This window comes from Vipera ursinii, assembly GCF_947247035.1.
Source record: "Vipera ursinii genome assembly, chromosome: 2".
Classification (NCBI taxonomy): Eukaryota; Metazoa; Chordata; class Lepidosauria; order Squamata; family Viperidae; genus Vipera; species Vipera ursinii.
In genome coordinates this window covers 170,055,669-170,127,757 of record NC_139513.1, presented here as the reverse complement: position 1 = coordinate 170,127,757, position 72,089 = coordinate 170,055,669, and the positions used below count along the sequence as shown (strand labels likewise).

Genomic DNA, 72,089 nt, shown 5'->3' with positions numbered 1-72,089 from the left:
GATTGCATTCCAGAAGGTCCGCCTACCAGAAGCCATGAAGCAACTGTCATGGCTTCCACATTTTTATGAGTTAAGCAAACATCCTGGAGAAATGTTGTTTCTGTTTTGAGAAGTGCATAGAGGTATATTGGATGCTTTTTCCTCTGGTTAAGTCTCCTTCTATTCCAGTGAATAAACACCCAGAGCCTTCATTCCCCCCATGGACTACCCAAGGCACTGGGTTCTGCAGCAAAAGGGGAGGATCCCAAGAAGACACAAGTGTTTCCCATGAGACCAGGAAGAAAAAAAAAAGCTAAGTTAATAATTGCGTATGCATACTCCCAGAGGAAGGAAACTCTTTATCTAGGGCAGCAAAGGAAAGAAGAACCTGTGTTAGCCCTATGTATATAAATTGATTTTTAGACCTTGCAGCTGGGCTGTGAGCTAAAGGTCAATCTCCAAAGCGGTGAGAGCATACCAGTATCTTGACCAGGTAGGTTTCACTGTACAGGATGCATCTGTACCAATACTGCTGCCTAGATTTTCTGTCAAGACTTTGGAATGTGTATGTCTAAGTGTAAAGTAAGCCCTTCAGGCAAATTAGATATAGTTTTTTGTGCTTGATGCATTTTGCTTCTTCTATTGAGAAAGGTGAAGAATTGTGCAGGCAGAAGCTCTATTCATCACTATTTGAAATCCTGTACATTACTGCCCTTTTATCGTTCTCCGTATCTGCATGATGTTTAGATTCTAGGCTAGGGCCCATTTCAGAGTTTCAAGGGCTGTACTTCTGTACTTCTTTAAAATAGAACTGGCAGCGGCAAGATGCTGTATATTTCTACACTATGATAGTGCAGAATCTTGGAAAATGTTTACCTCAATAAATAGAATGAATCCAGACTTCGTTATGTGTGGGTTTTCATCGAGCAGAAAAATTGACACAGTAGACATCCAGATAGGATGCTTGTGTGCATAGGAGTCCCAGTCAACCTGAATCATCCAGAAACTTGTGCAGCAAAACGGCTTTTCTGCAAATGTAATTAATGCAGATGCACATTCCCACGTGCAGCAGGATCATTTGTACCAACATGGATGTATCTGTTCCCATTAGTTGACTGAATACCAAAGAATTATATTTCCTTTTCGCCTGTGCAGGACATCTTATCCAGGCCATGCTGCAAGAAGTTCACTAGAAGCAAATACTGATTTTCAAACCTTAAAAAGAATGTTTGCTGATTCAGAATATACAATACAGTTTCTAGAAGCAAAAGTAAGCCAAACAAAGCTTAAAAATCAGAATCTTTTAATGTATAATAATTATAAGATTTACTTTTAAAAAATAATTTGCTTTCCATAACTGCACTGCACTAAAGCTGTTTCCTCACTGTCCTCCCATCTCCAGTTAAAAAGCCAAAAAGGCATCTGCAGTTAGAAACCCTGACCCTGTTTGACCCTGTCAAGTCACTTGTGTGTCTACAACCAGCAGAAGAACCAGCTTCAATGTTTCATTCCAGAAGATCTTCTAAGGATGGGCAACCAAGCCCATGTTGTTCGTTACTTGACTCTGTGGGTGAATTTCAGACTAGTCATTCACTAAAACAGCCAACCTCTGTAAATGCACCACAGAATCAGACCCTACTGGGCTTGAGGGATGTGGTTTCCATCTAGATTTGTAATCTAGCATTTCTTTGCACAGGAAATGTGGGTGGCGGTATTGCACGATAGCTAGCTTCTGAAACCTTGCATGGTGTGCCTTCTGAATGCAATTCAATTGTGTTCTTGCAAAGCAGCATGGATCTGCATGTACCCATGAGTGATTCCTGAACTTTGGAAGCACAAGCCCAGCCAAATGTTCATCTATATGCATCTTGCAGATACATGCACATTTCACATTGGATCATGTTTGCACGCTACATGCAACGCACATGATATCTCCCACATCCCAAGAGAGAGAGAGAGAGAGAAGAGAGAGCACAAGGCAAAATTGTACGCCTGCATGTCTAAAGCTTGGGCCAACATCCAACCTCCCCAGTATGCTGTGATGAGTCTTCTACCAGAAGGGAAGGAACTGAGTGGTGAACAATGGAGCTGACGAGAAGCAAAGGATTGTCAATCAAGTAATTTAGATCAAACTTTCCCCCCCTTTGCTTTTACTGACACTGCACTTCCTGTTCAGGAGATGTTAGAGATGCTTTGTCTAACTTCCTCTTGCCACAATCTTTTGCCAAGAGAAACTCCACACCTGCTAGGCTTTTTCAGCATGGAAACTCACAACATAGAAGCCAAACAAACCATACTGACTAATGGGGGCGCGGTGCACCTGCGACGGGCTGGGGCATGCTGAAACTGCCTGCTGGCTGGCAATCGAACCAGAGGGGCACGGGCTGATAGGAATCCCCTCCAACACACCAACGTTTGCTTTATGCACAGAGGTGGCTTCATGCTCATTCATTGGCTACGGCTGCCCCTAGCAGAGCAGAGAAGGTAACTGCCTTCCAGGTGGCTGAGGAGAAAAAGTTACCCCAGCCTACGTAGTTCACAGCTTGAGTGACCAGGGGAGCAGAATGGACAAAGAGGATTGCAGGCCACCGCAGGAAAAAGAGTCATTGTGCTATATCGGATGGGGAGGGGGTGGGCGGATGGTGACAGGCAGCCGCAATCCCTCTACTGCAGGGTCATGAAAGGTAAGAGAGGGAGGGAAGGACACCTGAACAGCCTTCCTTTACTGGTGCCCGCTCGATGTTTAAGGGTTTGTACTTCCAGAACTCCCCACCGTTAGGAATTCTCATGTTCTGACACACATTTGGAAAATACCGGGCTAGGTAAGGCTGCTCCACAGACTTCCTGAGAAACCAGAAAATGATTAATCAGGGAAAACTAATATGCAGCAGCAAAATTCGTACAAAATACCCACCTACTTCAAAGAAAAGCAAGAAAGTCTAGTTGCCTCGTGAAAAAAGCATCTTTGGGACACCCACCTGCTCAAGTTTCCCTCCAGAAGGCTGTTACAGGTGAATCTAGGGCAGGGGTTGGCAACCTCGGCTCTTTTATGACTCATGGACTTCAACTCCCAGAATTCCTGAGCCAGCTGGCTCAGGAATTCTGGGAGTTGAAGTCCATGAGTCATAAAAGAGCCGAGGTTCCCTACCCAGATCTAGGGCATGTTTGTAGGATAGAGTAGCTCTTAAGCCCAGCTCCATGCAAATTCACTGAAATGGACATTGGAATCCCTGTAGGCTGCAGAATATTCTGCAGATGTTCCAAAATCCACCTTGGGCAGAACGAAATGAGCAATAAACTGCTCCGTAGGTAACTCACCTGCTAATAGCGGTCTTCTCATTGGAGAAACGCCTGAGGAACCTCAGGAGCCCAGCGTTTCTACAAATGTCATTTCAAAAGCATTGCATCAGAAAGTTGCAGACCGCAAAGGGTTGGAAATTGTAGCCATGGAAACACCCATCAGAGTTCTTGGGAAAAGGGAATGGCGGCCAGAAGACAGAAAATTCCGCTGCCCGATTCCAGGAGAACTGCACAAAGTGGCTTCTGAAAGCTATCATTGCATAGTGTGGTTGTGAGGAAACGGGATGGGGAAGAGCAAAATGAAAAAGGCCTTTGCATAGTGTGCGAGTGGAGGAGGAGACTCTCTGAACAAAAACAGACACTGGAAAGGAGAATACGGCCTAATCCAAAACGGAGATGGCCAGTGCCACTAATCGCTGCCAGGCCCTGTGTAGTTCTTAACATGATTGTACTGAGCCCAACGTCGCTTGGCTTAACTCCGCCTCTTGACCTCCATGCCCTTCCCTCTCCCTGGGTTGCCCTTTTGTACTTCTTCCTCTCCTTGGCCCATACAGACCCCCCAGAGGGCCCGGGACAGTCGCTCCTTACTGGGTACTAGCCAAGGCCCAGGGACCAAGTCTGGCCGCAATTTCCTGCTAGGCCGGGGAGAAAGTAGCTTGTGGCTCTCACTCTCCCCATTCGTTCCCTGCTTATGAGGCCTCCAGCCCTGGTCTCTGTCCTCCTCTTCCTCTCCCTGAGCTTTGCTGGAGGTCTGGTGCAACTGGCCAGACTGGTGGGGTTTGGGGAGCTGCTGCCTGATGTCGCAGAGCGCTGCCTCTCTGCCAACTCCATCGCTGAGGTTCTGTCCCACATACTGGGGGACCACGGACCGGTTTGGTTTCCTGTGCCGGTGCCTGGCTTTGTCCTCAGCCTCCAGCACCTGCTGCACCTTGACGGAGCTCTGGCTGAAGGCACGATCTAGGAAAAAAACAGGGAGACCAGTGAGTAGAACAAGAGAGATTTGGTTTGAAGAGAGAGCGGATAGGACAGGCCCCAAAGAACCAAATGCTACTGCAAGCTCTCTACTCTCTAGGTATTGGCTGATATTAGATTATAGAAATAGTGACGTTCTAAAGATAAAGGTAAAGGTTCCCCCGCACATGCGTGCTAGTCGTTTCCGACTCTAGGGGCCGGTGCTCGTCTCCGTTTCAAAGCCGAAGAGCCAGCGCTTGTTTGAGGGCGTCTCCGTGGTCATGTGGCTGGCATGACTAGACGCCAAAGGCGCACGGAACGCTGTTACCTTCCCACCGTAGTGGTCCCTATTTTTCTACTTGCATTTTTACGTGCTTTCGAACTGCTAGGTTGGCAGAAGCTGGGACGAGTAACAGGCGCTCACTCTGTTACGCGGCACTCGGGATTCGACCCGCCAAACTGACGACCTTCAGATCGACAAGCTCAGCGTCCTAATCCACTGAGCCACCCTTTTAGTGACATTCTAGTCAAGACCAAATAAAAGTTGAACCAAGGTAGGCAGCTATTGGTAGAGAACTATTGGTAGGGTGAAGCCAGGGCAAAATCTGGACTTTACTAGGATTACTTTTCTGGCCAGAATATAGTTTATTGGCCAAACAAATAGACTCAAATGTTCAGTGGTTGGCAACCATATCTACTATTTACAAGTCTAGACTATTCAAGATGTTGCTAAGGAATACCCTTCCTCTGAACTCTCAGGAGGAACAACTGCTTCCTGGGTTATTCCAAGAGGCCATTTGCTCTCTGATTTCCAGAATACTTGTCTCTAGACAGTCCATAGGTTAATTCTGTCAGGATAGGAATCTGATCTTTGGAAATGATTTCCCTGGTCAATTTAAAGAGATTCGTTCAACTATGATGGTGGACAATATGTCAAAGGGCCCAGGAAGGATATGTCAAAGAATCGCAGCTGCCTTCTGGTCCTTGGCACATCAGAAGGGCACTATTAATAACGTTCTACCAAATGTCTTCCTTGGGGAGCTAACACAGATCTCTTGTCAGATCATGTCTGCTTTAGATTGGTTGCAGAGAGATTTCTAGAAATTGAGGTTCTTAATGAGCATGCCGCATTTTGGTGTGTGTGAGGAAATGTGATTACATTTCATAACGTACTAATACATGGAAAATGAATTCCAAATAAACCAGTGGAAAAATTGAAAATGAGGGAGTAATTACAAGCAATGATAGCTATGGGGCACAGTATAAAATATCAAACTTCTGCATTACAAAAAAAAAGCTTAACTGTTTCTATTGATCAATCTTTAATGCAGGGCCCTGTTGTCCAAGCTTCTTCAAATCCTATCCTTTATTTTTCAAGGTGTTAGCTACTATTCGCCCTAAACCTGGTAAATCTGATCTCCCCAATTCTAATGACTAGAAAGTTGCTTTAAAAGCAAGCAAATACTAGAACTGATGGTAAATTTATTCTAAAAATTGATTCCAGCACAGAAGCAATCATGTGTTTTTTTTTTAACATCGTAAATTCTATCTAATCAGCGTTGCAGCTTTTGTTGCTAACGTACAAAGCTGGTATTTTTAAAGCTGTGTCTGGAAAGAGGGGAAATAAGTTTAATCAGACTGCAATGCACGCTCTTCCAAATGAATTCCAAATGAACTCGGCTGCCTAAAAATATCACACCTGTCTTCTCAAGTGGCTCATTGCTCCCTTTCTATTGCTATGTAAAATTGTAGAATACACAAGCATTGGAGCAAGTTTCTTAGGGACAAAGCTAAGGAAAGAAATCAGGGAAACTAAGGGCAGATATTAAACGGGGGAAGGGAATCAGGGGAATGCGGGTTGGCTTCAATAGGATCATCTTCCCCTACAGAAAGAGATGGGTGCTCCCTTTATCACATACTAGTTTAGATGTGATTCCCTAGGAAACCAAGGAAGAGATGGGGGTGGTGGTGGCTGAGTGGTAGGGTTGGTCCCACTGGGGGCTGGGCACCCACCATTTATGTTCGACCCGTCCCACGAGGCAGAAGCAGGGCTCCCCCCGGGGGGAGTTGGTCACGCAGAGAGCCAGGCTGGCCAGCAGCTGCCCTGTGGGGCGGAGACAGATAGAGACTTTGGGGGGTGGGGGTGGGGTGAGGAAGTGGCAGGAAAATCACAAGGCCAGCACAGATCAGGGAGGTAGGGTGGTGGTATGAAGCCAATCACAGACCAGAAAGGTTAAGATGAAGTTGGCACAGATTAGGTGGGGAGAGGGAATCAGACAGTAACGTGTGCGGGTGGGGTTAGTGCATGGAGGGTTGGACGTACGAAGGGCAACGGGGCAGGAAAGAAAAAAAAAAGAAGAGAAGAGGGGTGAATATCGAAGACCCAAAATCTGCTCCTGCAAAGGCCCTTCAAAGGAAAGAGGCAGCTAGAGAGGCTTTGGGGAGGGAGACACTAATTGCACGATCTGTTGCTCTAGAATTGTAATTCCTCTCTTAGGTCAGAGAGGCTAATGCCCTCTTCTCCCTCTGCTTATTTCTGGAGTAAGAATCACCAGAATATCCTGCCATTCAATGAAGAAGAAGAAGGTTGAAAAAGGGACACTGTAGGTCAACCTCTCTGGACTGGAACCTATGCCTTGTTCATCTGTTGCACTAGCACAGGGGTGTCAAACTCAATTTCATTGAGGGCCACATCAGCACTGCGGTTGCCCTCAGGGGGCTGGGTGGGCGTGGCCTACTGGGTGGGCGTGGCCTACTGGGTGGGCGTGGCTAGAGTGCATATGGCCTACTGGGTGGGTGTGGCCAGCTCTACATCTTTCGCATCAAGGGTGCCTATGGGGGCCTGGGCAGGAGTGGGAGAGAACTGAGGGTCTCTGGCAGAAGGAGGGTCTCTGGGCCAGGGCCAAGGCAGTGGGGGCCGTTCCCTCACTGTTTCCAGGATGGCTTTGCGGGCCGCATGAAACCACTTCGCGGGCCGGATCTGGCCCCCGGGCCTTGTGTTTGACATGTCTGCACTAGCAGAAAGCTGGGGAACGATGGCCGCTTTACGACTTGGGGACTTCAACTCAGGAATTCTGGGAGTTGAAGTCCACAAGTCATAAAAGGGCCATCGTCCCCCACCCCTGCGTTAGCAGGATATTCAGCGCAAAGCAGATGATTTCTTATTTAAAGAAGGAAGGGAAAAGAGCAGGCGAGGCCAGGAGAGGCATGGACGTACCATAGTCAGGAATGAATCCATTGCCCCTCTTCAGCACCAGTCGTATTCGATTCCCACCACTGCGGATGTGTTCCACCGCCTGAGCATGCGTCATTCCTGCCGTGGACTCCCCGTTGATTTCCACCAGCTGGTCGCTCACCTGTCACAGTGTTTTAGCATGAAAAAGCCACCATCCCCACAAACGAGTTGTGGGTGTGTGCCGAGTTTTCCCAAAGCAATTCCATGTATTTTCAAACCTTTTAGTCACAAATGTTGAGAGCTACAGTAGAACAGTAGTTGACATTGCAACAGTGACGAAAAAACAAACAAACTTTCAATCAATGCTCACATTTATGACCTTCACAGGTCTGTAAAGCAGTTTTAGATCATAAGCACAGTTGCAGTTTTACTGCTTGACAACAGAGCTGCTGGTCCCAACTGTGGTCACTAAACAAGGACAACCTGTATATTTTTGTCAGATTCAGCACTGGATACGAAATTCTTGTGTGTATTAAATATTCACAGTTGTATTTACAGAGAGCTCCAACTGTTTTGCTTATTGCAAAATTATTCTAGAATACATTGGGAAGGCAAGTGTATTACCCTTGTATTTCAGATGGACGCTTGTGGAATAATTGCCTCCTTAAAATTGCTAAGCAATGATAAGGTAAGGTTAGAACTGGCTATGGCTGAGATAAGATTAGAAACTAACTCACAAATCACATTCTTAAGGTGAAACTTCATATTACACCATTAAATATACACATGGATTATCGAGTGGTAAGGAGAGAATCTGATCAAGTGCTATCAATCATTTAGTAGCTAGGTGGGAGGCTATTAAGCTGTTAACTTTTGAAACTGCTGCTGTTGCTAGTAAGGGCACACGAGCCAGCTTTTGTATTTGGTTGGTGAATATTGTGTTAGAAGTAATAATGAAAAGTGAGCAAAATGTGAATTGAACGAAGGCTATATAATTGTTATATATTTATTCAGTTCTAGGTGCCCAGCAGTGTATATTCCATCTATTAAAAGGAAAGTATGTTTTTAAAAATCCAAATTAGCTTCAAGGACTTGCATGCTTTGGTGTGTTATAAAAAGGTAAAGGTAAAGGTTCCCCCGCACATGCGTGCTAGTCGTTTCCGACTCTAGGGGCCGGTGCTCATCTCTGTTTCATAGCCGAAGAGCCAGCGCTTGTCCGAGGACGTCTCCGTGGTCATGTGGCCGGCATGACTAGACACCAAAGGCGCACAGAACGCTGTTACCTTCCCACCGTAGTGGTCCCTATTTTTCTACTTGCATTTTTACGTGCTTTCGAACTGCTAGGTTGGCAGAAGCTGGGACGAGTAACAGGCGCTCGCTCTGTTACACAGCACTCGGGATTCAACCCGCCAAACTGCCGACCTTCTGATCGACAAGTTCAGCGTCCTAACCCACTGAGCCACTGCGTCCCTTGCTTGGTGTGTTATACAGGGTGTCAAAAAAGAGGTTCTGCTCACAGTTCACATCAGAGACGAGAATTGGTATTTTTGACATCCCTTTTTGTTTGAAGAAAATTGGGAAATATGCTGGTGTACAAGCACAGAGTTACATGGATGCCTTAAAGTTTAAGGCTTAAACTGTTCCAGTGTTTTACATCCTAAGGAAGAACAAATGGGGGCTAAAGGAACTGAAGCTCAGATAAATGGTCTGAATTGGTGGACTCCTTGGTGTTAATCTGAGCTTTTGGTTGGGTGGGTTGAATGAATATGGCTAAAATAGCTGGCTATGTGACGAGTGTCTTTTGGAAGAATGGATAAAAGGAGAATGGAAGGAGAGAAAAAAAAGAGAATTTTATTGCACGATGCCATGCAATTTATAGTAGCCTTCCCCAGTTTTGGCACTCTCCAGATGTGTGAACTTCAACTCCCTGAATTATCTGTAATGGCTCATCTGGATGGAAAATTCTGGGAAAAATAATTTTCTTTTGACAAATGGTGGGCACCAGGGAAGACTCATGTGTAATAACTTACATTATTAGAACTAGATACTATACATATGTTCCCTTGCCAAGTAATATAGAACTAGAAGGCTGTCTGCTTGATCCAGCTTATGTTCTAGAATGCTAGATTGTGCAACAGCTAAAGTTTCGGGGATGTGCGAGTGAGAAACTCACTTCTGTCTGCAAGTCACAACAAGTTTCCTAAAACCAATTCACATCTGCCTGGCCTCAGCAACTTTGCACTGGCGCTCATTTCCTGAGAACATCACATACCTGAATCTTGCCACATTGCTGGGCTGGCCCACCTTCCATGAGAGCTAAGACATAGATGTCCATATTATATTCACTCCCGCCCCTTAGACTGAATCCGAAGCCACTGGGCCCTCGTAGCAGTTCCACGGAATATTGGCCAGACTCCTGTGGAGCAGGGAGAGATCACAATCCAGAGAAGACGGCTGAGACAATGTCTTTTCTTAAAACAACAGCAACCACAGAAAAACTATGTAAATAAGAAAATTATTTTAGGGGCCAAACTATCTCTTGCAATGGAAACTACTGAAGTATCCTGCAATCTGTACATCCACAAGAAACATTCAGTACATAGGTACAGACACATTGTCTGTACTCAAGAAAAAGTCATGGAGGTGCCAGTAGTTACATCTTTCAAAATAAAATAAAATGTTTCTAAAGTTACTGCTGCACTGAAAATAGGCTAGAACAATGTTTCTCAACCTCAGCAACTTTAAGGTATGTGGACTTGAATACCCAAAATTCCCCAACCAGCATTCTGGGGAATTCTGGGAGTTGAAGTCTATTCATCTTAAAGATGTTGAGAAACACTAGGCAAGAACACACCTCACAGATATTGTACATCATCTGATTATTCCCAGCAGGATTGTAAGAACTGAATCTAAATACAATTTGGTATGCTTTAAAATGAAAAAAGGATGTCATCTGTGGCAACAGAATGATGTTTTTATTTTACCAATTTGTTGTTTTAAAAATATCCTACCTCAACCTTAAAGATTCTAGATTAGATGAGGTGTACTGCCAATAATCATTTAATGCTGGAGCCACAAGTGAACAATACTAAGGCATCTGAGCTGGATTACAATTGAACACAAATTACCATGAGTTCCTTCACTATGAATAAAATCTGATCTGAACTACAGGATAACAACTTTAATACCCTTTATTAAATTACACCCATTTGCTTTTCTGCCTCATGCAACACAAAAGGAAGACAATATTCAACCAATGTAACGAGGAAGTGGTTGAGGTCTAAAGACACATTCTGGTCCACCGCAAATAAAGGGACGAGCATTCCTTACAATTAACTAGGGACCACAAACACCAACCAGGGGAATAAATTGTGTTTGACTGATTACAGAGTTTGCAGAGCCGTTTCCCAACCTCTTGCTGCCTGAGCACCAGCAGCTAGCAAGCTTCCATGTCTGTCTGTCCATAAGTTGTCTTAGCCTTCCCCAATGTATGCTTTCAGATGGATTGGGAATACCAAAACGTTCAGGAATAGTTGATTCAAAACATCTGAAAGGAATCAAGCTGGGGAAAGCTAAGCCAGAAATTTGGATTTTTCATTTAAAAATGTAATGGATTCCTAGAAACAAACTGAGTTTAAAAAATCCAAGTGTCTACACAGTCTTGGACTCAATGGAACATGCTAAATATTTAACACAGGTTGTTAGATTTTTAGCCCAAAATGTTTTAACAGAAAACATTTATTGTGCTTCCATTAGATTCTTAAGTTTTAATGAATCTTTAGAAGCAATCTATGCTAGTTGAGTAGCATTTAACAACTCTCTTCATGGTCATCCGCAGAGGAAGACAGTGGTTGTGCAGCTCAAGGCCTGCCCCTCTTCATGCAAAAAACAGGTGTGGTTTGGATAAAAAGAGATGAGGTCATCATCTTGACTTTGGACACCTCCACTTACACCTTTTTTTGGCGCCCTCTTTTGATGCCCTGCATCTCTTTGTGTTCACTTGCTATTCTACTTTAAAAACAACATAGAATTATTACTTCCTACTACAAGAGGAACACACGCTCCAACACCTTGATCAATCCACTTTGCTATTTTCCCTCACATCTACTCTACTGTTCCCTCTCTGAAGAAACTACAGGTACCATCCAACTCCTCATCTCCCTCCTGGTTGACTTGTCACCTCTTCTGAATCTCCTGACTGGCTGGCAAATGGGCATCTTGTTCAACTTTCCCTCAGATGGTGGAAGTTATTGGCAGTGGAGGAAGAGGTGTGCCTGTGGCACGAAGATAGCTAATCCTGAGGTGGAAAGGCCAGTGTGGGCAGGACCAGCATGATGCAGGAAATGAGGCAAGTCCCAGTCAAGGCAGCCTGCAGAAGAACCCTTCCAGGTACCTCTAACTCAGTCTCACCTCTATTTTCCTCAGAAGAGTCTGGTGACACCTTTTCTGACTGACCAATTTTATTAAAGGGCATGAGCTTTCATGAACTGCAGCTCCCTTGCTCAGATGCAGTCCTCCTAAGTCGCGGGGCAAATAAAAGTGTCAGCCTCAGAAGCACTTATAGTGGAGAAAACATGTTTTGCAAATGCTAATGGAGAGAGCTTACGAAACCTCACACCCTTTAATGTATTGTCTTAATCCACAGAAGATGCTAGCAGACTCCTCCTACAATCCCTATTTTCCTCCTGCCCTTTGCCAATTTAACATGCCAACCTTCCTTGGTCACACCCTCGTCACCATGCCGGGTTCTGGCTCTCCAATACCTGAGGCTGAGTGAGTGGAGAGCTGGGGCTCCATGGACATTCCCCCACTTCAATATCAGCAGAGTTTAAATCACTGGAAACTCCTAGAAGCAAATGGACAGAATCAGTTTGGGGAAAGGACTATTTACTACCCCATGTTTCCTTTTGTCTTTACTGCAGCCCATCACCTCCACCTGCGCCATTCCACCTCTTCTTCCTTCTTCCTTGGGCCTCGGCTTCCACTTCCCCATCTGGTGTCCCCTTTTCCCCACCACCCAATTCTCCCCCTATTTCTCCCTGTGATCACTCACCTGCCTCTTTGCGATTCCGGATTTTCATGCGCACTCGGTTCCCCGCCTGCCGGAAGACACTCCCAACCTCACTGTGGGTCAGCCGGGCTAAGAGACCAGCATCTTCCTGATGAGAGGGGCTCTCTTTGTGATGGGGCCCCAGGGAACTGGCTGAGAGGCGAGAGTAGATGGATCAGTAAACGAGGATGGCAACACCCACATGTTTTGTTTCCAAATGTCAATAAATGTTGCATGTTAATTGGAGGATGATCAAGAGGAAACTAGATGTTAACTTTTATCTATAATGCTTTTAGTCGTGTGTTTTTTCTTTTGTATTTTTAGACAACAAATACTGAAGATTTTGAGGGACGCAGTGGCTCAGTGGGTTAGGATGCTGAGCTTGTCGATCAGAAGGTCGGCATTTTGGCGGGTCGAATCCCGAGGGCCGCGTAACAGAGTGAGCACCTGTTACTCGTCCCAGCGTCTGCCAACCTAGCAGTTCGAAAGCACATAAAAATGCAAGTAGAAAAATAGGGACCACTACGGTGGGAAGGTAACAGCGTTCCATGCGCCTTTGGCGTCTAGTCATGCCGGCCACATGACCACGGAGACGTCCTCGGACAAGCGCTGGCTCTTCGGCTTTGAAACGGAGATAAGCACCGGCCCCTAGAGTCTGAAACGACTAGCATGCATGTGCGGGGGAACCTTTACCTTTACCTTTTTACTGAAGATTTGGACCCTTAGTCCAGACATTTAAAGTCTTACAATGTTAAAACTATTTAATGTACTTATAGACAACTTTATATTTTCTAGGATTAATTTCTAATCAAAGATACACTGAGCACTGACTGTACAGTCATGCTAATTCCTCTGACCACTTAGAGATATTTCTGTTTCATTTTTTTTTTCTTTTCTTTCATTTCCTTTTTTCTTTTAAAGCAATTAATACATTAAAAAAACCAGAAATTAAGGAAGATGAAGGAAAACCTTGCTAAACTTTTTAAAACAGTCGACCATTTCAGATCTGGAATACTACTGTAGTCAAGTCAATCATACTTTTATTCATTTGTATAGATGTACTGCTGCTGCTGCTGTGTGTGTGTGTGTTCCTATATCACATGACAATGCAGAGTTCTATCCCATGGCTGAAAAGAATAAACATATTTGCAAAGTGAGGATCTGGTGAGAACTTTCTTCATGAAACTGTATGACCTGAGTTTGCTAGATTGAAAACATGGAAGGAAATTCCCTTCAGAAATTTCTGAGATGCAGGAATGTTATCAGATTCTGAAACAAGCAGCTCAGATCTAGCCAGGGGAATGTAAATACAGGTAACCCGTGGCTTTACAAACATTCGTTTCCTGACTGAAAAAAGTGACTCACAACTGTTTTTTTTTTCATACTTACAACTGTTGCAGTATCCCCATGGTCACATGATCAAAGCTCAGATGCTTGGCAACTGGCATGTATTTACGATGGTTACAGTGTCCTGGCGTCATGTGATCCCCTTGATTGACAAGCAAAGTCAATGGGGAAAACCACATTCACTTAATAACTGTGATACTAATTTAACAACTTCAGTGATTCAATTAACAGTGGCAAGAAAGGTTGTGAAATGGGGCCAAACTCACTTAACAACTGTTTTGCCTGTTATCTAAGTGATTTGGTCTGGTTTATGAAAACAAGTTATTTATTTATTTTTGCTTCTCCCTGAGCAGTACTATGCTGGGTTCTGATACACCTCTAGGCAATGTGAGTATCACATCTCCTACACCCAGTGCTTTTTTTGTAAAAAAAAAAAGGTGCCGGAACTCACACACGTCATACGACGCACCTTGCCTACCTCATAAGGTTCCATCCAAAAAAAGGTTCCGGAACTCCGTTCTGGGCGTTCTATGACAAAAAAAGCCCTGCCTACACCTCTTCTACTACTTGTAAACTGCAGTCTGGAGTAAAAAGGTCTGAAAACACTAACAAAATTAATTAAGTCTCCCAGTGGAACTGCATGTTCACAAGCATACACAAACACACACGCCCCTCAACTATCACCCTAAAATCAGCACGTAGACACTTCCACATCCTGGAATAGCTCCTCTTATAAAAGTCTGCCGCTGTACCCCATTTCTCTGCAGCTGCTTTTAGGAATAAACATTTCCTCATAGATGTCTGGATCTCATTTTTATTTATTCTTGCACAACCCCGCCTTGAGTTGGACCCCCAAATTATTCTTCTGACAGTGGTAGTGGCGGTGGTGTTTCTTGTAACCCATTTGTCTAGAACGTTCCTAAGCCTTACTGCAAAAAAAAAAGAGTCATGGTTGAATTGAACCTACAATTTATAAAATAAGGTTGGCTTCATGATCAAAAGATCAGAGCCTTGGTGGAGCAGTGGGCTAATGCCTCCTTAAGTAACACCAGCTGCCTGCAATTAGTGCAGGTTCGAGTCCCACCAGGCTCAAGGTTGACTCAGCCTTCCATCCTTCCGAGGTAGGTAAAATGAGGACCCAGACTGTTGGGGGCAATTAAGCTGACTTTGTAATAATGCCGCTTGGGGTGTGTGTGAAAGCCCTAACAAGCAGGCATATACATAGAATGAAGGCTACTGCTAAGCTTGTAAGCCGCCCTGAGTCTTCGGAGAAGGGCGGGATATAAATGGAATTTTAAAAAAAAAGATAAGAAGAAAAACTGCAGCTCACCAGTTTCCCAAAAGATTTAAGGATTGTTCCAGATGAGGCTTTTTTTTTTTGCTCATTTTTTTTTTTAAAAACAAAAGATTTATATTGTCATGTCCTCCTTTTTGCAAAGGCTCCACCTTTTCTCATTCGCATCATTTTTCTTTCCAAAGAAAAAGTGTTCAGAGGAAAAATGGTAATTGTTGCAGAACTCCTTACTGTCTTTTGGTCAGTAACCTTAAGAGGTCTCCACCTGAAAATCTATCCAGTCTTGCCTGGGAAAAAAAAATGCCTAGACCTCTTGCAGAAACACTGTCGTTCCTCAGGTGGGACCCTCAAACAACTTTATACTTTGCTCCCTACGACATGCATCAGGGTGAAAAGACATCAAGCTGCAGAAACTGATTTGTTGATTCACCTGAATCTACCAGCCAAAATCAGAGGTTAAAAACAAAACAAACCCCCGAAATGAAACACTTAAAAGAGAATGTGAGGTGCACACGAGGGAGAAGCAATCAAGTGCACTTGCATTCTTGCTTATTTTGAAATTCAGAACTAAGCTCAATTTTATAAAAGTAAAAATCAGCTCCAGGTTTTCTTCTTTTCTGGCACTTACTTGGGGGTTTGCGGTAGGTAAAAGGATACCTGCTATTGCCGATATTTGGCTAATTGTCCAACAATATGCCCCAAATTCCAATGAATGTTCTTTTCTGCTACTCATTTACAGCTCAATACCCTCCGATCTTACAAAAGCTCTTCACCTTCCTAACATCTTCAGTGCATCCGAACTTTCAAACAGGCTGGATGATTTCTACGCTAATAAAATGATTGCCTTTCTGATCATTGATAGTAAACAACCCCACAAGGATTTTTGAGCAATATGCAGCTACCGGGAAACTTGTAAGAGTCCACCCTAACCTCTTCCTCCTCCTTCAGTTTTAGTCTTAAGTAAGCTGGGCTCCCTTCTGAGGAAAGATAAAATAGCCCTCCCCAATTTACTTTTCTATTATCCCTTTCTTTCTCTCTCTTCCCCCCAAATCAACTACAAACAAAATGGTAGTCGGTGGATATTTACGTTTAAAGTCCTGGATGTGGCGTAGGACGGTCTGAACTTGCTCAAACATTTTCAGGTACAGAGAGAATGACGAAACAATCAGCTACTCCTGTTTTGCTCTCTGTTCTTCTCTGACCCCCCTCAGGAATTTTTCCCTTTGCCTGATAAACCAAAGGACTTTCAGGGGAGGGAACGGAGTGGCTGACGCTTAACCTGTTCAGAACCAGGAGGTACAAGTTGCTCTGTGCATGTGGGCGTGTATGTTTAAAAGACAGTGCTTGGTTATTTTACTCTCACATGGAAACACAATTAAGGCTTGTAATTCTTTAAACACAATGTGAGACAGGTGCTTTCTCAAATATCAGAAATCAGATGCACTTGCTTTCCCATTCTATTATTCAAACAAAAAACCAAGAAGATGGTTTATAAAATTACACTGACTTCACCCTTGTTTCACCACTATGCTGGATTGCTTCTTAATATTCTTCTAATTCTCTTTCCCGCCTTCAATACATGCACGCACAAGATTTAGAGAAATGTACATTTTACTATGCCACGAAGAAAGGAAATAGATTTCCCCAACTTAAACTCAAAAATCCATGTGATACTTCAAAATTAATATATTTATTACTGCATGTTCTCATGAACTTGAATCCTATACTCATACATGTGCAATTTTTAAAATGGTGTTTCTGTAGCAACTTAGCTATTCTTCTTGGAACTGAACAATGACTAGTATAGATACATTGAAAGATGTCAGCTGGAGATGCTTGATGTGACAAAGATTGGCAACCTTAGGGTTTTTTTAAAGGTATTATTCTGAAAATGAAAAATATGACATGACATTTTTGATTGCTTTGTGCAAACTTGTGGAGGTTCTGCAGAATTATGAACTATGCAATGAGCCTTGGTGGAGCAGTGGGCTAATGCCTCCTTAAGTAACACCAGCTGCCTGCAATTAGTGCAGGTTCGCATCCCACCAGGCTCAAGGTTGACTCAGCCTTCCATCCTTCCGAGGTAGGTAAAATGAGGACCCAGATTGTTGGGGGCAATTAAGCTGACTTTGTAATAATGCCGCTTGGGGTGTGTGTGAAAGCCCTAATAAGCAGGCATATACATAGAATGAAGGCTACTGCTAAGCTTGTAAGCCGCCCTGAGTCTTCGGAGAAGGGCGGGATATAAATGGAATTTAAAAAAATAAATAAAAAAACTATAACAATCATACCAGATTATGAATCAAAAGCCCTCTTTCACTTAAATACATAATTTAACAAGGTGAAATCTATCACCAGAATATTTTCTCTCACCCAAAGAGTCTTTGTGTTTTGAAGATTACAACCTTTCAGGGGTCTTCAAACTTGGCCTTTTTATGACTTGTGGACTTCAACTCCCAGAATTCCTCACTCAGCAGGTCTGGCTCAGGAATTCTGGGAGTTGAAGTCCACAAGTCATAAAAGGGCCAAGTTTGAAGAGCCCTGCTCTAATTTATTCTCAACAACTTTATTGCTTAACTAATTTCAGCTTTTCTGATATCAAGATACTTGTGTTTTTCCTTACTTCTGTTTTCCTCTGAGTTAGCAGCCCTTCCCACTATATTCCAAAGTAAAAGATTCTTGCTTATTTGGGGGAAAATGTGTGTGTTAAATCATTTTTTGCCTCATCATGCCAGATATAATCTGATACCGGCAACCTATTAGTAAGAAATACATTCAATGTACAAACAAAGTCTTCACAATTTTAAAATTGATCTGATGACCACATTTGACCTAATTCCTTTTCTTCCTCTATTTTTTTTTACTTTTTGTATTATCTGTACTTCTTTGGGATTCCAGATAACCCAGAAACTTGCACTCTTTTGTAACATTACCTAATGTATGTGGAGATTCTCAGTCATCCGGGTCGTCATGGCTGTCCCAAAGGCGCTTTTTTCAAGAGGCAACTGGACTTTCTAGTTTTATCTTGAAGGTGTTTTGCTTCTCATCCAAGAAGCTTCTTCAGCTCTGACTGGATGGTGGACTGGATCCCCACCATCCAGTTAGAGCTGAAGAAGCTTCTTGGATGAGAAGCAAAATGTCTTCAGATAAAAACAAGAAAGTCCAGTTGCCTCTTGAAAAAAGCGCCTTTGTAAGAATTGTGCAATTGTCTATTTTGTACTGTCTTACGTGCCAGCTTGTTTGTTTTCATTTCTAAGGCAGTTGCATCAGCGGCAGCAATGAGTTACATACAAAGGTATGTTTTGCAAATATTTGGAACGGATTCAAAGAGCAGGAGTACAACATTTGGAATTTTGGCAGGACATGGGTGCGGTCTATTCACAATATTTTTCCATCCTCCTTACCAGCTCTTTCAGCTACAACTCCATCTGTTGTTAGCGCAATGCTACATCCATGCTGTTCTTTCGGTCCATCCACATTTACGGTTTCCCCAGCCCCTCCTGCTGGGCGAGGCCTCCTCAGTCTCTGGGAACAACGAGCAGGACAGACAAGTACATTTCGAGGTTCAGGACCCACAAAACTGGTCACAGTCAAAGTGTCACCTGGGGGACCGCCCCAAGCGTTAGAAAGATCCTGAGGACCACTTTTATTATGAGTGGAGTTGGGCAAGAAATGTTCTCGCCTAACCGAGCAGTTTTCCTGAGGATGCCTATGGGAGTGGTGACCTGTAAGAACAAGAAGGGCAAACGGAAAATTCCATTAGGGGGGGATCGCCAGCTGCAGAACCAAGTGACATAACTAATACTCTCAGCAGCGATTGAAGTGTTTGGCCACACTTCAACCTTGGTATACCTTATATCTGGTTTTTATGTCTCCCAGTTCAGATTCTGATTCTTCAATCCAGTATGGCCTACTGCTTAAATCACTGGACTGAGACTGTGACAAGTCAGGTTCAAATCTCCACTCAGTCATAAAGCCCACCGAGTGACTACGGACAAGCCTAACTTACTCCATGTGATTGAGGTGAAGATAAAACTGGAAGAGGGGGTATTATGTGTGTCCTCTGAAGTGCTGGAGGAACAGCGGAACACAAACATAGCGAATGACTGAAAGTTTCACTTTTTGAGTCAATACTTGACTGGAGTGAGAGGGTACGATTATTAAATCAATTTGATAGATCTTTGCAAATTAAAACCACCCCTCAATATAGTATTTGCTAAACTTAGCTTTCAGTTTGAAAGAAACAGATTCTCAACCCCCACCCACCCCAATTAAGTGGTGATATAAATTTGCACCGGCCAAATTGTGACAAAAATCTGCTTTATGACACTGATATTCTGCCTTTCTTCAACAGAGCATAAGGTGAAATGTGTGTCTTCCATCTGGATGCTGTCTGGGATCCACTTCCATTTAGTGACGCTGCTGTCTTCTGCATATAAATACATACTTATTTGTTTTCTTGGTTTTATTTTGAATTGTATTTTTAACTTTTTTGGTTACATTGTGAGCTGCTCAGAGTCATTTTGACTCTGGCAGTGCCTAAATTGAATAAATTAAGCGATGTGAATATTTAGTGGGCCCTAGATTGGGCCCCGTTATACAGCAATCTTTTCTAGTCTCTAGTCTCAGAGTTAACAGTAAATTTTTACAGTATCGAGAAGCCAACACAAAATTGGATGCGGTAATCTGGATTAATTTTACACCTAGCAGTTAACATTGACCGCAGGCAGATTCAGTTCATGAAACTAAATCTGTTCTTTCCTGAAGCTTGCACATTTTCCTAGTTGTCCAGTAGTGCAGCATTACATTTTCCAGGTCTGGCCAAACTATGATTATTAACTTTTATTTGTGGAAGCAAGCTAAAGGGGGCTGTTTTCTCTACAGAAAAATCAGTTTTCAAACAGAATAAATAAATAACTATTACTGTTAACTTGTAACTCACTGTAACAGAGTTTTGGTAACCGCTACTCCCTGTAGCTGTCTTGGCAAGGATTTTCAGAAGTGGTTGCCCTTACCTACTTCCTAGGATTGAGAAGCTGTTACTGGCCCAAAATCACCCAGCTGGCTTCACGCCCAAAGCAGAATTCATGGTTTTCAGGTTTTTAGACTGGTGACTAAACACTACATCAATCTGGTTCTCTAACCACATTTAAGGATCAGACAACCCCTTGAATTAAGGTTTAGATAGAAGCACGTACATCTGGTTTGCAGCTAGATGTAATACCTCCACACAGGGCTACAGCTGAAATAGCAGAATGATTCTGCTGCCCCCCCCCAAAAATGACATGGATATATCCTTAAATTCTGCAGAAGTTAAGCTCATCTTGAAGAAGACCTTACTTTTTAATTCCAAATAGAAACTTCCGATTTCTATTCAGCTGGAATGTTGCAGCATCTCCAGAGGGTCTTGTGATTTACATTCAGATGCTTGGCAACTGATTCATATTTATGACGGTCAGAGTGCCCCAGGGTCATGTGAAGTGAGCAAAACCTGCTGCAACCACCCAGCAGAAGGGAAAACAAACAAACAAACACCCCCCACCCCACCGCCAATCCTCAACAGAAATGCTCACAACAATGAAAACCTCGGACAGGAGGAAGAGCGCCGCCAGGCAGGCAGGCGTCTTGCTCGGCTGTGGCTTGGGGGGCACTTTTTTCAGTGCCATTGTAACTTCGAACAGTCACTAAGCTAACTATTGTAAGTCGAGGACTACCTGCACTTCATCCCTTTTTTCCTTTTTTTTTTGGTGATCAAGTTTTTGACACCTTGCTAGGCAACTGGTGGTACTCGGTTGTTGCCATATCCTAAAAGTGGTACGATGGGTGAAAAAGTCGAAAAGCCCTGCCCTACTTGAAGAATCATTTGACTGTGACTTATGCTTTTGCTTCCACCTTCTGTATTAAGTCTGCTTCTTGCAAAGCCGGTTGCAAAGCATGCAAATGGTGATCAGTGATTGAGGGATGTTGCGAAAGTCACAAATATAGGGATTGGTTGCAATTCCCCCCCCCCAACATTGTTGTAACTTTGAATGGCTGGTGCACAAGGCAGTTGGTAAGAGAGAACTGCTTGTACAACTACCCAAATTTCCAGGTTGGGGAAGCTGGCTAAACAATGAAGACAACCCCTTTTGAACAGGTGAAACAAAAACCATGCACACATATTCCAACAGTCAGACTGTTAAAATCCAAATGCTGACAGATTGGGAAATAGGAGGTCATGGAGACGAATCAAAATCAGTATTGCACAATCTGAAATATCATTTTTTAAAAAAATGATACAATTTTTGCCCAAAGGTTTTTCGTTGCCTTCTACAATCTTCCCTCAAAAGAGTACCATAACTGGGCTACTGCCCCATTTCCTCAGATCTCAGAGTATCTTTTTCTCACTCCATGAAGACAGTACTATTTATTACAACTCACTTGTGGAATGAAGTGGCATGAGTGTCACAGGCAAGCCATTTACCTATTTTCAACATTTATACCCCAGTTAGAAGGCACAATCAGCATGTAAGCATTTACAATAAAATAGGGCAGCTTCTGATCAGAACCGGATCTGTTGAATATTGTGTGTGGATGACAGCTGTGTTGAGCAATATAAATGCTTCATTGCAACGTGGTACTCTTGTTTCAAGATTTTGCCTGCTGTAAGGCACTGCTTACATAATGGGGTGAGCATAAGGAAAGCAGCATTAATGTCTTGAAATGGGTGCCTAAGCCTTACATGCATGATGGCTACTCTAAGTTCATTTGAGTGCTAGTTTGGTGTAGTGGTTTAGGCATTAGACTAGAAACTGGGAAACCACACATTCTAGTTCTTCCTTAAGTATGAAGCCAGTTGAGTGACTTGAGTCAGTCATTTTCTCTCTCTCAGCCCTAAGAAGAAAGCAAGGGCAAACAACTTCTGAAAAACCTTGCTATGAAAAATGGCATGGAATAGTCCACGTAGTTGGGTCAACACTGACTCAGACACCCAACCCCCACACCAAATCATTTAGAGTTGCACCCCCTACAAACAACAATGGGACTGCATTTGAACCCGGGAAGATTAGCCCCATCGTTGGGTAAGTGAAGCAAGCATTTCAAGCAGCAGATACTGAAGGCGTTTCTAAGCTCTTTCTTCATTTCCCGTTGATGCGAGGACCATGGGTATACCTTTTAACCTCCTAGACGTAGACAGTTCTCAGGTGTGGTGGTGGACCATTGCCAGTGTTGAAGTTAGAGTCGGAGGGTTTCTGCACATGGGTTGGACGAAGGCAGCCTCTCAAGCTCGGCCTTAGCATCAAACTGTCTTGGGATGGCCTTGGATACATGAATGTTTTTGGTGCCTTCCGATGTGAGAATGCAATGTGAATTACAAGAGATACGCATTCTTCAATAACCAGAACTATACACCCTGGAAACTTCCATTAGGCCTGAGCTCTCCAATATATATAAATGGATGTTTTAAGGAATGTGTCTGCCCTACATGCATCGTTCATTGTAAGAAACACTGTTGCATCTGTACTAAGTGTGTAGTGTTATTGCTCTTATAAAAACTGTGGCTAAAGCAAGATTTTGACGCAGGCATGGTTAAGATCAGATTCCAATTGTGACTAAAGTGAGATATGAGGACATTGTTATTAGTAATAATGGCACCATGCTACAGTCATTTTGCAAACTGTTTGTATTAGTAACTTACATATACTGTAAATGTGAATTCCTTGTCTGAGAATTATATAGTGCTTCTTCTCTGGCAGAGAATTTGAACTCTGGTCCTTTCTCTCTCTCTCTCTCTCTCTCTCTCTCTCTCTCTCTCTCTCTCACACACACACACACACACACACACACACACACACGTGAACCCCCCCCCCAAAAAAAGCAGCGATCAGAGTTCTCCCTCCTGATTGCTTCCAGCTGTCAGGATCAAGCTAGGCATAAAGGCAAGCGGAGCAAAATGCCAGTCCAGCCCGGCAGAGCTAAGCAAGTGACTTGGGGAGAATGCCACACAGCCCATTCTTGGAGCTGATGTCGCTCACCTTTCCTTTCCACCAGAAGGATCACATCTCCCGTTCGCATACGCTCCTGCAACACACTCTCCACTTCTCCAGGGCTCAGATCTCGGACGTCAGCCCCATTCACCTTGGCGATGACATCTCCTTCTTCCAGCAAAGGGCATCGCTGCCGGTCCCAGATCTTCACAACCCGAGCCCCTCGCCTGCCTCCACTGAGGGATCCTACTCCAAACCAAGGCCCAGAAGGGCTGCAGGGCAAGGGCACGGGGGTAAGGCGGCCGCAGGGTGGTGCCCGATGGAGATGCCGCTCGGCATGTTCCTCTTCATCGCCCAGACAGGCTTTGGTGCAACAGCGGACGCTGAGTCCACGGGTCCTGCGTGATGGGGCCGGTCCAGCTTCTTGGCCGCAAGCTGGGCCTCTGGGAATAATGGGACTGGGGGGTATAGCACCGTAAGTTGGTGGAGGGCGTCGGGGCAAGAGAGGCTGCCCATCAGAAAGGCAGGAACAAGGTGACTGACGATGGGTATATTGGAGGATACAGTTCCCGTCAACTACTACTACGACATTCACTGCAAGGTGGAAGGAAAACAAAGAGAGCTCTCTTGGTCTATGCACGACAGGCAACAACACAGCATTCTTTGGCCAAAGGGGCGACAAACTGGGCTCCTCCAGCTGTTTGGAACCACAGTTCACCCAAGATCTTGCCACTGGCCATGCTGGCAAGGGCTGATGGAGTGGACATCTAAACCTCCACATGATACTCGGTTGCTTAATTCTGCTTTAAGTCAAGGTGAGGGTTGAATCAAAGCTAAATATCTCACCCCAATTTTTGTATCAGATATTCTCCAGTCAAAATCATTTGTCAAAGGCAGAGCTGGTACAGGACAGTACCTGAACTATGTTAGGTAATAGATAGATTTAATAGCTGACATGTAACCATTTCTAATTTTCCATATTTAATTGCTAATAAGCAATGAGACTCAGTATTTGATGAAGCAAGTACTTAATTGGTGGTATAACATAGCATTTAGTATTTGAAAGTATTTTACAGTGATATGAAATTTCATATAGGTTTAAGGTTGATGCATGTTATGAGTAGCTTTAGTAATCCAGTGCAGAACTGGTTGAAGTGGGGTATACATGTGAAAATAAATAAATAAGCAAATGCTTGCTAAAACACAAGATACTAAAACAGTTCAACTCTGAGGCAAAATGTCATATTCACATTCACATTTAAATGGGCAAAATAGGAAATTTCAATGAATTTCAAGTATCCACATCAGCTTGAGCCAAGATTAGTCACTGCTATGGAATGCAAGGCTATAAAATGATTACAAACTAGCCATTCATCTGCTTGAGTTTAAAAAGGGTAAAGGGTCCACTTCAGCTCAGAAATAATCCTCAGTGAATTCAGTTGGGCTTCCCCTCCTGAAGTTTATTTATTTAGCATATGGCATCTATAGAGGTCATGCAATGACTGATAGACAAATGTAGTTTAAATAAAGCATCAGAATATATGTCTGTGCAACTGTAAGATATGTGGATAATACAGTGTAGAAGATAATATATTAAGCTAAGATAAAACCATAATAAAATCACCATAATACGGAGTTGTAGAATTGCAATGGGATAGATGTTATAATTTGATATCTGAGGCAGCTAACCGTCTAACTGCTTCTGGTGTGGCTGGGGTGAGATCATCCCAGGTGCAGTGAAATTTCCTGAGGGGACATTCCCTCACAAGTAAATAACAGGCATAAGATTGCAACCTATATTTGATATCAGATCTGGATCTGGAAAATGTCTTTTGCTACAACTGTCTTAAGTCAATTCCTCCTTGTCTCAGGAGTACCAGAGAAGACTGTAATTAAGGCTGAGAAGATGGATGGGATTGGCTGTCACAGAGGCGGATCATGAAAATTAAGTCTCTCAAGAGTTATATTTCTTTAGGGATTACATGTTGGCAATAGGCAGAAATAAATCCATGCTTATATGGTGGGCACATATAAGCATGAATAGGACATCCTTTCTCTCTTTCTGTCTCCTGATCTGACATGTTTTGTTGCCTAAGAAAGAAAGAAGTTAGGTCCCTCAACTATCTACACCAAGGCACAGAATTCTAAGCCCACCGTGTTATTTTAGTACTGTACATTAGGCAGAAAATCTTACAGGAAAACCCTATCTCTAGGAGGTAAAAATATACTGACAACAAAAGCAATCAGGTAGTCCTTGACTTATGTCCCTAATTGAGCCCAAAATTATGGTCATAAGTAATGCAGGTTGTTCACACCTGATTTTGACCTTTTTGAGTAGCAGTTGTTACGCAAATCCACAATTGTCTGCAAGGGGCGTTTTTTGCTGGAAATTGGAAGTAAATGGCAGTTTTCAGCAAAAAAAAAAATTGTAAATCACAGTCATGTGACATAGGGAGACTGCAAATGGCCAATAATAAGGTTGACTCAGCCTTCCATCCTTCCAAGGTTGGTAAAATGAGGATCCAGATTGTTGGGGGCAATAGGCTGACTCTGTAAACCGCTTAGAGAGGGCCGTAAAGTACTATGAAATGGTATATAAGTCTAAGTGTTATTGCTACGGCTAATGCAGGCCAACTATCGAGCGCCGAAAACACGACTGTATGACCACGCGGGAAGGCGGCCATCAGACCTTTGAATCTGGATCATAAGTAGGCCTGGGGAAGTCTGCCATAACTTCAAATGGTCATTAAGCAAGTAGTCATAAGTCAAGGACTACCTGCACTTGCTTTTTCACGACACTCAAAATCTATTAGCTGAAACCAGGGAGGTCCACGGGGGGGGGGGGGAAATGACATCAAAACGGCAAGTGACTGACCTATCAACACCCACCCCCTTTTTTATGGGAGCAGTGGGCTGATGCCTCCTTAAGTAACACCAGCTGCCTGCAATTAGTGCAGGTTCGCATCCCACCAGGCTCAAGGTTGACTCAGCCTTCCATCCTTCCGAGGTAGGTAAAATGAGGACCCAGATTGTTGGGGGCAATTAAGCTGACTTTGTAATAATGCCGCTTGGGGTGTGTGTGTGAAAGCCCTAATAAGCAGGCATATACATAGAATGAAGGCTACTGCTAAGCTTGTAAGCCGCCCTGAGTCTTCGGAGAAGGGCGGGATATAAATGGAATTAATTAATTAATTAATTAATTAAATATGCTAGAAGAGGCTTTGATCACTGGTCATACTAGTCATTTTGGCAATGTTAAACAACCCCCCCCCCCCAGCAGCAAAGCAATTACCTTTGTCTTCCTATCAACAGGAGCAGCCCTGCTTTCTAACACTCCTTTCACTCTTTTTCATGCTCTTCCTTCTTCTGCCCCAAGTGAGCTGCTGAGACAGAGATCTCTTGCCAAAGTTATAAACAGATCACTTTTAGTTGGGGTGCCACATTTGAGATGTCAAAAAAAAAGATTAGAAAGCACTAATTCTTTGTTGTCATGAATTTTTTTAATTTTTTTTTAATTTCTAACACTTATATTTTGCCTTCCTCTATGACAGGGGTAGGCAACCTTGGCTCTTTTATGACTCGTGGACTTCAATTCCCAGGATTCCTGACCCAGCATGGCTCAGCTTGGAAACCCTCCCTTTCTCCTCAGCACAGCTGGCTCAGGAATTCTGGGAGTTGAAGTCCACGAGTCATAAAAGAGCCAAGGTTGCCTACCCTGCTCTATGAGGTGAGACGGGGAGTCTTTTCTCAGTTTAACCCATGAGGTAATTTGGGCTAGTTCTTCTTAAGCCTTGCCCTAAAGCCTAAAAGTTGAACTCATTGACAAAATCTCCACCTAAGTAACTGAAGAAGGACGGGCAGGGCCAAACAGTTCTCTTTTCTCAAGATTACCACCCTCCATCCACTTCTGCTAAAGTTGCAGGGCAGGTAAAGAGGGAATTTAAATATCTCTTTTGCAATATGGACAATGCAAGCTATGTTGGGGACAATAAGCTGACTTTGTAATAATAATGCCGCTTGAGGGGCCCCCGAAAGCCCTAATAATCAGGCATATACATAGAATGAAGGCTATTGCTAAGCACATTGATTTGTGCTTCTTAGATTGTAAGCCGCCCTGAGTCTTCGGAGAAGGGCGGGATATAAATGGGATTTTAAAAAATGCAAGCTATTTTGGCAGAGGAGACCTATTTTTTTTAAAAAAAATCTTTATTATTTTAATAACAAGATTAACAATTATTAATCTTAAAAGACCCAAATTAAAAATACAAACTACAAATACAAACAAAGTCTATCATCATTTTGAAATTTCATAAGGTTTTTCACTTTAGTCAGGCTGGATGCGCTACCCTCAGCAGTCCTTTTTGAAGGTTTTAAGGGTACTCCTCTGTGTCTTTGCTTATGTCCATATGGTACTGATTTTATAGAAACTGTAAGCCAATGGCTACACTGCTGCTTCCTATAATGTATAAGGCCTCTAGACCAGTGGCCCCCAACCTTTTGGACACCAGGGACTGGTTCCATGAAGAGAGGTTTTTCCATGGACCGGAGGGCCCCTGGTTTTGTGTAGATAGGCTTCGCTTGTTTTTGCAGCCGTTTCTGTCATGCCGTGGCCTGGTGCCGGTCCATGGAAAGGGGGTTGGGGACCCTTGGTCTAGACCGACTTCATTTATCTGATCTTGAAGAAATTTCCAGGCAGGGATTTGTACTGACTGCTAGTTCTTTTTGATAAGGACTCAAAAATATCGCCCCAACATTTTTTGTGCTTCCATCTACACAAATAAATCACACCATTAACTAATCTTGAATAATTGATTATTCTTCTCTTTTACTAATAATATTTTTATTTTATGTTATTATACATGTTCTTATTTATCTCCTTTTTTTCTCTTATAGATAGAGATGTATATAACCGTTCTACTATTGGAGAGTTTACTGTTTCTGGCTTTGTGGCTTTAATGAATTATGTGATTTGAACTAAGAGGGGAAAAAATCTACCTTTTATTTTATACTTATAAATAGTAACTGGTTTATCAATGAATTTACTACTATAATAAGAACAATACAAGCAGTCTTCGACTTACGACTGGTTGTTTAGTGATTGTTGGAAATTACAATGGACCTCCTTGGGAGTACTTATGACCCAATTCCAAAGTTCTGACAGCTGCCCCCCCCAGTGGTTACGTGACTGCATTTTGTTCATTCAGCAAACAGCAAACAGCCTGCATTTATTTATTGGTAGTATCCTGGAGTCACACATCCATGTTTTATGATGGTTTTGCTGAAAACTGGCATTTACTTCTGGTTTTCTGCAAAACTGATCATGGAGTTCACGCAACAACCGCAACAAAAAAAAAGGTTTAAAATCAAGTCAATCACTACTATAGTCATGACTTACAACCGTGATGGGCAGGCTCCATTAATGGTCATAAATCAAGGACTACTTGTGTATAATACCTGTATAAGGTATTGTTAAAAAAAAACACGAGATCTCTGCTATAGTAACAAATATTGCTGCATGGCAGAAGATTCTCTTTGCTTATTACCTGTCCTGCACAAACCCAAAACACAAGTAACTGGACGTATGAGAAAGCCAAGCATAAACACAAACAATTCGTAATTAGCTAGGTAATGCTCCATAAGGTCTTGCTGTTATTCGCAAAAAATAAGGAGAAGGTCAAATTAAATAGCCTTTTGCCCCCAATTTTAATTCAGTGGAAATGAATCAGAGACAAAGCTGCCGATCCTTTAGCCTCTAATCAATTGAAAATGGGAGCCCCGTGTTAAAAACGAATTGCCAAGCAACAGTTTCGCCCCTTTGGTGTCTGCTAACTTTTTACACCCTCAAAACTTACCTCCTGCAGCTGGGGTAGTCTCTGTGGCAGGGATGCGAGTTTCACAAGTCACCTGGGGGCTTTGCCGTGTGCTGCAGCTTTGTGAAAAAGGGACGTGAAGAGAGCATGAATATATGTGGACAAAAGAGCTTCTCTTCCATCTCCCCTCTCATTCAAAATCTTCTGTCTGTTCCTCACCCCATTGAGTTGGACTCACCTAATGCCACAGGGTTCAATCCGTTCGGATCTCCAGTCATGGACATGGGGGCCAGCACCCCCCATGACTGCGCCACAGTCAGCACAGCCAGGGATCTCACTTCGGGGACCCAGGTTGAGCCCCCCACATCCAGATGGGGGGCTTCGCAGGGCCCCCAGAGGTTGCTTTACTTTGTCCTGTGAGGAGACACTGACGTGATTCAAAAGGTACTTAACGTGAATGCTATTTTCAGATGCATTAACAGAGGCACAGAGTCCAGATGAAGGAGAATTAATTGTTTTGCTCAATTCTGCCTTGGTCGGATGCTATTGGCGTACTGGGTCCTGCTCTGGGCACCACAGTTCCAAGAAAACAATGGCCAGTCGGAGCAAGGCCAGAGGATGGTGAAAAATCAGGAAGCCAAGCCTTACGGGGAATGAATTAAGTATCAGAATATGTTAGCCTGTAGAACAGATGTCTGAGATACATGCTCGAATATATTTACAGTTTTTATACAGAGGAAGGAGTAGAGTTATTGTCTATTGCTACAGAGGGCAAGACCAGAACCAGTGGATTAAAATTTGGGGACAGCAAATTCAACCTAGAGAACAGAAGGAACTTTATGACTTGTCTGTCTATGGAAATGACTGTCACATGAACTGCTGACTTCTTGTCTGTCAAAGGTCTCCAAACAAAGGAAAAATCTTCATCTGTCAGAGAGGGCCTGGTGGATCCTGCACTGAGAAGGGAGTCAGAGCAATAAGGCCCCTTCCAACTCTATGAATGGAGACGGTGGTAGCCAAAAATAGCTCATAAGCCCTGATTTTAAGACTCATACTTGTTAAACCTGTGTAACAGGACCCAGCAACTGCATTGTGGTCTGCTGTTTGCTTGACTACCTCCTCATCACCACCTAGCCTGTGAAAACCACAAGCAAACAAAAAGGTTCAGGACTCTACACATTATCCTGCCCCTCACCCATAAACCTGCCCAATGGGCATATTCCCAATTGTCAACATTATTTGCATTTCCATGTAGTGAAAATACACCATACATATATGACATCCACATTTATCAGTGGACATCAGTGGAGGTCCTGCACTGTTCGTTGGTACACAAGTAAAACCCCTGACAAGTAAAAAAGAAAACATGGAGGGTAAAGGATATCACAAGCTTGAGTGAGCAATCAAATCACTGGGAGATCCAACTGGCTCTTGCTCTGGAATTGTATACGGTTTGTGAGCTGCACTGCATTATAACCACATCTTGGGATAATGCACAACCAGACTTTTACTCATAATTTGAAGCCATGAGCCAACAAAGTTGTAAGTGGACTGGAAGCTACACTGATTTTTTTTAGGGGGGGGGCTGGAATCCCAGGACCATAGTGGGTGATGCAAATTAGACAGGGATGATTTCCCCCCCCCCTCCGCCTTGTTTGGAGAAGAGCTTTGGCACAAAGGGGCATCATTGTTCTTTAAGATATGTTAATCCCATTGTAGGATTTACACTACAGCTTTTCTATGATATCTGCCTCAAAATGGTGAGAAATTGGGCCAGTAGGTTTCAGCAGTAAGTGGTCTAAAAAAACTCCAAATATTGCAAAGAAAGAACACCATAAACTGATGTTCTGCGGTGAATAAGTGATTTCAACACATCACAGTAAATCACGATCAAAAGATATTATATTTGAGCATTATGCAGCCACTGTGTAGGATGGTATCTTTTTGGTATGCTCCATATATTTAATGAAGTCCTGCCCCAGAGTTTACTTTTCAATATGCACAAGACATAAGATGCTACAGGGAAAAGAAAGGCAGCCATTGTTGAATTCATCACATGTATATTTGGGATAAGAGTGTTATAGCATCAGAGATGTGTGTGTGTGTGTGTGTGTGTGTGTGTGTGTGTGTTTAAGAGCTTTATTTTTTTTATTGAGTTATTTTTGTATGTTGCTATTGTGACTCATCCAGGATTATATTCTATAAAATGAGTGGCCACATAAATCTAATGAATGAATAAAAAAAAATAAACAAATGTCCTGAATTTATAGCTTCTCTCTTTGCAGTGGCTCAATAGTACAAAAAGATAACCAAGTAACTGCATACAAGCTATGCAGCTGTCGCAAATTATGTACAATATAGTGTAACACAATCATTCCCTCTTCTTATTCCCCCTAGTAAGGGGGAATCTGGCTGGCTGACCTTGGGTCATTCATTCAGCCCAGCCCACCCCACAGGGTTGTTGTTGTGGGGAAAAGAAGAGGAAGGAGAATCAGGTATGTTTGCCAGTTTGAGTTACTTACAGAGTAATAAAGGCGAGATAAAATCAAATAAATAAATAAATCCCTCTAAGCACCATTATGGTTCAAGATCATTGGCAGAGCATGAAATTTCAGGGAAGTCCAAAGGGTTGGGAAGAACAACTCTCTGTCTAAAATAATGGAAACTTCTGTCAGTTACAAGACCCAGAACCCATGATCCATATACTATGGTTTAGCAAACAGCTTCAGCTTTTGCTATTGCCAAAGATCTCTTTTTGTCTACTAAAACATAACTATTGTATTATTTATTTAGCAAAAAGCTTCCAGATCATCCTAAATAATATTGATAGTATCACTATTACGCTAAAAAGTATTTTTCTCATATACAAGACATCCCTCACCTGTTTTCTACACATACAGTAAGGCTTGTCCCACATTCTGTGGTCTTCCTGTTGGATTATGATACAGCATCCATGTCATGGCTATGCAGATAAGGGAAATTAGTTTTAAGAGTCATTATAGCACGCTGGATAGAAATCTGGAAGCAGGACAGAAAAAAATCTGGGTTCAAATTCCCATTAGCCCCCGGTTAGCCATAAGCCAGTGATCAACCAATTTTCAGTCAACTATATCTTAGTTATTATGAGGAAAAAAGAGAGCATGGAGAGAACTATGTTTGTCTTAGAACAGGCAGGTGGGAAACAGAATTGCCCCATGCCTACCAGAGACAGAAAGCAAAGGCCAGCTATATGGGGCATTGTCTTCAGTACTCCTTCCTTTCTTCCCGTTGCCAGTTACTTATACTCTCCCCAGTACTATAAGCCCAAATATTCGGCATTGGTGGCAACAGCCACAGCATTTAAAGATGCCAAACTCTGACTGAGCAATAGGGAATTGGACTTGATAGCAATTAACCCACCATTTTAAAACCACCCAATTTTCCCATCACATTATGGTGGAAAGGGGAGCCTGTGATAGAATCTATAGATCTGAAATCCAGATACCAAGTGAGAGGTCAACTTGAATTTGGAGAGTAGATAGCAGCAGAATCCTGAACAGATTGACATACTTGCCTTGCCATCATTTTCAACTACCCTTGGAAATATTAAGACTCCCTGAGCAGGGACAGCCACAGGGGGATGTAAATTAAAGATGTGCAATTTGACTTAGATTAGATTAAAACATCTGAATGAACTAAAAATGAATCTATTCCATTCAGATCAAATTTGATATGGATCACATCTCTAAAAAGGACCAACTTAATTTGGACCAATTTGGAACATTAAAAATATCTGCCTATTCTGGCTAAGGAGCTGACTCAGTCCATATAGAATATTCCCCCATGCTTAATCTAAATCAGGGGTCCCCAACCCCTGGTCCGTGGACCAGTACCGGGCTGCGGCATGCCAGCAACTTGTCCGCACAAACAAGTGAAGCCCCATCCACGAGATGAAGGCAGCACACAAAACCACACACCCTCCAGTCTGGGGAGAAACCTCTCTTCACGGAACTGGTCCCTGGTGGCCAAAAGGTTGGGGACCTCTAATCTAAGTATAACAAAAATAAAAAGTATTTAGTTAAAATGCTACAAACATATGAAACACTTCAGTTCAAGAAATAGAGCCTGCCACACTAATTGGAGAACAATTGTGATAATTCTGTGATAATACTATTATAAAACATTTAGGAAAATGTTTGGAAATTCTTATGCCAATCAGTTGCTAGCATCATTAAATGGAAAAAAAAAGATTTGCATGAAAGAGAATTGCAGCCTGAAAATTTTCAAACGGCTTTGGGAAAGGTAATTTATGGCAACGGTAGGCCACCCAATTCTGGGAGGCCACACGTGGACATAAATCTAATTTTTGCAACTCCTAGAGAAGCCCCCAAATTCAGTGTTGAGTCTTTTTAAGCAAAAGAACACTAATAACCACATTTACTCTGGATGGTCCCCTTCCCTAATAAAAAAAAAAAAAAAAAATCAGGCCTGGCATTTTTGCTCTGTCTCCTCAGGTAACATTTCTATTTTATTGCCATGCGTTCTTAGAAGCTGAAAAAACTGTTTAAAAATGAAGTGCGTTCACAAAATGAAAATCAGTTCCCTAACCCTAACTCACAGTATGTGGGAAATGATTTCAGTGATCTCCCATATATGCCTGCAGTTAGGAAATTAGGACATTAGTGAAGAAAAACTAATTCTTGTTCCTTTAGGAGATCATTTCTGGTATTAAGTGGATATAGTGGGCAGTAATATTGCATGTGCCTGACTTCCTTGCATTCATAATACATTTTAAAGGAGCCCTTCTGCATAGTTATCAACATATAGGCCTCCCTACATATATTCAGAAGCCTTAAGGTATTTATCAAATTTATATAGCCATCCACCTCACAAGTGGTAGGGTGTTTTTTGTTTTTAATTCTTTAGATCTTGCTCTGAACACATGGAGATCAGGAAGGCGTAATCCCATTCCTTCATCTCTGCATGTTCAAATAAATCTGAAAAGGATTATACAATGTGCAGAATGAAGTGGAAAAGCTTTTTCTGGACTGGACTGCTCCAGTCTGCAGATGAAGCAACTACATCCACATTCTATCATTAAAAATTGGAGCTCCTGCATATTGAAAGCTGACATGTCAGGGGAAAAGCTTTTTAGCTAGTCATCTTTCTCATTAATAGATTTTCTATGTGAAGGGAGCTGAAATCTTATGGAATGTAAGAAAAGCTAGCTCAAGCATGTGCTAGTCTTATACAGCATAGTGGTTATAATTTTATGCATAGGTTACTAAATTATCCTAAGACATATTCACTAATAAGTTTAGTGAAGCCAATCTTTCTAAGACTTGGTACACAGCACGGTGGTCAAGAGACAAAATAAATATTTCAGTTAAATTTTATTCAAATCTCACCACAGCCATGAGTGTTTTGCTACTGCACCAAAGCAATATAGAGGAAATACTTTCAGCACTACAAAAATAATGAGTGTTACGATTACTTTCATGTTCCAAATATTTCTGTTTTGACCATATGATATTCCACTAGCCAAGCTTGGACCACTTAAATGTTTTGATCACCTACAATCCCCTAACTTCGGAAGGAATAATACATTGAAAGAATTCTTGAGAATGAATTACATATATCTAAAAAAACTGGTGAAAGGCAGAATATGGGTAAATAATAGAAGCATAATTTAGCCACAGGATTCAGGCAGGCAGGTAAGCTAAAGATAAGTATCAAACCATTTGTTTTCTATGTTTTATACCTGGAAACAAAGTGGTAATAACTTTTGGAACTAAGCCCCAATTCCAAAGATCCTCTAGAGTTTCTAATAATCAATACTGTACTGCAGTATCTTGGTTGTTATCAGTTCTACAGTGACTCCCACATTTTTCCTGATCAGCCATGAGATCACTAGATGCATACAAGAAGATTTTATTTCAGCTCGCCTATTACCGTTATACAGACTAAAATGTACTGCCTGAGCGGAGAACATCCCTGCAGTCCTTTGGACTCCCTTGGATGTCATTCCCTTGAGTCATACGTGCATCATTGTGTGACTAAGATCAGCACCCCATTTTTCGGAAACCAGGCAATAGACCAAATGTCCTGGGACCCCTGGAAAGGAAGCGGGCTTTTATTGGGGACATTAGGGGGGGATGCTCTGGACAACAGGAGACCACGGATGGGGTGAAGGTGGAGGAGATGAGGTCGCCTGACTCCACGTGCAGGCCTCTGTCGTGGCAATCATGACAGAGCTAAAGCCATGTTCCCAGAGGATGGCTTGTCCCTGTTGATCCCTCCCCTCTCTGCACCCAGATAACAAGTTCCCAAACGTTGCAGGTAAAGTAGCTGGCCCGTGTGTGTGCTTGCCTGTGATAAAAAAAACCCGACAGAAAAGGACATTATCTCCTAAGCTTCTGCGTTTACTCCCACCACCCGATTCTCCCCGGCCTTGTCCCATCTCTTTGAGCTTTCCGGCCAGGACTGAGAATTTTTAATTTTTAACTTATTGTAATTGGGTTTTTTTAATCAGAGTTATAGGGGTTTCAGATTTTTAATCAAGGATAATTTAATCTATTTTAATTGTTATTAACTTTTTGTATTATAATGTTGTTTTAATTGCCTTGTGAACCGCCCTGGGTCCTAAGGGAGAAGGGCGGTATATAAGTTCAATAAATAATAATAATAATAATAATAATCTCATCCATCGCTATTCTTCCCCTGGCAAATCCTATGGCTTTCCCAGTATGCCATAATCCATCCAGCCTTCTCTCTCTCTCTCTCTCCTTTTTCGGTCATCCTCGCGAAGGGCAGCCAGCCAGCCAGCTAGCTTTCTCCCAGAAAGCCCCACTCTCTCCCCCATTCCAGCCTGGATCTTTCGCTTCTCGCTCTCCTCCAGCCTCTCTGCAGCCAGGACAGCCTGGGCCATCCAGCCATCCAGGACACCGGGCATCCTCCAGCTGTGGTCCTGCCGGGAGAAAGAAATCGCTAAAGGGGACCGACGTCCTTACCTCTTGAACGGTCCCCGCCGCCAGCGCTGAAGCCGGGTTTGGAGCTCCTGCCTTGCACGAAGCCCCTGTGACGGGGACGGCACCGGCAGCCGCGGCGGCGGCGGCGGGATCCAGAGCGGCTAGGAGCAACCTGGCTGCTGAAGCTGCCCTAAATAGCAGCCGTGAGCAGGGGGAGGGACCATCGGCTGTAGCCATGACGACGGCGATTGCCACGCTCCTTCTCCTCCCCGACTGAAAAAGGAGGCCCGTGGAAGAGGGAAGAGAAGAGAAGGACGGACGGGCTGGCCAATGGAAACATCGCAGCGGCCAATAACCCGCAGAACCAGGCTCTCCTTGCCTAGGAGCCTTTCCCCGCCGCCTGTCATGCGCTTTCTGGACCCTAGGGGCCGCTGACGCGCGTCGGGACTGCTGCCTCCCGTGGCGGCCCTTTTATTATTAGTTAATTACATTCTTACGGTTGACTAATTTATGTGATTAGCGCGCGTTACGTTTCTATTTTTGGAAGAGCTGCTGCGTTTTGCTCTTCGCCTCTCGGACTGAACTGAGGCGTCTCAACCATAAATCGCAAGCGCAATTATGAATTATCCCCGTGACGTCGAATCACTCGGCCCTGCCTTTCAATGTTTACACAGGCGGACGCTTGTCTTAGTCGGGCTTTAAAGGAAAAGTGAAGTGATCGCACGTGGGCACAGGCACACATAGGGCTGCAGCGTCAGAGACCGACATTTCCAGCTTAGGTCCTTTCCCCAACCACCTTGTTCGCTCTCCCAGACCTTCAGAATGGCTATGATGGTCCTCACCAGGACCCATCCCAGTTGAGCATCCGACCCTGAACTAAGGGAAGAGTCCTCTTTGGCTATTAAAGGAAGAGCATAAAAAAAATTACAATCCCTTTTTGGTCCCCCAAAAGGAAGGCTGAGCACGTGTTTGCTCTTTTGGTGGAAATATCACCTTTGTGCCTACAAAAACTATAAAAGCTAGCTTCCATGGCATCATCTGCTGTGCACAAGAGAGCAACCTTCATCTGATTGAAGCAATGGCATGAAAGCCGGTATGGTTTAGTAGTTAAGGTGTTGGATTCTAGGAATTAGCACTAGGGTGCAGATCAGTGCTTTTTTTGTAAAAGAAAAAGGTGCCAGAACTCACACATGTCATACAACCTGCCTTGCCTACCCTACAAGGTTCCATCCAAAAAAGGTGCCGGAACTCCGTTCTGAGCGTTCTATGACAAAAAAAGCCCTGGTGCAGATGATGAAACATGCAAACTGTTGTGTAGTAAGTTCTTTGGAGGCAGTAAGTGAGACAAGAGGTTGCAAACAGGAACATTGCTTTATTGAGGCAAACAGGAACAAAACTGAAAAGGAGGCTTTTGCGCAGCTACTTATACAGTTGGCCACTAGGTGGAGGCCAATAGGTTTAAAGGAACCCATTCCTGCCCCAAATCATCCAATGATCTTTTTGGAGACAGAAAGTCTGGCTAGTCAGTGACCTTTATACAGACACACCAATTGAGCCACCTTAAGCAGCATTCAAACAGACATGTCAAACAGTTCAAGTAAAATCCCAATACATTACACCCCTCCCTCCTAGAATGTGCATACATTATTTAAGAATATAATCTTGTAAATATTGTGGTGGTCTACGCCAGGGCTTTTCAATCAGTGGTACGGGTACCACTGGTGGTACATTGGCACCTGGCAGGTGATATGCGACCATCCTAGAAAAGTGGTAGCGGGGGAGGGGAATGAGCTGAACCGGTGGCAGTACCGCATAAGCCTGAGCAAGAGACGGCTGGAGCTGCAGGGTTGTCAGGGCTCAGGGGAAGCGCCAGGATTAGCTCCAGGCTCCAGCTGGAGCTTGGTGCTGATCCCGGTGCTTTTGCTGAGCCCAGAAGAAGGGTGATCAGCTGGAATGTTGCAGCATCTCCAGGGTCTTGTGATTTACATTCAGATGGTTGGCAACTGATTCATATTTATGATGGTCACAGTGTCCCAGGGTCATGTGAAGTGACCAAAACCTGCTGCAACCACCCAGCAGAGGGGAAAAATATAAACCAAACAACCCCCCCACCCCCGCTGCCAATCCTCAACAGAAATGCTCACAACAATGAAAACCTTGGACAGGAAGAAGAGTGCCGCCGGGCGGGCAGGCAGGCAGATGTCTTGCTCAGCTGTGGCTTGGGGGGGCACTTTTTTCAGTGCCATTGTAATTTTGAACAGTCACTAAGTGAACTGTTGTAAGTCAAGGACTACCTGTACTTCATCACTTTTTTCTGTTTTTTTGGGGGTCATCAGGTTTTTGACACCTTGCTAGGCAACTGGTGGTACTCGGATGTTGCCATATCCTAAAAGTGGTACAATGGGTGAAAAGGTTGAAAAGCCCTGGTCTACGCGACCATTCTGAATGTCTGGGGGATCCAGGCAACTTCTGGTTTACCAGCTTGCCCACCAGGCTGGGTAGACCTGGGTTCTTAGGTTCACATGAGTCGGATTGACTTGAATCCCTTTGGCTGGCCATTCCTGGTAAGCCCAAACCCACGTCCAATGAGGTAGCTGTGTCAGCCAAGCTGCTGCTGTGTTCAGATTGACTTTCCCTGTCTGGAGACCCACGTTGCACTCCCAGACTTTGTCCATCTACAACCACCTCCCTGTTGTACTGACTGCTTGAGTCCTCATAGTGTGTGAACTGCCCTGTTTGGCTGCCAGTTTCCAGCCCTAATTGCGGACTTGCCATGAGGTCCTCGTTTAGTGGCCATTCTGCAAAATGCTTTTGCAGCTGATCAATACGGTGGTGAACCACTCGCCTCACATCCATAGCCACCTTGTAAGAAAGAGGTCCCAAAATTTTGACAATTTTACCCGGCACCCACAAGTTCCCATGTCCATAGTTCCGGGCCCATACCCCATCATCCACTTGCAACCCCCTTGGAGCCTGAGCCTTTGGGCGTGTGGTGTCTGCTGCAACTTGGTCAGGATGTAACCGGTCCAGTTTCGTGATTAGCCATCTCCCCCAGCGAAGCTCTGCTGGGCTTTTGCCCGTTGTTGTGCAAAGCGTAGTGTGCTGGCAAAGCAAAAAATCACCCAGCCTATGGTGCCAGTCCCCGGTCACAATATGCTTGAGTGACTCCTTTGTCGTGCGCACCATGTGTTCAGCCTGCCCGTTAGTCGAGGGGTGAAAGGGAGCCGATGTTGCATGCCTTATGAGGTTAGTCCTCAAGAAGGCCTGAAATTCTGCCGCTGTGAACTGGGCCCCGTTGTCCGAGACTACGATGTCCGACAGCCCGTGTGTGGCAAAAAGCTTCCTAAGCACCTGGATGGTCTTAGCAGTAGTCATAGTAGATATAGGAATTACTTCCAACCATTTAGAGTGGCTGTCAACCACTATCAAAAACAGCTGTCCCTGAAAGGGCCCAGCGAAGTCAATGTGAATCTGTGACCATGGTGTATGAGTCTCCTCCCATCGGTGGACAGGGGCCTGTGGCATTTCTGGTCTGGACTGTTGACACGTGTAACACCTGTGTACTTGGGTTTTGATAGACTTATCTAACCCTGGCCACCATAGGTAGCTCCGTGCCAATGCCTTCATCCGGACTATGCTCGAACAGCCCTCATGCAGAGACTGAAGCACACGGTTCCTTAATGAACTGGGGACAATAACCCTGCTCCCCCATAAAATGCAACCTTTGTGAGCTGAAAGCTCGTGTCTACGAGTGAAGTAGCTCTGGAACTCTGGTCCAGGGCTATTTTCAAGCCACCCAGTGTGAATCCATGACAAAACTCAGTGTTGTGTAGTGAGTTCTTTGGAGACAGTAAGCGAGACAAGAGGTTGCAAACAGGAACAGAACTGAAACAGAGGCTTCTGCGCAGCTACTTATATGGTTGGCCACTAGGTGGCAGCCAATAGGTTAAAGGAACCCATTCCCGCCCCAAATCATCCAATGAACTTCTTGGAGACAAGGAGTCTGGCTAGTCAGAGACCGTTACACAGACACACCAATTGAGCAACCTTAAGCAGCATTCAAACAGACATGTGAAACAGTTCAAGTAAAATCCCAATACATTACACAAACCACTCAATTTACATACTTGCACGGGAATACAGAACACAAAAAAAATTGCATTGGGATGTCACAACATATATGGTGTTATTTTTTCATTTTCATGATTTGTGTTGGATTCTTATGGTTCAATAATTGTTCCCCTATGATGCAAAGTTTTGAAGATTACAAACAGACAAGAGAGTTTTAGTAGTATATAGATAAATACATTTTAGTGTTCTTGTTGCCAGGGCAGATATTCACATTAAAACTAAAATAGGAGGAATACACTGTCTTGAAAATGGTTTCTACGGGAAATAGGAAATTTGTGAAATATGAATTTGAAATTGAAATGATCAGAATAGTATTTCTGGCCCGCCCTCCCTTAAGTTCTCAGACAGATACAATACAGATAACATGCTGGGCACCAGGACACACATTTGCCAAACAGGGCTGTTTGTGGATTAAAAACTAAACAATCAATTAGATAACCACACAATCCTGAACGTATTGCCTCCATCTTCTGTAAGCTGGTTTAGTCTCTGTAAGAATTATTCTCAGGTGAGTAGATCAAGATGCTGCTCAATATTTCCATATTTCCAATGTTGCCAGATGGGCAAAAGTTTTATATTCAACCAGTCTCAAAATGTAATCCAAAATTATGAAGACAAGAATTGTTATGCAAAGAGATTCTGCAGATGTGTGCATTAAGTATGGATATTAGTAAATCATAAACAAGGCTAACATAGTTTAGAAATCCAGCTTCATATTCATTATTGACATTGTGCATGTTTGATGTAAAACAAACATAGATTATATAGGCTTGAAATTGTTATAGTAGGTATGGTTTCTGGACATATATGCCCAAATGACTAACATTGACTCCAGCTGTTCTTGTTACATTCTGTTTTTCATTTTTGGTTTGATGAGGTTCATCTGAGACAGGGGTGTCAAACTCAATTTCATTGAGGGCCGCATCAGTATTGTGGTTGCCCTCAGGGGGCCAGGTGGGTATGGCCAGGGTGGGCATGGCCTATTGGGTGGGCGTGGCTAGCATGCGTATGGTCTACTGGGTGGGCGTGGCCAGCTCTACATCGTTCGCATCAAGGGTGCCTATGGGGGCCTGGGCAGGAGTGGGACAGATCTGAGGGTCTCTGGCAGGTGGAGGGTCTCTGGGCCAGGGCCAAGGCAGTGGGGGCCGTTCCCTCGCTGTTTCCAGGATGGCTTCGCGGGCCGCATGAAACCACTTCGCGGGCCGGATCCGGCCCCCGGGCCTTGTGTTTGACATGTCTGATCTGAGAGAACATTCTTTCAATGGCTGCATTACTGAAAGGCAATGTCAGGAGTGATAATGCAAAATAACCTATTTCATATTAGTCATGCTCCCCTGTTGCATCCCTGTGATTGATGACATTGACCCAGAATTGTTCAACATTCAAATCATCTGTGTTTGACCATGACTTTAAGTAAAGTTTATTCCTCTGTTCTAGTTAACACAACACTTTCTTTTCTAGTAAACAATGACAAAAACAAAAGCTTAGAAAATGTTTGTTTTTTCCTACTGAGCGTGATGGATGGACTCAAATCAGCTAAAGATTTGATGGAAACCTTTTTTGCATCTGCTTCAATAATTCAATCAGGTAGGCTCAGCATCTTAATATCCTCTGGTAGTGGAGGGTGTTCCATATTCATGTCTGCTAAGCATAACGTGAAATTCAATCCCTAAATTAACTACACCATTCAGAAGATGATTGGCTTCATTGTTGATATCATAAGATAGTATTGCTGCCCATGTATTAAAAGCAATTGGCTACCTCACTCATTCCATTATGGTACAACATAGGCCCATAGGTTCTTCAACTAATTTAATCAACCAACTTTTCCAAATTCAGTTTGTTCACGCTGGACTAGAACTTTAGAATAGGTTGTAGAAATATAAGATAAAGCCTGTTTTCTGGCGCACAGTTCACTCAAAAGAACGGTTCTGCCTTGTAATTCTTTTCTGATTCTTTTACTAAGATAGTGCTCACTTAACCACCAATCAAAGTTATAGTGCAGCCCCTCCCCCCATAAGTTACTTCTGATTGCTTCTGGAATTCTGATGGCCACACACCCATGGCCACATGATCACATTTTGGGTGCTTGGTAATTGGTTTATCTTTACAGTTGATTGCAGTGTTTTGCAGTCACGTGACTGTGATATTTATTTCTTGATTGAAGAGATAAATTATGATTGAATTGTTATGTTATGCTGAATCTGCAGTGTCACTTTGTATTACACCCATTTGTTGTAAGCCTTGTGCTCTTATCCACTGATAGTGTCTTATCATTCAGGAATTTAATTAATGCAATAAAAATAGCCTTTGCTGTCCCAGCCTCACCAAAATCATTCCAAGAAAAGATGTCACAGCTTTACACATCTTAGAACTATAGAAACAAACCATGATGTAGAATTCGTTCTCTGTTGTTAAATTGGAATTTTTTTTCAGTGATAGGTGAGCATGTTGCATAATTTAAATCTTGCAATGGATCCTCTGGAGTCAAAGGACTGAGCATATGCTTAATCAAAGAAGTGCATTTTTAAAAATACACTGCCAAGTCTTTTTGTGATAATATGTATTAATTCCCTCAGATGATCTACTGTTGATATACTTGAATGGCAAGCAATGTGCAGAGTTAATTTAAGTTCAGATGTTTTAATACTATTATTAACAACTTTCTGATGTCAACCCATATAAAAAAAATCTTCTCATGCTAGAAAAAGATACTGCATTTTGGCAGTACTTGTCAGCTGAGCTGTGAGATATCACCATCCTATGAGCATAAATTTAGCATTTACAGTATTTGCAGTATGCTTTTACAGCATCACCGGGGACATTTTGGATCCATTCCTTAAAATTAGCTTCTTTCTTTCCAATCTTCACAATAATGCTTCCTGTATTCTGACCACTTACTCATGAGACTGACAAAATTTGTATGCTTGTTTAATAAAGAATTAACATGTAAAATTTGCACTGATCACTGTTAAGTTATTCAAATAATCTTTAACAAGTCCTATGTTGTCTCCACAGTTTGCAAATAGCTAAAGGTGCAAAAATGGCAGCCAGCCCAACTCAGCTTGCTAGGATTGCATGATCTACATCCCTGCAATGATTTTGCTGTTATCATTATCTGAGGGAACACCTGCTGCCGGCATCAAGTTCCCTTCGTCCAGTGCGCTCCCACAGGGAGGGTCTTCTCAGGGTGCCACCGGTAAGAGATTGCTGGCGGACGACACCCAGGAATAGGGCCTTCTCAGTGGGGGCCCCTGCCCTTTGGAACCAGCTGCCAGTGGAGCTGAGGACTGCCCCCGACCTCCGTTCATTCCGCCGGGACCTGAAGACCTGGCTCTTCGAGCTCTCTGGCCCAGGCTGAGGATTAATCTTTTTAACTGGGGTTTTACTTATACAAGGATAAATTTAATTTTTTTTAAACTTGTTTTAACTTTTGTATTTTGGTTTTTAATTACCCTGTAAACCGCCCTGAGTCCTTCTGGAAAGGGCGGTATATAAATGTAATAAAATAAAATAAATAAATAAAATTATGACAGTTTGACAGATCACTCCAAATGTATACAGTACACACTCTTAAAAATAGCCCCCAAACAGCCCACCAAACCTGCAACCTACAAATGTCAAAAATCTCCCACAAGTTATCTCCAAAGCTAGCCCAACTGGGCATGAAAACTGCCCAGCTGCTTATTTCCCCAAGCAGGTACTCTTCAAATGGCAAGGATTGCAAAACCCAGAGTTCACAGCCAAAGAGATCAGAGTGTAAAGGTCATTTGCTTGCTTAAACCAACTCGAAAGAGGAGATTGCTGAGAAGAAACCCAAATCAACTCATTTGCCATCATTAGATTCTTAGAGCAGGTCTATATTTTAAGATCCAACACAAGAGCTATTTGCTCTACTTGGTTATTGGTTTACTGCAGGGCAGAACCGGAACAAAGCAAATTTAGTCAGCTATATGAACTTTTTCAAACCGGAAGCACTTTTTCCACTGCAGAATAAAGATGGATAGAAGTATGAGCCTGATTCCAGATAAGGTTAGTTTCCCATTTCCATTATCCCAGCCACTGAACTGGGCAAGAATGAAAGAGAAGTGAGCTGTGATATTTGTGCTCCACATATTTTGGATGCTATACATGCAGCTCTGCAGTAGGAGGCAGCAGCACGCTACATCCCAAGTTTGAAGTCGACACACAAGATATTGCCAACCAATAGGAGAAATATCAGGTCAATAAACCATACCTGGACCTGTTTGACAGGAGACATAAATCAAGAAAATTCAAATTTTTAATTAATGTCATCTTTAATTTAAAAAAAAAAATCATTTTCATAGCACAGGGCATTCTCTTGAATTTTCTGTGCTATTTGGCCAGTAAATCTAGTTCAGGCTTGATAAGACTTGATAAAATAAATAAGCTATTTCCCATTATCAGTCAATGGAATACTATAAGACACAAGATAAATTACTGCCTGGAATGTATATCTTTTCAAATATACAACTAAAGAACAAAAAGCATCTTCTACTGAGAATACAGGAAACTGCTCCAGATCAAATCAAATCATCAACCAACGTAAGTATTCCTAAAAAATCTCTCTCTCTCTCTCTCTCTCTCTCTCTCTCTCTCTCTCTCTCTCTCTCTCTCTCTCTCTCTCTCTCTCTCTCTCTCTCTCTGTGTGTGTGTGTGTTTATATGTGTGTTGCAGGAAGGGAATTCTTGGATGTAGCAAGAGGAAGAAAATAGGAAAGGTTTATGCAGCTCCATTTACGTATTCCCACCTATGGGAAGACTTGGTTTCACTGACCATCTGGATCGCCCTCCTTACATGTAGACAGCCAGTCTAAGCCTGGAGTGATTTCTATGCAGAGAATGTGCTCAGTTAGTCTAGTCCAGGGGTAGGCAACCTCGGCTCTTTTATGACTCATGGACTTCTGGGAGTTGAAGTCCATGAGTCATAAAAGAGCCAAGGTTGCCTACCCCGGTCTAGTCCGATCACTTGGCAAAGTGAACCAATGCTGGCATGTATGAGGGAGAAGTGGGAAAGGGAGGATAGCAGTTTACCCAGCCGTGCCCCCAGCCCTGGGCTGCTGGAAATGCCTACAAAATTAGTCTGTCCTGCAAGTTTATATATGCAGAATCAAAGGGCACCATTTTCTCTTTCCATCATGCAATTTACATTCTCCCACAAAATTGTACCATTCCTGTTATAGCTTTCCTGCAAGGAAAAGAGCAAAATCTATCATTGTGATTCTGGATAGTATACTATATAACATAGTTAGCCCAGCTATAAACTTATTAAAAATCAGCCACTTTAAGACTCCATTAAGGCTGTTTTTCTGTTGGCTCAAGCACCACAAAGCTAAGGCTAATGTCTTAACACAACATCCAAATCTTGTACCGTATTTGGTTGCCAGATTGTTCAAAATTAGGTATCCTATTATCTTATAATAAATATAATTTAAGCATTTCAATTCAGTCTTTCCCAATCAATATGCTATGATTGGCTGGCAATATTGAGACACATAGTCTTTCTTGACTTGTTTGGTAATATGTCTGCATTTCATGTTTTTATTTTTCCTCGTTCAATAATGTGCAATTCTCTGAGACTACCTGTACAAGTCCCTGCAATTTTCTTGGCAAGGGTTTTCAAAAGTGCTGAGAAAAAAGTGATGGGCCAGAGGTCCCCCTTCCTTTGTGCTTAAGGTGGGACTAGGACTCATGGTCTCCTGGCTTTTTGCCTGATGTCTTAACCACATCTAATTGGCTCTGTTTGTGTCATAATATTATGTAAACCCAACCCTGAGAAATATTGTTAGTAGGAGTTACCAAAGTACAACATCGGATGTTCTTGCTTTGACAACAGATGAAAATGCAGCCATTTTCTCTATGCATTTAGAATTAGTTGATGCTGGGAGGGGGGATAGGGATGAGAGTCCATCTAGTCATAACAATAATAACTTGGCAGTGGGAACCCAAGGACATTGGGCCCAGAGCTGATAGCGTTTTAGCAGGCTGGAGAGCTGGGGAGAAAGCCCACGCTTCAAGCTAATTGGGGAATGTGATTTATGACTGTGTATTGGAGAAGGGAATTGTACTTTGTTACTTTGTATCTAGGGGAGGGGAATTTAGTTTTTGGGTTCAACCATATAGTGCCAATACTTTGTTTCCCGAATAAAAGATTCTTTAAGGTAAACAATGCCTCGAAGTTGTTTTGAAGGGTTTCATCTGTCGGAACCATGACAGTAGCAAGCATCTGTCTGTGACTTCTTGCATTTCTCTTAAATTCCATAATATTTACAACAGTATCATAATATGACAATACGGTCCTTCATTGATGGAACAGTCATAGGCTAGGCAAAAGATTCAGACATTCACCCAGAGACTGAAAGATGAATTTAGGGCATAAGAAAGGAATACGAATATTAAATAGAATTAGAAAGCAAGTAAAAAGATCCTAGCCAAAAACAATTTATAAGCATCATCCAAAGCTTCTGAATCAAACTGATTATAGCTTAGTACCAAAGAAAGAACTAGAAATTCATTCTTTAAAAATTGATCTTGTCCTGGTCAAAATATTTTGCTACCTGCAGCAATACAATAAATTTTGCTGTCACCCTTCACAAGTCACAGGATCTGCTACTCCAAGCTAAGCATCTGATTCAGAAAATTCCGGAGCGAAAATACAGTAAAAAAAAATAAAATAGAAAAACTACTGGTTGTGTTCCACCAGTCTCCAAATCAGTTGCCCAAGGGAAGTAGTTTTTATCCTGAAGCTATCTGATTATAAAACCAATTTATTTGCATAAAGATGAGCATATGTAAGAAATCTCCACAGGTATGATAATAGCCTAGGAAATTAACAGCAAGTCAGAGATTTGCCATGGAAAGTGACAGAAAATGAAAAGCAAAATTTAAAAAGCAGAAGCTGGATTCTCTCATTTCATTTTATTCCTTTAATTTAATTTATTTCACAGTCATTCTGTTCAAAATAGTAATATATTCTCCAGCACATAAAAACACACACAAGTGGAGCTATGGCAACTGGAGTGTGTCTAACTCAGCCTTCCCAAATGTCAGGCTCTCTAGTTGATCCTGGAAGCTGTACTCCAACACATCAGGAGGCAGTGAGTTGCAGAATACATGTTTGAAATGAAGGCACACACCATCCCGTCACATTAGAGGAATTTCCTTGGGTCCGAGACCTCTGCAGTACTTAACAGCAGCAGAATCTTCCAGTTTCAGTCCATCCAATAAAAACATTGCAAAGTCAATGGAGCAGAGCTTTAATCACATTTTTAAAAGAGGGAGAGGGACCAGGGATAAATCCTATTGGTTGCTTCATCTTATAAGGACATCTCTGTAAGCATCAAGGAAAAGATATCACCAATAGCCCTATCCACATCCATCAAAAGAAGAGAAACTGGATTTGACAATATTTCAGGATTCAAGAAGAATTTTAACATGTCCATAGCATAAATGTATACTTTTGATGTTGACCTGACCATAGCAGAATAAAACTGTTTTAAATGTGCTTCATTTGTCCGAACAATAACATCCATCCATTATGTGTGAGGGCAATGGGGGTGGTTGGGGAGGGGAGGTATTTCAACAGTTACAATCTTTTGCCTTACAAAGATCTTTTGCCTTGCAAAGATCCAAACAGCCACTAGATGGTACTTGTCAGAGGTATTTGTATCCTCTTTGCTGCCATCTAGTGGATGCCCAATTGTAGTGTGATGTTTTCAAAAATGGGGAGATACTTCATTGGCATCACAACATATGAGGCCAATAGCAAAGAAAGTTCAGAGCATCCATCTTTTCACTCTGAAGCCAGGGAAGGAATTCTTGGAAGGGCATATGGGCACCTTTCTGGCATGCATATGTTGGATGGGCATGTGGCAACTAGGCTGGGAAACAGATGGAACAGCATTCCAGGCAGATCTCAAGACAGTCCGAGGAACCACAGCAGTCTTGCAGCATCCCGCAGCCCAGCCCACAGGGGCAATTCCCTGCACCTGCATCGCCACAGCAGCCTTCAGATAGTGGCTCCCCTCTTTCCCCACTGCAGCAAACCTCTAGGCAGCCCCTGCAGGCTCCACACTCCAAGAGGAGGGAGCAAAAAGTCATGAACTCGCAAAAGAGGCAGGCCAGGGCACAGAGAGCACAAGAGTCTGGAGGAAAAGGAGAGGAGAAACAAAAAAGATTAGGAGTACAAGGGAACTCTAAGATCACTGCTCAGTTAGCCACAGGTTTCCACGTTGCTCTTACCCCTTCCTTTAGTTGTTCCTGCTAAACAAAACCAAACGAAACACAGAAGTTAGAAATCTTTTCTAGTCTTTCAGCATATTATCATATGCACAAACTGTTCTTCTGCTGGGCCACTTCAAAGGGTGGGGCATTACATATATAGTGCAAATGAAAACCTGTATGTTCACAGGTCAGAAAATAAGGTTCACCTTTATCCTCTTCTATGATGATGATGATGCCATGGTATATCTATATAGATTCAGTTGGCCATTTGTATGTCATACAACTTTATACAGAACAATGTTCAAAACAAATGATGAATTTTATCTTGTTCTTTATTGTAATAATCCAAACTGTAAGAAAGAAATACAGCATTTTCAAATAAAATCATTGTTCCCTGTCTCCCCTATCAAATTCTAAAATGTCTGTGAACTACGACATGAATGCTTGGTAAGGCTTTAAAAACATGGCTGTGTACTCAAGCCTGGAGCTCTGAATGTGCTAATGGCCCTGTTTCCTGGCTTTATTCTTAACTTGTTAATTATCGTGACTGCTGTATACCTTTATTTATTTATTCAATTTCTATAGCCACCCATCTCAATCAATGACTCTTGGCGGTTTACAATTCAAAAAATATATAATAATAATAATAATAATAATAATAATAATAATAATAATAATAATAATAATAATAATAATAATAATAATAATAATTTTATTTATATACCGCCCTTCTCCCGAAGGACTCAGGGCGGTGAACAGGGCAGATATATAAAAAATACAAAAATACAAAAGTTAAAAGAAAATTAAACATATGCCCAACTAAAAACAGTAAATACATATATTAAAAATGACAATAAAAACCCAACCCATCCCCCATCAGGCCAGGCCGGCTTGTTCAAATAAGAGTGTCTTCAGATCGCGACGGAAGGAGCGAAGGTCAGGCGCCATCCGGAGCTCAACCGGCAACCGATTCCATAGCTCCGGGGCGCCCACAGAGAAGGACCTCCCCCTGGGGGACACCAATCGACATTCTCTGATCGGTGGCACCCTGAGGAGGCCCTCTCTGTGGGAGCGCACAGGGCGGAGGGAAGTAAGGAAGTAATAAGACAATAAAAACATTTTAAAACAATGAAAGCAATAAAAAACCCTAAATAAATATATTTATACAAAGTAAATATGCCTAGCAGCCGAGACAGTTGGACAGTTAGCAATAAATCTAGGAAATGGGGTCCTTACCCAGGCATGGAACACAGCCAGGTTTTGAGGGCTTTACAAAAGGCCAACAGGACTGGGGCCATCCTAATCTCCAAGGAGGAGGATATTTTGCAAAGCAGGGGCTCTTCAGCAACTACTGTAGAAAAGTCCTATCTTCTAGATCCCAACAGCCAACACTTTTTGGCTGACAGGGTCTGCGGCATGTCCAATCTGCTAGATCGAGTTGTACAGATAGAAACTCTTGAAAAAACACAGTTCCCTTAGGTAACCCAGTGCCAAGCCAGGCAAGGCTTTAAAAGTAACAGCCAGCACCTTGAATTGCACTCAGAAACATATCAGTAACCAATGCAGCTCACACAGGAGTGGTGTTACATAAATGTTTTCTTTGAAGATGTTTTGCTTCTCATCCAAGAAGCTTCTTCAGCTCTGACTGGATGGTGGGCAATGGAAAGATTTATACTCCTTGCAGACAGCTGGTCATTTTCATTCTTTTTAGTGAGTCATTAGTGTTACCTGGAGCCTTATCTGTGTCTTCAGGGTCACCTAAGTAGTGCAGATGTGTGTGCAGCCTTCTTGGAACTGTTGAAAGGACTGTGTTGTAGACTGAAGGCAGATGATGTCGTATCCTGCGCCCTCCATTGAGAGAGGATTGTTCAATGTTGACATAGATGGCCACTTTGACCCCTCTTTCAAACCAGGGGTCCTCTCTCTCCAAAATGTAGACTTTGCTGTCTTTGAAAGAGTGACCTTTGTCTTTTAAATGCAGGACTGCTGAATCTTGTCCTGATGGGTTTGTTCTTCTATGTTGAGCCATACGTTTATGAAGTTGTTGCTTTGTTTACCCAATGCACAGATCTGCACATGGCTCACTGCATTGTACTGCATATCTGTATATCTGTGACCCTGAAGACACAGATAAGCCTCCAGGTAGCACTAACAACTCACTAAAAGAATGCAAATGACCAGCTGTCTCAAAGGGGTATAAATCTTTCCATTCCCCACCATCCAGTCGGAGCTGAAGAAGCTCCTTGGAGGAGAAATGAAATGTCTTCAAAGAAAAACAGGAAAGCCCAGTTGCCTCATGAAAAAAGCATCTGTGGGATATCTTTGAGCAGGAGTTTTGAGAAGGACTCACAGATTGAGCACTGGGTTTGTCTGGGGTAGTACAATCCCATCCAGAAGTAAAGATGAAAGAACCTTTTCTCTAGAGTGTCCAAATACCCACAGCTACTCTGTCTTGCTAAGGAATCTGTTTTGCCCCATCCAGTCCCCAACGGCCTCCAGATACTGGGATAGAAGATCCACGGCATCACTTAAGGGGCCTGGGGTAGAGATATAAAGCTGGATGTCCTCTGCGTATTTTATTTTTTAAATTCTTTATACTGCTGCTCAATATAAGATGGCTCTTATAATTGCTGATATCTCATCGAAACTGACATATCACCTTACCTAGCTACCTCACGTAAATGTCAAATAGAAGAGGAGAGAGGAATGAACCCTAAGGCACCCCACAAAGTAGGGACGATGGGTTAGATCTCTGTCCCTCTATTAACACTGATAGGAACCAGCCCCGGAGAAAGGAGAAAAAAACCAGCGCAATAAAGTGCCACCCATCCCCAATTCCCACAGGATACCATGATTCATGGGGTTGAACGCTGCTGAGGAGTCAAGAAGAAGCATTTATTTTTAATGTTTGTATTGTTTTAATTTTAGAATTGTAAGCTGCCCAGAGTCATTGGTTGAAATGGGCAACTTTAGATTGATAGATGGATGGATGGATGGATGGAAGGAAGGAAGGAAGGAAGGAAGGAAGGAAGGAAGGAAGGAAGGAAGGAAGGAAAGCAGTTTTCAGATACTAAGAATCCATTCTCTTATTGACATATCTTTTTCCTTCCATTACTGATTATATGTAATATTAATGAGTATTAGCTATTTAATGAAAATTTCCTGATCAAAATTCTGATTCTCTGCATATCCAAATAGACTATAAAGCTGAATGCATCTCATAATTTCATTTGCATTTTGTAACGAACAAAGATCTTTTCCTCTGATTTATAAGGATATGCTAATTGTCCATATAGGGACGCGGTGGCTCAGTGGGCTAGGATGCTGAGCTTGTCAATCAGAAGGTCGGCAGTTTGGCAGGTTGAATCCCAAGTGCCACGTAACAGAGTGAGCACCTGTTACTCATCCCAGCTTCTGCCAACCTAGCAGTTTGAAAGCACGTAAAATGCAAGTAGAAAAATAGGGACCACTCCGGTGGGAAGGTAACAGCGTTCCGTGCGCCTTTGGCGTCTAGTCATGCCGGCCACATGACCACTGAGACGTCCTCGGACAAGCGTCCTCTTCGGCTTTGAAACGGAGATGAGCGCCGGCCCCTAGAGTTGGAAACGACTAGCACGCATGTGCGGGGGAACCTTTACCTTTTTAATTGTCCATATAATTATGAGTTTCACATAAAGTCCAGGTCAATTTTACCATGCTTTTGCTGTTTGGCTCAACCTACAAACCTCCACATACAAAGAGGCATATTTTTGCAATAAGGTTAATATGATCTTGCTGCTGAACTCTTGCAAATGTTTATTTCCTTACTACCCAGCAAAATAGGTTAGGATAGAACTTAGGATGGAACTTGACAGTGAAACATCCTTTATTACATTTTCTGCAGAGAAACTGATTAGAAGAAAGGTTAAAAACAGCCCAAAGATAAACCCATTTGGATTTTCTTTCCCTAAATAAATTATAAAAGATAAAATGTAATGCTGGGCATAGAAGAGATCTAGAGAACTGGGTTTTCCAGTTGTTGAATCACGGCTCTCAGCATCCCACAGAAACAGCAATCCAAGGCAAGGGTGATTTTCAGAACAGAGGATTCTCATCTCTTCCCACTGATTTTGCAGAATTGGCCTTTGATTGAAACTCTTTGCAAGCAAAGAATTATTTTATATTACTGACCTTCCTGGTCAGATTTCTTCATTGTGGCAATCTCCAGGCTGGAATTTCAACTCCCTAATGCTCAGGAATAATCATGTTCATATTCTGGGATTTGAAGTCCATGCCTCTATGCAGCTCCAAGGAAAAGGATAATGGAAAAATGACAGGACAAACTACTTTTCATTACCTGGATGCCTAAACTAAAGGCTGCAAAGAGTGAGATTAGGATTTATTCCTGTCTGCCTGCCTGCCTGCCTGCCTGCCTGCCTCTCTCTCTCTCTCTCTCTCTCTCTCTCTCTCTCTCTCCTATCTATCTATCTATCTATCTATCTATCTATCTATCTATCTATCTATCTATCTATCATCTATCTATCTATCTATCTATCTATCTATCTATCTATCTATCTATCTATCTATCTATCATCTATCTATCTATCTATCTTGATAGCCCTCCCAGCACATACAACTCTGGGCATGTTACAACTAAAAGTGCAAAATAAATCAAAATTGTAAAGAGTACAATAATTATGAGCCAATAATAATAGGTCAAACCACCCCCAAGTTGGAAGCTAATAAAACCTAGTTTTGTTGAAAATCCAGAGAAATAAAACAGTTTTTTAAAAACAAACAAACTGTGAGGGATGAAACTTCTAAAGGTAAGGCATTCCAATGTATGAGGTCTACTAGAGAAGGCGTGTCATCTTGTCCATGTCCCCTCACTTCAGAGAGAAGAGAGATTCCTAATAGGTCTTCCTGAGATATTCTTACTAAATGAGCAAAATCAGTTCTGCCTTTTTGTTGAGTTTTATGGGTTGCCTGTGTTTGTAAACAGTGATATGCCTATATGAGGGCTTACACCAGAGTTTTTTAAGTTTCTCGTCTTAAAAATGTTTCAGAATTGGGTCTCGGGCTATACATCCTTGGTTAGGAAGTATAAAATTAATATCAATCTGGCCACTGGCCACAGTATTCTTTCCTTCTATTGTGTTCCAAGATATGACAATATTCTGAGAATATTGGGAAGAAGGATACACAGAATTCTTGAAATAATGTCAGACTTTGCTCACCTGCCATAATGATACCTGAAGAAAGGCAGTTAGTAGAAAGCCTCCATGGTAGTTGTTGTTAATCAATGATAGCACAATTCAGACACTTCTAATGCAAGTTCCAGACAGTCACGAGTCTGGTAGCAGAACTCCAGGGCTGATCCTTCAAGTCTGCAGCAGCAACAACAGCTGGAAGGGTCAGAATACAGCCCCCAGGAGCCTTGAGTGATAGGCAGGCAGGCAAGCAGGCAGAGCAGAAAGAGTAGGGCCCAGAAAGAAGAGGCAGGATATCAGAAAAACAGCAACAAAAAGAAAGAGGCTAAGAGGATGGCAGCACACAGCTCTGTGGAAAGGAATATGAGGGAGAAGAAGACAAGGTCACACTTTCACAATAGTGGGGTGAATTTGGCAACATCCTTATACCTTATAAATCAATTCAAGTGCAGCTTTCTTGGCAAAAATCAACATCTGAATATATTTGCTTTGCATGTTAAGCTGAAGCTAACAGTTACTGAACTGGCTGGTATCTTGGATATCATGAAACCCAAACTCCATTCCTGGGCCAGTTTTGTCAGGACCACCAGTGCTAGCCTACAAAAATCCATACAGTCATGAGACTGAACCAAAGAATTAGCACATTCAGTGTCTCTCCCTAGATTTCTGCAGCACGGATTTGGTATGTGTGTGTGTATGTGTGTGTGTGTGTGTGTGTGTGTGTGTGTAATAAAAATAAATGAAAAAAGGAGGCCCATTTTAAACCTACGAGAGGATGAAAGACTCAAGGTTCTGATTTGCCAGTCTTCACATCTCATCTTTTTAATGAGCCCCTATGAGAAAGCTATCCCACATGACAGCTAAGGGACGTGTACTGAATTCTCTTTTTTAGTTTATGACTGTTTATATTTTTGCAACTCCGTCCCAAAACCATTAGGAAGGTCTGGTCTTTGGCACTTAAATTCATTAAGCATAAAGGGGAAGATAGGTAAGAGCCACTCTACATTTTTAGGGCAGTCACGTGGCACAACCCAGTTGGAAGGGTACCATTTAAGTCCACAAGTGGAATAGCTGCATCCTTAAATGCTCCTTGTGCTGATGGTACACAGCAGGGGTGTCAAACTCAATTTCATTGAGGGCCGCATCAGCATTGCGGTTGCCCTCAAGTGGCCAGGTGGGCGTGGCCTACTGGGTGGGCATGGCCTACTGGGTGGGCGTGGCCTACTGGGTGGGCATGGCTAGAGTGCGAATGGCCTACTGGGTGGGCGTGGCCAGCTCTACATCGTTCGCATCAAGGGTGCCTATGGGGGCCTGGGCAGGAGTGGGACAGATCTGAGGGTCTCTGGCAGAAGGAGGGTCTCTGGGCCAGGGCCAAGGCAGAGGGGGCTGTTCCCTCACTGTTTCCAGGATGGCTTCGCGGGCCCCATGAAACCACTTCGCGGGCCGGATCCGGCCCCCGGGCCTTGTGTTTGACATGTCTGGTACACAGTATTCTTCAACTCTTCTCATTGTCAGCTGAGTAATGATTTAAGAGATTTTTCTCTAGCCTTGATGAAAGAAGCCAGCTTTGCTAATCATTTTGCAGATCTAGACTACAAAACCCGCACAATCATAGAAAACTGCAAGAGATGAAAAGAACCTCACCTCTCGTTACAAATAAACATGTGGGCAGAATGGAACCAAACCTCCTTGTTAAGCTTTCCTTTTCCTGTCTTATACCCCGTTAGTCATTCCTGATACTGGCCTTAGGACTTTCCCCAATGATTATAAAATGCACATTTCAGATTTTAAACAGTGTATCCACGAATGGAGAATGCTGTTATGGCAAGGCTGGTCCAAAATGTTTCCCACCCAGCACCAAGACAAGATGAAGCCTCCCACACATTACTCCTTTATGGCTAATTGCCAGGCAGAAGTACAGCAGGATGCTGCTTGAGCCAGCCTTGTTTTTCCACAAGGGCTTACCAAGAGCATCCATGAATCCCTTAGGTAGCTTAGAAGAGAATCATCTTTCTCTCATCTTCCAGCTGTTTTCCAGGACTTTGCCCTGAAAGGCCTTCCATGTTGTTACTGGAAATAACATGTAGCCCCCATGACTAGCTGCCATGGAGAGATCAAGATGCTGTTGAATCCGATTTAAAGATCTCATCAGGGTTTAATGCCTTCTCCCGCACTTGAGCCTTCAGAGAGTGGAAATTTAGTTCAAAAGTAAAAGCCATTCAGATTTTCACCCAGCCCCAAAACAAAGGGAGAGCTTCAGGCATTCCTAGGCCTCCTAAATTTTTACCACATGTTCCTTCCTAACAAGGCCGCAGTGGCAGAACCGTTACAACACCTCTTGGACAAAAATATTGTGTGGAAGTGGACTAGTGTTCACGAAATAAGTTTTCAGGAATTGAAAGCTCTACTGTCTGTCAGTTCCACGATCACTCACTTTAAGGAATCGATGCCGGTATGCCTTGTGTGTGACGTGTCCCCATATGGGGTGGGGGCTGTTCTTAGTCACTTGGAGAGCGATGGGACTCAAGTTCCAATTGCTTTTTATTCGAGGACACTGTCCTCTGCTCAGCGTAATTACACACAAATTGACAAGAAGGCATTGGCCACAGTGTCCAATAACAGGGCCCAAGTTACTGCAGCAGAATTTCAGGCTTTTCTGAGGGCAAACCTCATTAGGCATGCGACATCGCTCCATTTCACCCATCTAGTAATGGTCAAGCTGAACGAATGGTACGCACCATGAAAGAATCATTGAAACGCATAGTGACTGGGGACTGGCACTACAGACTGGCTGACTTTTTGCTCTGCTAACATTCCACACTGTGCACAGCAATGGGCAAAAGCCCTGCAGAGATGCGCTGGGGGAGGCGACTAATCATGAAACTGGACAGGTTGCACCCAGACTGAGTGGCAGCTGAAGCCTCTCACCCAAATCCCCCGAGGGGGCTGCAAGTGGGTGATGGGGTGTGGGCCCGGAACTATGGGCATGGGAACTTGTGGGTGCCAGGGAAAATCACCAAAACGTCAGGCCCCCTCTCATACGAAGTGGGCCTAGAGGGTGGGTGAGTCATTCGTCGCCATATCGATCACCTTAGGAAGCGTTTTCCAGAATGGCCACAAAGCGAGGACTTCGTCCCAGGTCCCATCCACGGACCGCAAACTGGCAGCCAGGCCGATCGATCCATAAGCTCTGAGGTCCCAAGCAGTTGGAGCAACAGGGAGGTGGCCATAGGGAGGTAAAGCCCAGGAGTGCAACATGGGGCCCCTGATGGAGAAAGCCAACCAGAACACTACAGCTGCTGTGCTAACTCTGCGGAAAGATTGGACTCTGGGGTGGGCCGACCGGAAATGGCCAGCCAGAGAATTCTGAGTCAGCCAGACTCGCTTGAACTTATGGACCCTGGTCTACCCAGCCCAGCAGGCAAGCTGGTAGGCCAGGGAGTGCCTGGGTCCCCTAGGTGTTCCACGAGGGTTCGCAAGCCTCCTGCGTATTTACAAGATTTTGTTCCAAAATAACTGAGCTATAATGTTGTCTGTGTCATTGATTGCTGCTAGCCAGGAGAGCCTCTGTATTAGCAAGTATGGAAAATGTATACATTGCATATTATTTTTGTATCTCTGAAAAACCTGTAATTGCTGTAACCATTCCCTTTGTTGTTATAATGTGTGTACATTCTAGTGGGGATGGGTGTAATGTATTGGGCTTTGTCTTGCTTAGGAATATCACGTGGGGTTAATTGCTGGAAGGTTGCTCAAGCAGAGAAGCTGGCTAACGGCTCCCAGCTCCTCAGACAACCCATCTCCAGCGCCACCATTGGCTGCTTCTAGGGCGGCAATAGGTTGCTTTAAACCTATTGGTCGCCGCCTAGAGGCCAGGGTATAAATTGCTGCATTCGCAGCCCTGTTTCTCAGTTCAGTTCCTGCAACCAAATAAAGAATGATTCTTGCTGAACTCACTTGCCTCGTCTCGTCAATCACGCAACGAACCCAGTAGCTAACAGATACTTTATCCTGTTTTATGTGAAGGTGATGTGTAAAATAGATATTAAAAAGGGTGGAACTTCAGTTAACCGCCACTTTGAAGCTGCTGATCTACTTCACAGAAGACTCTCAGTCCTTCTCTAAAATATCTGCTTGCCCTTGGAAAACTTATCAGGGGCCAAATGACGCCCACCAGTGGTTTTGTCCTGTTCTCTCATTACTCATTACTTTACTATGGGATAGCCTTCCTACTTTTGTTTCTAAGCCTTGATCCATTTTGAAGAACCAAAATGTTACTCCCAGGCCAGGGGTAGGCAACCTTGGCTCTTTTATGACTCGTGGACTTCAGCTCCCAGAATTCTGGGAGTTGAAGTCCACGAGTCATAAAAGAGCTAAGGTTGCCTACCCCTGTCCCAGGCAGTTGTTTCTTCTTTATTATCCATCAGTGGTCATTCTTCAGCAACCACCCCACCAGACCCTCCCTCTGTGAACTCACCATCCCCGGCTACCTCCTGAATCTGGGAAGCTGTTGACTTGCAGCTCTTCTTACTGCTGCTGGTGCAGACAGAGGAAGTGGAGCTGATGCGATGCTTCTTTGAGGCCTGGGGTTGCTGTTGCTTCACAGAAGCCTGAGGGGGAACCCCACAGCCATTGCTACAGGAGGCAGGGCGGAGAAGAGCCTTCCCCTGCTGGGAAGACAAACAGGCCGTACTGGCAGCAATAGAAGGAGGAAGCTCTGCAACAAAATTGAAAAAGAGGGGTAGAGGTGCAAGGCTGACATCTGATCAATTTGTTATTTAACTCATGGCAGAATAATAGCTCAAACAGCAATTTGCTTTCTGTGGTTTGGTTAAGAATAACTTTCTTGGGAAGTGGGGGAAAATACATTACTTCTCTCCAAGCCCTGGTTCCAATCTCTACTTCCCCCACTCTGATCAAAGTGACCATTCATATTGTTAAACAGAAGTTAACTCTTTTAATTAATTAATGTCACCTGCTGCTAATTACAACTCCCATAAGTTTAAATCAGCATTTCGGGGAGTTGTGGGTTCAACACATGACTCGTTGGGAAAGTATTGTGGGAAGAATCCAGAGAAATGAATATTTTGGGGAATATTAAAAAGGCAGAATATATTTTCCCAAAGGAATAATGGAGAAGATCTTTTTAAAGAAGACAGAAACCAGCCCCGACCCCTCTCCCCCAAGCAGAAACTAGCTTTAAGAAATGCACATGTAATAATCCATTCAGGAAGGTTGGAGCCAGGAAGCTGATGAAATTAGGAAGACAAAGACCCCTAAAATCTACATACCCCCACCCAAATTCTAAGAACAGGAAACATAATAGGATTAACCCACCAATACCAAAAGGACACACTCAGACTCAGGTCAAAGTACATGACGCAGAAAATTCAAAGCCTCAAACAGAAAGAACTCCAAATACAACGTCCAAAAGAGGTTTAAAAGCCTACCACTCCCTGCTACATGTGGTCAGCTTTCCCGGAGCCTTGTTTCTGTCTGACTCTCCTCTTCAATAAACTGCAACTTTCTTTCTAAAGCAGCCTCCATTTTGTTTATTCCCAGCTTGGACTGGACTTTGATGAAGATTGTTCTTTCCACAGTATTTTATTTTATTTTTATTTGTAAAATCTATTAGCTGCCCATCTTACCTCCAAGTAACTCTGGGAGGCTTACAATATTCTTTCACCAGTGATGAGTAGTTGAGCCACTGCTCCTAGAATCCATTCAGAGGTTGGTAATAAAATAGAAGAGAGAAATCCTCAAACACACAGGGACTAGTCATTTCAATTAATCTAAATTTAGATAAAACCAACTTTTGGAGGGCAATGCTCAGCACATCACAGAAAGGCCAAGAGGATCTCCTTATCCCCAAACAAGTTTGCCCATTGATGCCTTATGCAGGCATTCATAGAAGAGTAATATAAATAGTGGCTGGAGAAGAAAACGTGGAAACATTGCTGCAGATCCAAAGTAGAAACCTCTGTACCTAAGTTTGGATCAATATGTACAGATCTCCATAAATAATTGACTATCACAGTGGATTTCAGAGCATTACGATAGCCCAATATAACCAAGAAGTCTATTTTGGGTTCTGCTTATTATTGATGTATTCCTTTTTTGCTCTTGTCCATACCATTCTCACTAGCTTTGTGAAAGGAAGGAAATTTTCATTGGAGTTACACTCCTTAAACAAATAAATATAGTTTTCATGGAAAGATATATTCCTTACTGCTTCTTGATGCTCTGATCACTGAAAACAGAAATAGCCACGTCTCTCCTTCCATATAGATGTACAAGTGTGACTTTATTTGAGGAAAGGCAGAGTTCAATAATATCTATGGTGCAGTCTTATATATACACTTGGAAAGAAGTAAATCCCCTTGAATTAAATGGATCCTATTTCCCAAAAGAAATAGGAATATAGGTGCATAGAAATATAGTCCAAGGTATCACTGCAGTTTAGTAATTTAATCTTGTGTGCATTAGAGACATGACTTTGGAACTTACAGTGAAAGAGAAGGGGAGGGGAGGGGAGGGGAGGGGAGGGATGGGGAGGAAAGGAAAGGAAAGGAAAGGAAAGGAAAGGAAAGGAAAGGAAAGGAAAGGAAAGGAAAGGAAAGGAATGGAATTCTGGGCAGCTGGTTTGTCGCCTCCTCCTGTTTATTTCATCATTTCTCTTTTTTTTATTAAAAAGTTTTAAAGTACATTTTTGAACATAAACCCCATCCCCCTACCCCTAACCCATACCCTAACCCACCCAATACCCCTACCTCCCCCAGCCCCCCTCTGACTTCCCAAAGCAGAATACAGGGTATTATTTTCACAATCTTAATCTAAAATATACTAACTATAATTACACTTTAAATCCAGTCGCGCTTTAACTCTCCTTAAACATCATAATATATCTCCATTACAAATATTCTTCACATATTCCAATTTCCACCATTTCTACCTAATTCAAAACTTTCAAAATCCATTCTTCTATAATAAACAAATCAACCTTCTTCCAATATAACAGTACCAAAAATTCTACTATAGTTATTAATTATAAATATCTTTTTCTTAAAGATCTTACATATTCCACTAAATTACGTTAACTTTTAAAATTGTAATCTTTTACAATTCAACCATACATTGCATCATCACAACCACATCTTCAAGATTTAGACTAACAATTTAAATTTCTCAATTAAAAATTATATGAAATAAATAAACATGTGGAAAGGCAGCCCTGGCAGAGGTCCTGCCATGAAGAGGGATTGCAGAGGAAGGGAACTGAAATTCACCAGCCTCTGGGTCACCACTCAATGACTGACACTGACCGTTACAAGAAAACTAGCGATAAGCACACATTCATGTTCTCTTCTTCACCAGATGAAAAGATGGAGTTCAGCTCTCCTTTCTCCCTTAATGGAAATGGACTGGTATCAAAAACAGAAAAAGGGAGAGGTGACAGTTATGAAAGCAACTCAGGAAATGAAATACAAATGGCCAGGCTAAAGAATGAGAGAGAAATAGTTGTGTAATTCCCAGAAGAGAATCAATACGCACAATATTCCTCTGGACACACCTAGCAATGCCCACTTTAATTCATAGTCAAGGCAATGGTTGGCAAACATTATGGATTTTATGCACCTTAACAACACAGCATCAACTTAAGGGGGGAAATGCTAAATGTCTGAATGTCACTTATGGGCCTGGAATGGAAGTGAAGCGAATGTGATGAAAACAAGGCAGAGAACTTGCTGCATCATACCTGAACTGTGCTAGGGTGCAAGTGGGGACAGGGCACAAGCTCTCAGGAGAAAATCCATTTTCTCTAAAGCAATATCACAAGGGTTATGCCTCACACAACCTATAGAAGCATTTGGATATAACCTTGAAGAAGGAATGCAAGGGTAGTTACATAAGGTGGTTACATAAGGTGGTTACTGCTAAGCTTGTAAGCCGCCCTGAGTCTTCGGAGAAGGGCAGGATATAAATGGAATTAAAATAAAAATAAAATAAATAAATAATTATTAGCTCAGCTCTGGAAAAGAAGAGGGAGTGAGAAAGAAATTCAAAACTATAACAAGAGAAAGAGAGAAGCTCTCTCAGGCTGTCAAGATCCTGTCATTATACCTTGCAGCAATAAGGTAGAGTTCTACTAGTCCCTGTGGGGTATGTTTCCTGGCCTAGCATATCTCAAGGGACTGACTCAATGTCTACTATCTCATGCACAAGGTTGAGGTATACCTGAAGCTGTTGCTAGCCCTTATGTTCTTCCAGCATAGTTTAGTCCAGGAATACAAGTCTCTTGGTTTTTAATTCTACAGAAACTAAGGGACTCTGAAATAAATTTTAAACACAATGGAGGGAATGAGTTCTATCAATTGCAGCTAAGCGAGGCCAAAGCAATATTGATGTTTAATCATGTAATTAATAATATTTTTGAAAGATAAGAAGAAAAGAGAGGAATGACCACTGGAATGGCAGTGTGACAGTGCAATGTCGCGTGGTCACACAGAGAGACGGACACTTGAGCTGGGTAGTACTTCTTTATTTTATCAGGAATGAAGCTGGAGCAAAGGGGTTACCTGGCGTCTCTTTATACCTGCCCAGGTGAATCGCAGCCAATAGATTCAAACCTGGGCTTCCCGCCAGTGCAGGTGGCCAATGGATTTAAACCCTGGCTTCCCGCCAGAGCTGACCATGCCCTGGGGCTGTCAACGACTAGCTCTATTCAGGCTTTCCCGCCAAAAGCGGTTATAGCCTGGAGCTGTCCAGCCCCCTGCTGTGCTGACATTCCGTGTATGCTTTAAGAGCATACACTACAGACAGGAAAAATATTTAAGCCAGCATACCAATAAAGGAGGACATTTGTAGCTCAGGGTTGAAATGAAGGGTCCTTGGTGCTCTCTGAGCTTGGTGGTTTTCCTGCAGACATGTCATTACCCAAAGTAGGCAACATCATCAATGCTAGTAGAGTGGGATTAAATTCTCTGATTCATTAAGTCTGTGTTACTTAACCTGGGAGATTTTAAGATGTGTGGACTTCAGCTTCCAGAATTGTCCAGTCAACTCCCCCCCACCCCACAAACCTGTATTTCTCTATTTTAGCAGAGATGTGCTAGAAGTTTCCAAGAAGAGCAGCCTGTGGAAGAAGGCTGAGAAATTCTGAGAAAAACATGAGGTTCCAGAACCTCTAATAATGGGGCGAAAAACTGGCATTTGCTTGTCAGTTTTCAGATTCTCCATATCATCCTGGGGTTTTTTTAAGGTGAATTTCATATGCATGTCTTTCAGATGGGCTCTGACAATGGAAATAAACCAGAAGAAAAAGATGACACAATGTCCCTGTGGCCTGCCATTTCTGACTGCAAATGGGCTTTGGAAGTCCTTGTTTGTCCAGTCCTACATGCCCCTGCCCTGAGGCCCAGCATGCACCGTATCTTTATGCAGCAGTACTTCCTTTTCCAACTGAGAGCTATCAGGAATGAAGCCTGCCAGGAAGTCATGCTGTCTGAAGCAAAGCCAACTGATGCCAGCCATGTGCAGATCTTTTGTGTGAGGGAGAGCCCAGTCTGGCTTACGGGGGACAGTAGATCAAGTTTCACAATTAGGTTTGTTTTGATATTCAATGAGAGGAATGTATATAAGATTTTCACCTTCAGAGAGGGATGTTCACCACTGCTTGATATCCTAGCCCAGGGGTAGGCAACCTCGGCTCTTTCATGACTCATGGACTTCAACTCCCAGAATTCCTGAGCCAGCATAGCTGGCTCATGAATTCTGGGAGTTGAAGTCCATGAGTCATAAAAGAGCTGAGGTTGCCTACCCCTGTCCTAGCCTATCCAACCATCCTACTGTCTAATTTGAAAAAGTACAACTCATCCTGAAGCATTTCCATACAAGGGAGTTGCATTACTCCTCGACTGGATCGGCACGCTTATATTCCCAAATTATTCTCCCTCTTTGGCAATTGAGCTGATATCTTTTCTTCTCAACTGCAATGCAGGAGACTTTCTGAAGTCGCTTTTTATCTGGAAATGTGGATCCTGTGAGGGCTGAGGGAGTTTTTTTCCAGTATCGGAGGGAATGCTTGTCTCACTCCTCCTGATTCCTGAGCTTCAAGTGCCCTAGCTGGACCTCAAAGGGGAATCCTGGCTCAAATGCATTGCATCTCCTCAGTAGCCCTGGGTATGTGAGCAGATGTGAAATTGGCAAGATTCTATAGTGTGTTATGTCCTCTTTTAGCTGCTGTAGAACAGTGATTTTAGCCCCTTCTTCTTTTGTGAGACAGGGAAGTATAATCCATGTTCATGTGGGCATTCCCTTAACACAGTGCTAGGCTGCATTAACAGAGGGATAGAATCAAGATCAAGTGAAGTACTAATACCACTTTACAATGCTTTGGTAAGGCCACACCTGGAATACTGCATCCAGTTTTGGTCACCACGATGTAAAAAAGATGTCGAGACTCTAGAAAGGGTACAGAGAAGAGCAACAAAGATGATTGGGGGACTGGAGGCTAAAACATATAGGGAACGGTTGCTGGAATTGGGTATGTGTAGTTTAACGAAGAGAAGGGTGAGGGGTGACATAGGGGTGACATGATAGCAGAGTTCCAATATCTCAGGGGCTGCCACAAAGAAGAGGGAGTCAGGCTATTCTCCAAAGCACCTGAAAGCAGGACAAGAAGCAATGGATGGAAACTAATCAAGGAGAGAAGCAACCTAGAACTAAGGAGAAACCTCCTGACAGTTAGAACAATTAACCAGTGGAACAACCTGCCTCCAGAGGTGGTGAATGCTCCAACACTGGAGGTTTTTAAGAAGAGACTGGACAGCCATTTGCCTGAAATGGTATAAGGTTTCCTGCCTGAGCAGGGGGTTGGACTAGATGACCTCCAAGATCCCTTCCAACTTCTTCTTCTTCTTCTTCTTCTTCTTCTTCTTCTTCTTCTTCTTCTTCTTCTTCTTCTTCTTCTTCTTATTATTATTATTATTATTATTATTATTATTATTATTATTATTATTATTATTATTATTATCATCATCATCATCCTTGGGAATATTTTTCTGCCTTATACCATTTATTTAGGAAAAGCCGGCCTATTGAAAGCATCCCCAAAACACCCAAAAAAGCTGTTGTCATTTGTAATGAATAATGTAAATAATCACATACATGTCATTAACAAACATAATAAATTAAAAATTAAAAATCATTCCCAGGACATTTAACAAACATTTTAATTCATCTTAATTATGACTGTAGGCTTCTTTATAGAGAATAATGTCCTAGTAAAAACCTCATCAAGTGACAGATAATGACTTTAAATCTCCAAATCACATTATAAATTAGGCTCAATGGATTCTGTAATTTCTTAGTTTAAGAAATGTATAGTTAAAAAGGCCGTATAATATGGGCACAATATTCTTTTAGAGGAAATGGTGCTACCAACAACAACAAAAATCCTCTTGCTTTTCCAGAAAAAGATTCTTTCTTTGAGTACTAAACATAAACACTTAGAACGTAGATTTTTCCTACATGTGCATTCTTTTCTTACTGTGTCTTGCTGTGAAAATACTGAGCTACTGGTTGGAAAAATAGTTTATCACCCTTCAGGATCCTCCCAGCATCCTTCACCAATAGTCAAAGGTCTTGTGAACTGTAGTTTAGCACCACCAGAGACCCATAACTTCCCCACTCTTATGCTATGCTATATATCACAGGCAGCCTGCCTAAACATATTGGTTGCCTAAAAGTGGTACCTATCTTCTACAATCATCAATAAACAGACACTATGTGATATAACTGGGAATGGAACTGCTGTGCTCTTGGGACAGCTATGCTTGAATCAAAGGGGATATTCTGGGGAAAATATTGTATTGTACTGCACCTGCCCTCTGGAACATCTTGTCCCCCAGAATGAGGTTTGTTCCCAACCTTCCAGACTTCTTCAAGACCCTAAAGACCTGGCTTTGCCAGTTGTCTTGGGGCTCCAATGGGGGAGCATCATAGCAGATTAACAACAGATTCCACCTGTGTCCCAATCGTGCTCCCGCCCTCGTCATTTTTTAATTGGGCCACAGTATTTGGCTATGTGTAAGATTTTATTCATCGTTGTATAGTTTTTATTTTTTAGGATTGTAAACTGCCCAAAGTTACCCTGAGGTGTAATGTATTGGGCCTTGTTTTACTGAGTGTACCACGCGGGTTTGAATGCTGGAAGGTTGCTTAAGCAGGGAGCTGGCTAACGGCTCCCAGCTCCTCAAACAACCCATCTCCAGCGCCACCATTGGCTGCCTCTAGGGCGGCAATAGGTTGCTTCAAACCTATTGGCTGCCACCTAGAGGCCAGTGTATAAATAGCTGCATTCGCAGCCCTGTTTCCCAGTTTGGTTCCTGCAAGCAAATAAAGAATGTTCCTGGCCGAACTCACTCGCCTCGTCTCTTCATTAAAGCAACAAACCCAGTACACAACACTGGCGACGAAGGTGGGATCCTGCTCCTTCCACAAAGCTCAGAGTCACTAGGGGTGAGGCTGGAACGCGCCTGGCAGGAAAGCAATTCCCCCCCCCCTACGGTCGGCCTAGCACAGCCACGCTAGCGACCACGAACCCTTGGGATCAGTCCCTGGGCATACGGAGGAGCAGGATAAGAAGACGATGAGCCCCAGCCGCGAAGACTTCACCGAAATGGCGAAGGTCGGAAAGCTGGAAGAATTTGACCTAGCTCACCCAGAAAGATTGTCTTTGTATTTATCCAGGGTCGAGAACTATCTCTGCACCAATCAAGTCGCCGAAGATGGCCTGAAGGCCGCAACGCTCCTGTGTGTTTGCGGCCCAGCCACGTTCGACATTGCGGAGAACTTGTTTGCTACGACTCCACTAGAGTCCATAATGCTCACGGACTTGAAGAAATGGCTCAGTGACCATTTCCAGCCCAAGCTTTCGGTAATAGCTTGGCGACACATGTTCGAGTAGAGGGGGTCAAGCTGGTAGACCGGGAGTTGCCGGGATCCCCCAGATGATCTACAAGGGTTCGTAAACCTCCAACTTATTTACAGGATTTCGTCCTAAAATAATTGTGCTATAATGTTGTGTGTGTCACTGAGATTGCTGCCTGCTTAGGAAAGTCTCTGTATTAGTGAATACATTGGAACAAAGCTGAACTTGTGCATACTACTGTTTGTACTTTTGTAAACTCTGTAATTGCTGTACTTATTTCTTTTGTTGCTATAATGTGTGTACATTCTAGGGGGGAGGGGTGTAATGTATTGGGCCTTGTTTTACTGAGTGTACCACATGGGTTTGAATACTGGAAGGTTGCTTAAGCAGGGAACTGGCTAATGGCTTCCAGCTCCTCAGACAACCCGTCTCCAGTGCCGCTGTGGCTGCCTCTAGAGCGGCAATAGGTTGCTTCAAACCTATTGGCTGCCACCTAGAGGCCAGGTTATAAATAGCTGCATTTGCAGCCCTGTTTCTCAGTTCGGTTCCTGCAAGCAAATAAAAAATGTTCCTGACTGAACCCACTCGCCTCGTCTCTTCATTAAAGCAACGAACCCAGTACACAACACTGAGGTATGATAAGCAGCCAATAAACTTTACAAGAGAGAGAGAGAGAGAGAGAGAGAGAGAGAGAGAGAGAGAGAGAGAGAGAGAGAGAGAGAGAGAGAGAGAAAGAGTCAGTCAGTCTTAGTGGAGCAATGTGGATGCCAGTCTGATTCCAACTCGTGTTCTGTACAGTAATAAAACTGTTTCTTGAAAAACCAATTCGTTTTAGAATATACATTTTCACTATGGATTATGGAAGCTGTAACCCAGTGCATCAGCACTATCTTTAATCCATGAATATATCTCTCAATATCTGCCAACTTGATCTACTGTGATCTTTTGATAACATGGTTCTCTGTATGTCCTACAGATCAGTTAAAGCACACAGGCACCAGATAGCAGCACCTATCCAACCTTATCCAATGTCAAATAAAGTTAAACAGAGTCAGATCTGGTTACTTTTTGAATGGGAGACCAATCCTGGAATTAATAATAATATTGTTAGTTAAGCTGAAAAAACCTCAGCCTGGAAGAGGCAGTGGCCAATCACTTCCATATTATGAATTCAACTGAATAGAAACTTTATTTTTTTTTATATGCATGTATATTTTAACACCCCTTCATGGATTGTTGTGGCGAAGGGGCTTGCGTAATTCAATGAAGCTATGAGCTATGCCGTGCAGGGCCACCCAAGACAGACAGGTCATAGCAGAGAGTTCTGACAAAACGTGATCCACTGGAGAAGGAAATGGCAACCCACTCCAGTATCTTTGCCATGAATACCCTATGGACAGTACCAAAAGGCAAAACGATATGACGCTGGAAGATGAGCCCCTCAGGTCGGAAGGCGTCCAATATGCTACTGGGGAAGAGCAGAGGGCTAGTACTAGTAGCGCCAGAAAGAATGAAACAACTGGGCCAAAGCCGAAAGGAGGCTCAGCTGTGGATGTATCTGGTGGTGAAAGGAAAGTCCAATGCTGTAAAGATTTTTTCTCCATAGGAACCTGGAATGTAAGATCCATGAATCAAGGAAAGCTGGACGTGGTCAAACAAGAGATGACAAGACTGAACATCGACATCTTAGGTATCAGCGAACTAAAATGGACAGGAATGGGTGAATTTAATTCAGATGACCATCAGGTATACTACTGCGGGCAAGAATCCCTCAGAAGAAATGGAGTAGCCTTCATAGTCAATAAAAGAGTAGGAAAAGCAATACTGGGATACAATCCCCCAAATGACAGAATGATCTCAGTTCGAATCCAAGGCAAACCATTCAATATCACAGTAGTCCAAGTCTATGCCCCAACCACTGGTGCTGAAGAGGATGAAATTGACCGGTTCTATGAAGCCCTACAGCACCTTGTAGAACTAATACCAAAAAACGATGTCCTTATCATGGGGGATTGGAATGCTAAAGTAGGAAGCCAAAAGATAACTGGAATAACAGGCAAGTTTGGCCTTGGAGTACAAAATGAAGCAGGGCACAGGCTGATAGAATTTTGTCAAAAGAATACGATGGTCATAGCAAACACTCTTTTCCAACAACCCAAGAGACGGCTCTACACATGGACATCACCAGACAGTCAACACAGAAATCAGATTGACTATATGCTCTGCAGCCAAAGATGGAGAAGCTCTATACAGTCAGTAAAAACAAGACCAGGAGTTAACTGTGGCTCAGACCACGAGCTTCTCGTTGCAAAATTTAGGCTTAAACTGAAGAAAGTAGGGAAAAGCACTAGGCCACTCAGATATGAACTAAATCATATCCCTGACGAATATACAGTAGAGGTGACAAATAGATTTAAGGAATTAGATCTGATAGAGTGCCTAAAGAACTATGGATGGAGGTTCGCAACATTATACAAGAAGTAGCAACTAAAACCATCCCAAAGAAAAAGAAATGCAAGAAAGCAAAATGGCTGTCTGAGGAAGCTTTGCAAATAGCTGAGAACAGGAGGAAAGTGAAAGGCAAGGGGAAAAAAGAAAGATACACCCAATTGAATGCAGAATTCCAGAGAATAGCTAGAAGAGATAAGAATGCCTTCTTAAATGAACAGTGCAAAGAAATAGAAGAAAATAATAGAATAGGGAGGACTAAAGATCTCTTCAAGAAAATTGGAGAGATGAAGGGAACGTTTCATGCAAAAATGGGCATGATAAAGGACCAAAATGGCAGAGACCTAACAGAGGCAGAAGAGATTAAGAAGAGGTGGCAAAATTACACAGAAGAACTATACAAGAATGAGCTTACCATCCCTGATAACCACGTTGAGGTGGTCACTGACCTCGAACCAGACATCCTAGAATGTGAAGTGAAATGGGCCTTAGGAAAGCTGAGCAACAACAAAGCTAGTGGAGGTGAAAGTATTCCAACTGAGCTATTCAAAATCTTAAAAAGACGATGCAGCAAAAGTGTTACACTCAATTTGCCAGCAAATTTGGAAAACTGAACAGTGGCCACAGGATTGGAAAAGATCAGTTTACATTCCAATTCCAAAGAAAGGCAGTGCCAAAGAATGTTCAAACTATCACACCATTGCACTCATTTTACGTTATGCTTAAAATCCTACAAACTAGACTTCAGCAGTATGTGGATCGAGAACTACCAGAAGTACAGGCAGGATTTCTAAGAGGCAGAGGAACTAGAGATCAAATTGCCAACATATGCTGGATCATGGAGAAAGCTAGGGAGTTCCAGAAAAACATCTACTTCTGCTTCATTGACTATGCTAAAGCCTTTGATTGTGTGGATCACAACTAACTGTGGCAAGTTCTTAAAGAGATGGGAGTACCAGACCATCTTATTTGTCTCTTGAGAAACCTATATGCAGGTCAAGAAGCAACAGTGAGAACTGGACACGGGACCACTGATTGGTTCAAAATTGGGAAAGGAGTCCGGCAAGGCTGTATACTGTCACCCTGCCTGTTTAACTTATATGCAGATATCATGAGAAAGGCAGGGCTAGATGAATCAAAAGTTGGAATTAAGATTGCCGGAAGAAATATCAACAACCTAAGATATGCAGATGATACCACTCTAATGGCAGAAAGTGAAGAGGAGCTAAAGAGCCTCTTGTTGTGAGTGAAAAAGGAGAGTGCAAAAGCTGGGTTGAAACTAAACATTAAGAAAACCAAGATCATGGCATCCGGCCCTCTCAATTCCTGGCAAATAGATGGGGAAGAAATGGAGGTAGTGGCAGATTTTATTTTCCTGGGCTCCAAGATCACCGCAGATGGGGACTGCAGCCAAGAAATTAAAAGACGCTCCTGGGGAGGAAAGCCATGGCAAATCTAGACAGCACACTAAAAAGCAGAGACATCACCCTGCCAAGAAAAGTGCATATAGTCAAGGCTATGGTCTTCCCAGTTGCAATGTATGGCTGTCAAAGTTGGACCATAAGAAAGGCTGAGCACCAAAGAATTGAGGCCTTTGAGCTATGGTGCTGGAGAAGACTCCTGCGAGGCCCTTGGACTGCAAGGCGATCAAACCGGTCAGTCCTAGAGGAGATCAACCCTGACTGCTCTTTAGAAGGCCAGATCCTGAAGCTGAAACTCAAATCCTTTGGCCACCTAATGAGAAGGAAGGACTCACTGGAGAAGAGCCTAATGGTGGGAAAGATTGAGGGCAAGAGAAGAAGGGGACGACAGAGAATGAGGTGGCTGGATGGAGTCACTGAAGCAGTAGGCGTGAGCTTAAATGGACTCCAGAAGATGGTAGCGGACAGGAAGGCCTGGAGGAACGTTGTCCATGGGGTCGCAATGGGTCGGACACGACTTCACAAATAACAAGAAAATATTTTAACAACATGAAAAACAACTGAGACAGCAACATGTAATGTATAACTCAGGGGTACTACTTATAAAGGCAATAAATCTAACATAAAAATTCCAGAAGAAGCCAGTAAAATCTTACATTTTAAAAGACACTAGTATGATTGCCAGAGAAATACAGATGTCTTTACTTGGTGCCAAAAGAACTGTGGTGCCAGGCAAGCCTTGTTTGGGAAGGGTGCTTTGCATGAACTCCCCCTCCCATGCAGAGTATCACAAATCTGCCCTGCTATGCCAACTGAAAAGTTCTACCTACAGTGAGTCCTTTCCCTTTCCTTCCCTTTTTTTCAAGACTTCATATCAGGCTTGACTCCTGGCAATTGCCTACAAAAGTGTCTCATTTTGCTTGGCAAGCTTTTAGAAGTGACGCGGTGGCTCAGTGGGTTAGGACGCTGAGCTTGTCGATCAGAAGGTTGGCAGTGTGGCGGGTCGAATCCCGAGTGCTGCGTAACAGAGTGAGCGCCTGTTACTCGTCCCAGCTTCTGCCAACCTAGCAGTTCAAAAGCATGTAAAAATGCAAGTAGAAAAATAGGGACCACTCCGGTGGGAAGGTAACAGCGCTCCATGTGCCTTTGGCGTCTAGTCATGCCGGCCACATGACCATGGAGACATCCTTGGACAAGTGCTGGCTCTTCGGCTTTGAAATGGAGATGAGCACCGGCCCCTAGATTTGGAAACGACTAGCATGCATCTGCGGGGGAACCTTTACCTTTACCTTTTAGCTGTTGCCTACTTCTCAGGGCTGACAGAGAGTGTCTGACCCAAGGTCACCCAGCTGGTTTTGTGCCTAACAAAAGGAGACTACCCAGTCTCCCTTTTTGCATCCTGATGCCTTAACCCACTCCACCAAACTGGCCCTAACATTTCAGCAATAACATTTTTCTATGAGAGAGTATTAAACATTTGCCTGTGGAGGAGATGAAGAGAAAGAGAAATATAGTTCTTGGGCAATCCAGTAAGTTTCTGTGCAATCCAGAAGGCTGTTATTGCACAGAACTGCCAGATCACTCACCTGAATCAGGAGTGACTTGAGTGGCATCCACTGTGTCCTTTATGGGTTCTGTATTTGTTCCATTGATCCTGTCCAGTACAAGGGAGTTCATGGCTGACATCTGGGAAATAAAAATGTGGAGTAGAAGAGAAGAATGTGTCGCATTACATTTACTTTTGAACCATCCTGGGAATGGATCGCAAGATAAAATTTCCCTTCTTACAAAAAGAGTCTGCTTCTCTGCAAGGGGAGATCGGTTCTTCCTGAAAGAAGCGTCAGGCAGAAGAAACAAAGGTTTAACCTTTTTCTGGCCAAAATGCCAAGTCTGACCTGACATCAGA

The 72,089-nt window shown here is 43.0% G+C and overlaps 2 protein-coding genes across 2 annotated transcripts; both read right to left on the bottom strand.

Annotated features, from left to right (window-relative positions):
• Positions 1-1,331: 1,331 nt before the first annotated feature.
• On the bottom strand, positions 1,332-36,057 carry MAGIX (MAGI family member, X-linked; the record flags this gene model as incomplete). Its single annotated transcript, XM_083353456.1, has 10 exons — positions 1,332-4,236; positions 7,448-7,586; positions 9,678-9,821; positions 12,169-12,251; positions 12,459-12,608; positions 18,501-18,821; positions 23,112-23,657; positions 28,916-28,992; positions 29,112-29,287; positions 35,863-36,057. The coding sequence occupies 10 exons, from the start codon at positions 36,055-36,057 to the stop codon at positions 3,752-3,754; spliced, it is 2,316 nt and encodes a 771-aa protein (XP_083209582.1). The 3' UTR covers positions 1,332-3,751.
• Positions 36,058-47,846: 11,789 nt separating this feature from the next.
• Positions 47,847-71,869, bottom strand: LOC310636707 (myoD family inhibitor domain-containing protein-like; the record flags this gene model as incomplete). Its single annotated transcript, XM_083356773.1, has 3 exons — positions 47,847-48,115; positions 57,861-58,100; positions 71,770-71,869. 3 exons carry the CDS (start codon positions 71,867-71,869, stop codon positions 47,847-47,849), a joined length of 609 nt encoding a protein of 202 aa, XP_083212899.1.
• Between the last annotated feature and the right edge of the window lie 220 nt (positions 71,870-72,089).